The sequence below is a fragment of the Cibotium barometz genome, chromosome 15 (assembly GCF_041138505.1).
Source record: "Cibotium barometz isolate CiBa-2024 chromosome 15, ASM4113850v1, whole genome shotgun sequence".
Lineage (NCBI taxonomy): Eukaryota > Viridiplantae > Streptophyta > Polypodiopsida > Cyatheales > Cibotiaceae > Cibotium > Cibotium barometz.
The window spans coordinates 26,982,231-27,043,178 of record NC_141060.1 but is presented as its reverse complement, the minus strand read 5'-3'; the positions used below and the strand labels follow the sequence as shown (position 1 = coordinate 27,043,178).

Below are 60,948 nucleotides of genomic sequence, written 5' to 3'. Positions count from 1 at the left end.
GTAGCTATAATATTTTTACCATATGCAAAGGTAGAGAACCCATTGGTGATTTTTTAAACTCATTAACCTTTGTGATCAATCTTTAAGAAAAGTATGTTTGTTTAACATGTTAACAAACCATTTCTCACTTTTGTGACCAATCTTTAAGAAAAGCAGGTTATATTAAAACAAACCTTTTTCTCACTTTTGTAACATGTGAAGAATGGATTGAATGGTTGTTTGTCAAATAGATCAATTCCTTTTAATCGAGATCCTTTTTGGGAGGGGTTTCACCATGAGCTAGAGCCAATTCACTTTGTAGCAGCAGTTGAGGGACATATTGAATAACAAAATAATAGGTCCTTTTTAAGGACTCTTCATAAATAAAATGAGGATTATTCATAATTAAAATAAGGACTCTTCATAATTAAAATAATGAGTCCTTTTTAAGGACTCTTCACACCCAACTAGCGCATCGAAAGGCCTTTCACACCAAACAAGAAAACATAATTTTAGGATTTCTTATGTTTTCACGTTTTGCTTGCTATCTAGAAGAGGGTGTGTTACTAACAAAGAAACACATTTACTGTAGGGAAGAACCCCCATGATTGGGCTTGCATATGGTGGAGACCATCATACATTATCATAGATGAGGATAATGTGGAGAGGAGCTGATTGAGTTGAGTGAAAAGAAAGAGTGTAGTGCCATTTTGTGGTGACATGGGTGGAGGTGTTGGAGGAGCTGCCAAACTACAAAGTTGTGGATAAACACTTCTTGTCTATTTAAAAAATAACAATAATAAAAAATAACAATAACAATGTTGCACACATGAGAATGTCCTCTTACAAACAAGTCTCACCCTCCAAGCGAACCCTTGGCATTGCTAGCACACCTTAATGTGTTAATCTTCTTCCACCTTAGGCTAAATTTTTCATCAACCACTTTTTCCCAAGGTTTGGATTAGGTTTGTGCTATATATGCACAAATTGGTGTTGCCCCTTAACACGTTAATACAAAGGATGATCCGAGGTGGTGGGTCCTACACTCCATCTCCCCATGGACATAAAGAGGCATGCACCATATACGCAGCTCTCAATAGCGATTGTTGGCATGCATAGAGGCGTAGCATGATACCTAATATATATACACACGTACGTGAATATATTTCTCTAGTCTAATATAAGGTGTTTATCAAAGGGCTTGCTAAGTCAAACACTAATTGGGTACTAAGGTTAAAGAGAGTTATGAGAGAGAGAGAGAGAGAGAGAGAGAGAGAGAGAGAGAGAGAGAGAGAGAGATGAAATGAAATGAAATGAAACACTAATTGGGTACTAAGGTTAAAGAGAAAATTATGAGTGGAGAGAGAGAGAGAGAGAGAGAGAGAGGTGGGTGTGGGTGATGGTGTGTGAAAAAGATAGATCGAGAGAGAATTAGCAAATAGGAGGGACAGTGATGGTAGAGAGAGAGAGAGAGAGAGAGAGAGAGAGGTATTAACGTCGATAGAATGCAACACGAGGGCATATACAACCGACGGTGGGACTTGAACTCAGGTGGATCATGGCCTTTATAAGGGCCCTCGCACTAGCCAATTTGCTCCACTTGTGGGTGGCAGAAAGGTAGTGCGAGAGTTCTCTTTTTATCACACACACACACACACTGAGAGAGAGAGAGAGAGAGAGAGAATTAGGAGATAGGAGACAGAGTGGTTAGAGAGAGAGAGAGTATATATATGTATCTATGTATGTATGTTTGTCTCTGTGTGTGTGTGTGTGTGTGTGTGTGTGTGTGTGTGCATGAATATATGTATGTGAGTATGTATACATGTATGCATATATGTATGTAAGTATGCATGCATGTTTGCATACATGTATGCAGACATATGTATGTGTTGACGATACTCTTGAAAATTGCTTGCCTCGCTTCTGAAAACCACTCATCGCCAACGAAAACAAAAACATTGGAATGCATTTTATTGCTTTAGTAAATAAAATGCATTTCACGTGTGAGATGTACTGGCACCTAATACATTTATTTCAACCTTGTTGCACAAAAAATTTGTCATTAATAGGCATGCTTCAACTTCTTGTGGTATGTTAGATTCTTTGACTAGTTGTGACAAATTAAGTTCACATGGACCATTTGATTAAACTTTGTCTATTTAGGATCACTTTAACTAAAGTGTTGTCAACTTCATTTCTTCAACTATGATTAAACCTTGCGCCTATTTAGGATCACTTAGCTAAAGTGTCGTCAAATTTAATTCAACTATCACCTCTTAAAATTAACCTTTCTTATGCATAACTCAATAAGTATAAGTAAGATGTTTTAAATGGGAGAAAAGCTACTCTAACATAGTGTGCATAGTTATTTATATTTTGAATTACGGTTTACATTCGACCATTAGTTTATTATCAACATCATTTTCACACTAATTCTTTTGCACTTATATATCTATCCAAGTAATGTATTGTGTGTAAGTTGGGGATTAAAAAGATATGCATCTAAAGGAGGGGGCTAAGTTAGGAGCTTATGTATTGTATGTAAGATAGGGGCTCCCTAATTTAACCATTATTTTACTATCAACGTCCTTTTCACATTAATTATTTTGCACTTATATATCTATCCAAGTACTCTATTGTGTGTAACTGGGGAATTAGAAAAAATTGCATTTGAAGGAGGGGAGCTAAGCTAGGAGCTTATGTATTGTATGTAAGACATGGGCTTATGTATTATATGTAAGATATGGACACACCATCTTCCCAAGTGTTTTTAACAATTTATTAAATTTTCCTCTAAGAAATCATGAAATATCTTATTATGTTTAATTTGAAGGATTTTTTTTGTAATGCATAACTAGAGAAAACTTTAATTAAAGGAAGTAAATTATTTTCACTTCATACGCATTGTTTAATCTATTTTTTTGTTCTACAAGACAAGTGTTAAGAAGTTTTGACAGTACTTAACTGCTAATCCTCTCTTTTTCTGTGTGATCGTTAAGCAGCTTTGATATCTAATAATGAATTGTACTATGAAAGGGAAAGCAAAAACAGTGACACTAGAAAGCCACAGACATGAATTGTAGCCTTAATGATGCATCTCCCCTCTCAATAGGAAGGTTTAAATCCTCACATCTATGCAAGGTTATATGTATGCCAAAATGGGCCTAAGATGTTGTCGAGTTCAGCTTTCTATGTATCTCCCCCCTCCATAGGAAGGTTAAAGCCTCACATCTATGCAAGGTTATATGCATGCCAAAATGGGCCTAAGATGTTAAGTGCAGCTTTCTAATAAAGTTCAAGACTAGAACCACTCTTGTTTATGTGATAAAAGCTAGTAAAGAATCCAACACCACGATAACTTAATGCTAGGCAGCTTTACCATCATGGTGAGAACGTCACGGAGTCAAGGAAATGAGATCGAAAGGAAGCTCTATTGAAAAAAGCCCCCTAAGTTGAATATAGAGGCCATTTCTCATCATGAGCAAGGAAAGTGATGCATAAGGTAGCAGCAAGGCCTAATCATCCCAATGGTTTGGATCTGATGTTGATAGCATCAGTGATTTCTCAACCTTTCAAGAAAACGGGCTACCAACCATGTGAAGTGAATTCCATCCTACACCAAGGAGCATTCGAGCTAGATACATCTGTGTGGATGTTAATTTTAATCCATTACATGAGGTACTATAAAATTTACATGCAATGTAAACAGGAAATCCAAATTATTTCACTACATCTTTTGATTGGGATGCCCTACCAAACTGCTAAGAGCCTAAATTACAATGGCCAGACAAAGCTCCTTCAAGTTACCATAGGCAAGAAGTGACAAGGATTGAATCCTTGATTTTACAACATGAGAAAAGATGTTCAGAAATAGACGGCGGGCTTTTCAACCTTAATAATATCGTGGGTGTTGCAAGGGCAAAGATGCTTACTAGGGGTATGCAGAGTCCAATGACTTTCTAAGATTATCAACCTTAGGAATGCCCTGCCAGGTGGTGAATATTTAATAGAAGCCTGCAGAATGAAGCATGGATGCCTCAGGACAAGTTTGCAGCAGTACAAAAGAAAACCAAAGAACAGGAAACTTCATACAGTACCAAAAGCATCGCTACAACAGGAGCCAAGCCTAGTAGTGGCTGCAGCATACAAACGCAGTCCTATGGTTATAACCCTCAACACTGCCTAGCAGGCATGCATAGTCGCAGATATCGCAGTGTCCTCTATAGAGAGTTTAAACATTGAATTGCACTCCCTTGCCCGTTGATCCTCTGCACTCCCTTGCGAATTCGGCTGTCATTTTATATCAAACTAAGGTATGACAATTTGGAAGACATGCATTCACAAGCATCTCTTACCAGGAGTAATTTGAGTCCCATGACATATGCTTACAAGTGTTTTGACTGTCTCATCTGCAAGATGACAGCATGAAAGGCAAATGCTGGGAGATGAGAGACTTCAACAGATGCAACCAGTCTATCATGCGTAGGTAGGAAACCAGCACTGGCCAATATTTCGAGAAAAAAAAAGCTTTTCGGGCGGGGGCGGGGGGAGGGGAAAGATGAATTTTCTTCCAAGTAGGTTAGTGTATACCAGCTTGCCACTTTCACCCAAACCAAGTTTAAAACATGCCAAAACATTTACAGGTTCAAAAGCAACTGCGCCACTCCCACCAACTTGTATCACATAAAAACCCAGTTAGATGCAGGATTGGCATGGAGAGCTGAAGATCTCTAGCAAGACAAAAATTCCAGCTCAACAAAAAAGGGACTCCAGAACCAGGCTACACTGTGTTGGTGCTGATTGATTTTCCTCGACCTATGGTAAAGCCTCGAGTCCCATCAGGCATCCGTGGGCCCGGAGGTGGCTTTGTTTCAGCATTTGGAAGGCTGTTGGCCTGTGGAGGTGTACCCACTGGATGACTGCGACCTCCATTTTGCAATTGCCCACGTCCCCGGCCTCGTCCACGTCCACGGCCTCGTCCTCTCTTTGACGATCCATCCTTCTCAAAGTGAACATTATCATTTCCCTGTTATAAATCCCATTAAATACTTAGTTCAACTACATTATAAGAACCTGGTGTTCAAAAGAAAGGACATATGCATCAAGATTCAAGACTAAAGAGAATAAAGAAATCACAAAGGTACATGTACTCCCACAAGAACACATTCAAACCAGGTTTCACCAACTACCCTTCACATTTTCAAAACATAGTTTTTTTCTTCTATTTTCTTTTCTTCCCGGACAGGCCTTTGGCCCAAGGTCCTCCTGTAGTTACCAATTTTTCACCGCCCGTAGACGATGCCACCGTGGAAGCACCATGTGGGCTTTCAAACCCAGGACCTCCTGGTCCTAGACAAACATTTCTATCACTTGCGATGACCTCATTGGCAAACACAATTACTTCTTATATTCACCACTAACAAGAGAGATGTCTTTGTAAATTTTCCTAGACCGAAAAGTAGCCAATGATATTGTAATTCCACTGGTCGGTGTGGAATGTTTGGTTGAACACAATGATAATCAATACACTTAAGTACACCAAGATTTAATGGACAAAAAGCATAATACAAAATGTAATTTGCTGAATTGACAAGAGATGCACAATGAGCTGGAACGGCCGGCCCCTCCCTCAAATAATGTTTATTAATCTTGGGAGAATCAAGTACATAGTGTCATGGGCATTTCTAACCAGATTACCATACCAATGCATATGAATACAGTATTGCAAAAAATATAGTTGTCGGTAAAGATCTTCAACTCAAACTACCCTCTCGAGTGCCCATGTTCCCTACCATCTACTCTCTACTGTTCCACCCACACATGGTAAAAACAATATGCAAGACAACACCTAGGACAACAAAACACTACACAAGGTATGTGAACATTGAGTCCTACTCCTTCCTCCTGCTACTTACATACCAATTGCAAGTAGAGTCAACGTCAGCAGAAGTCTTCATGATGGAAGCGTCTTGAGTGTTGAAATCTTTAATTTGTTACCATCTTCGCAACACAAGTCTTCAAGTGGATGCAGAGAACCTTGAGAAAGCTTACCCTATGGTTCAGCTTGAGAAAGGAAGCCTGAAATTAGCGTTTTCAACCAAAAGACCAAAAATTACAGCAAGGAAAAGGACTATTTTGCTGAATTTCAACCATTGGGAGTGTGTAGGAGAGTGAATACGGCTTGGAATCACTCTTGGGAGCTTGGAAAACACACTAGTAAGCTTGGATATGGTGTTGAAAAGGAGAAAGTGCAGAAAACACAGCCATAAGGCCTCATGAAGGGAGGGTGCCAACTTCTAGAGAGAGAAAGAAGAGATGATAAGATGTCATGTTACATGCACTGAGCTTGATCATGATAACACACAACAAGGCCTTCTTTATACACCTTTATGGGGTGAGAATGTTTAGCATCCAATTTAGAGAGTAGAGAGAAGAGAATCAGAATGTAGAAGACGACACAGTATTGGGTCCTAATACCCACTGAAGGGCCTTCCCTGCAAGCAAGAGTATTCGCCTATATTATTCTTTGGAGAACAGGTGAGTTTGATCTTGACAAGAAGAGAATCATGCTAGGAAACTCCTGCCTGAGGGCGATTCTAGAGATACAAGGGGTGGGAGTATCTCCCAAAGAGGTCAAACCCAAGGTCACTCTATGTGAAGGATCAAAACCGTGAGGGTAAGATGCTCCCCAAAGCCAAGCACAAGAGAAGAGGAGGACATTCCGCATGAAGAACCATGTCTCAACAGCCAAAGAGAGAAGAGCTAAGCTCACAAAAAAAGCAGAGAAAAGCAAAATATGACAGTTTAGGACAATTGTTTCATAAGTTGGGGAATGTCACCGAAGCATCAAAATACAGGGTGCTACTATGCAAAAACGCAACGCACGTGCACGTACACACACACACACACACACACACACACACACAAGTTTGAAAAAAAAAGTGGTATGGAGTTGATGACATGGCATTGACACATGGCAGAAAAGCAACGCAAGGTCACCATACAAGCTTGGAATGATGTGACTAGCTTTTTGGAAAGCAAAATATTAAAAGCTTTTTAAAAACTAAAAAGAGGAGCTTTTATTATTAAAAAGATGCTTTTTGAACTATACGCGCTTTTCTCAAGTGCTTTTGGGTAAGAACTAAAAATTCAGCTATTCTCTCATTGTTGAGACATGGCAGAAAAGCAACGCAAGGTCACCATACAAGCTTGGAATGATGTGACTAGCTTTTTGGAAAGCAAAATATTAAAAGCTTTTTAAAAACTAAAAAGAGGAGCTTTTATTATTAAAAAGATGCTTTTTGAACTATACGCGCTTTTCTCAAGTGCTTTTGGGTAAGAACTAAAAATTCAGCTATTCTCTCATTGTTGAGACATGTAAAAAAACGAGAGCTCTCTAGCTCTAAGAACTCATACTCAAGACTCCTCCAAGGAGTTTTATCTAATATAACTCAGAGGGGGATGTGAGAATATGTGAATATGAAGCAGAAGCAAATAGAGATCACACAAGAGAGAGTAGACAGCCAAGAGAGATCCAACACTTGAGCCAAGAACTGAAAAGTATTAAATAAATTATGAAGGCACAATGGCCATTTATACATCTCATGGAGAGCAGTCCGCCAGTAGCAAACGGCACACGACTGTAGCAAAAGTGATAAATGCTTAAAAATAAGCTATCAAATAGTGAAAAAATATGGAAAAAATCCCTCATGACATCAGATAAATATCTTGATAAAAAGGGGCATAAAAATGGAGTAAAAGAGAGCTAGAGATGACATGTCCAACACCTCCTCTTAGCTCTAGCACGGGGGTCCAACTCCCATACGGGTAAGGAGCTGATCAATAGTATCTCGAGGAAGAGGTTTGGTGAAGAGACCAACAAAGTTGTCGTGAGAATGACAATACTCCAGCGTAATTGTTGCATGCGCGGAAGCCTTGCTGTATCAATCCACAGCCCTAAGCATGATTAAGAACGTTGATGCTAATTAACACAAGATTAAGACAGAGGAGAGAGATTAGGTGTCAGGTTTTCTTGTATTACTATGGTACAAAAAGGTAACTTGTTGCTTATACATGATGTAGGGCTATGGTCAGCCCCATAGGGGTGACCTAGCCCCTTCTACATATCCTCTACTGATAGTGGAATAAATGAATGATGAGCTAATGACTGAATGGTGTCTGCTGAATACTGATTTATGCTTATATATGAGCTTGGAGTGCTGGTCAGCAAGCATCCAGCCTGTCGGCCAATACTGCTGGACAAAAACCCCCTTTTAATATCTGGAAATGCTGCGTTTTTCTCCTCTTTTGCTGTCGGCCAGTAGCTGAATACCCAGCTGCTTGCTGTTAGGACCTCTGCTGGCTACCGACTGCTTGTCTACAGCCAGCTGACAGAGACCCTACACCTCCATGTGCTGATGATGATGATTATGCTGCTAAATCTGATGATGCTGATTCTGATGGTTCTCCTACTCACGATGATGGTAGTGCTGATGTAGATGCTGCTGAATGGTTTTGATGCTTTGCTACTAATGATGCTGTAGCACTAATCAAGGATTAAGTCAGTTCATGCTGAAGATTAGCCATGGCACGGGCGTGCACGTGACATTCCCCTCTGCTAAACTTGATGACGGGGTGGACACTCCTCAGTAGAAGATGATGAAACTGTATTCTGCTTCTTGGATCTCTAGGAAGTAAGACTGGAACTACCAGCAAAGCAATAACTAGAAGTGGATCGTCGAGTATCCTGATCACCTGCCCAACTAGCATCAAAGTATCCAACAAGCTCAATGCCTCCTCTGAAAGAGAGATCATAGTCCAAGGTACTGGATAAGTATCAGAGAACCCTCAGAGCGGCCTGCCAATGACTATGTCGAGGAGCGGAAGACAACTAAATGAGAACACTGACGCTGTAAGAAATGTCGAGCCTCGTGTAAGTCAAATGAATAAGAGAACCAACAAGCTATGTAATGTCCTCGAAGAAGAGAGAGGGTCATCACGGGAGAGCTTGGAGTTAGGATCCATCGGACAAGAAATTGGACGGCACTCGGTCTCTCTTCTTCTTCTCTCTTCTCTGCTTTAATTATGCTTTATTCAGCATCAATGTTCTTAATCAAGCTTAGGGTTATGGATCAATACCACAAGGCTTCCGTGCATGCAACATCATGTGGAAACCTTGGACTGCCATTTGCTTTTGCTCCTTAGCCTGAAGAAGGGACCAAGAGTGAAGCAATAAGTAGAAGTGGATCTTCGAGTATCTTGATCACCTGCCCAATCAGCATTAGAGTACCCAACAAGCTCAGTGCTTCCTCTGAAAGAGAGACCATAGTCCAAGGTACCGAATAAGTATCGGAGAACCCTCACAGTGGCTTGACAATGACTATGTCAAGGAGCAGAAGACAACTGACTGAGAACACTGACACTGTAAGAAATGTCAGGCCTGGTGTAAGTCAAATAAATAAGAGAACCAACAAGCCTCTCATACTGTGTATTGTTCTCAAAGAGGGGAGAGGGATCATCATGGGAAAGCTTGGAGTTAGAATCCATCGGACAAGAAATTGGATGGCACTCGGATGTCTCCAGGAGTTGCTGCAAATATCTATATTGGCTAAGAAACACTCCAATAGAAGACTGATAGACCTCCATCCCAACAAAGTAGTGGAGAAATCCTGAATTAGTCATCTCAAAGGTGAGAGCTAAATCTCACCGGAGCTATTCAGTCTTGGCAAGATGTGAGCCAATGATTAACATCAACATATAAGACAATCAAACAGAGTAAACCTTCCTGAGCAAGATGTGACCCAATGATTAACATCAACATATAAGACAATCAAACAGAGTAACCCTTCCTAAATTAGTCATCTCAAAGGTGAGAGGTAAATCTCACCGGAGCTGTTCAATCTTGGCAAGATGTGAGCCAATGATTAACATCAACATATAAGACAATCAAACAGAGTAAACCTTCCTAAGCAAAGACACAAAGTTTATTGTCTGCAAAGCATCTCTGGAATACAAGGGAAAGAAAGAATGCATCGATCTTATCATACCATGCCTTGGGTGCAAATTTCAAACCATAAAGGGCTTTGTGCAATCTGTACACCTTACCCTCGAGTCCGGGAACTTGAAAACCTTGAGGTTGTTCAGCATACACCTCATGTAAGTCGCCATTTGGCAAACCGGCCAGTGCTCATGAGCAGAAAGAGCAAGAACTGTCTAGATGGAGGTGTATCTGGCTGTAGAAGCAAAAGTTTCCTCATAATCCACACCCTCAATCTGAGAGTACCCCTTCGCAACCAATCTGGCTTCGTGTTTGTGTCCATAGATCCATCAGCATGAAACTTGGTCTTAAAGACCCACTTGACCCCAATGACCTGTCGATGCAAAGACCGGTTCACAAGCCCCCATGTACGATTCCTCTCAATGGAATCAATCTCAGTCTCCATGGCTGCCCGCCACTCCGGAAGAGCAATAGCCTCTTTAGCTGTAGTAGGTTCATATAACTGTATCACTATACTCATCAAGGCAAGGTTACAAGAATGATGAAGCTACTGTAATCTATGTGCCCATGTCAAAGATTGTGCTGAAGAATCAACAAGCTGATGTAGTTCCATATCGGAGAGATGAGAATCACGAACAGTGGTTTCAAGCCATCGTGGAATCTTGGGAGCAATCCTCTGTTGCACAAAAGCAAGAGGAGGAGGAGAAGCCGGGGAAAGAGGAGGTGGAGAGGCAGGGGGTAAAGAAGTTGATGGTGGAGAAGGTGGTGGTGGAGTTGGGGTGGCCGAGGAAGGAGGAGGGACCTCGATGGTAAGCTCGGGATATGTTCATATCCCTGATTCTGACAGATCCAAATTTGATCCCAAGTCCAGGAACTGCAAATTCCTGGATATAGCTCTCATTCCAAAGCTTACACATTATGGGATCCGGAGTCACGATTCTTGGTGATTTCTCGCAAGTTCACTTTGTTGAACCCTCATGAGATGATTCTCGCTCTCAAGCATCACAACCAAAAACCCTAAAATGAGAGACGGAAGGTTTTGGTCATATGAGAAACCGCCTTTGTAGGACGGTTGATGATGTAAACAGCAATGCTCACAGCTTCTCCCCAAAAAGAGGAAGAAAGATAATAAGAAGAAAGCATGGTACGGGCCATCTCCTGAACAGTCATGTTCTTGCGTTCAACCACACCATTCTGTTGAGTGTGAGGTGTGGAAAATTGACAGCTTATAACTTTCTGTGAGCAAAAAATATGGAAGGCTTTGGAGGTGAATTCTACTCCATTGTTGGAGCAGACTTGTCGAACCTTCTCTGTGGTCGCATTCTCGACCGAAGTCACCCTCTTGGAAGCGGGGGAGAGCTTGAGATTGTTCTGCCAAGAGAGAAAGCCAAACTTTGTGTGAGTTATTATCAATAATAAGCATAAAGTACCTGGCTCCTCCTTGGGTGGTAGTCCACATGGGGCCACACAAGTCCATATGAATGAGCTCCAGAATATGAGAAGCCTCGTGAGGAAAGGCATCTCGGTGTTGCTTGTCATCAAGACAAGCCACACAAGTGGAGAGGAAGGGTTTCAATGGTGGGGGACCCTCGACCATCCGTTGAGAAGATAGCAGCTACAGAGAAATATAATTCGGATGCCCGTAGAGCGAGCATGCCACAAATCAATATCCACATGAGCTACCAAGGCATGATAGCTGTGAAGAAGTTGCACCTCATGAGATTGGGACTCAGCCAAAGAGCCTCCAAAGTCCTCAACCGATAAAAACCACCTTCCTAGATACCTGTGGCAACAATCTGCAAGATGCTAATGTCGATGATCTCAAGGATGGAACTGTCAAAGTTGACACCATATCCTTTCTCCACAATCTGAAAAACTGCGAGGAGATTTCTAGAGAGCTTGGAAATATGAAGCACATCCCGAATGGTAGAAGGACCCGGGGAAGAGTTAAGTCACACATTACCAACCGTCGACACCTCCAAGTTGGAAGCATCACCAATGAACAGTGTCAAAGAGCTGGGACGAATGTCATGAAGAAAGGTCCTATCACGAGTCATGTCAGTACAATGTCACCGTGAAACGTTTCAGCCCCAAAACGTTTCACATCGAAACAGGACAGGAAATGCTGAAACATTTCACCCCTCGATAAGTGCTTACTGAAACGCTCGACCGAAACGGCTATACACACACACACACACACACAGCATGTGCGTGCGTGCATGTGTGTGTGTGTGCATACGTATGTATATACATACGTGCATATGTATGTATGTATGTAATAGACTACTAATAGTTTGTGTGCGCGCGCAAGAGAGAGAGAGAGAGAGTTGAAACTGAGAACATGAAACGGTGTTTCAAAAATGGCGTTTACAAAACGTGAAACGCATTTCAGCGTTTCACATTTCAGCCGAGCTCAAATGCGTTTCATGGTGACCATGTGTGAGTAGTACACCCACTATCAATCACCCAATCCGTAAGACGTGAGGTGGAAGGAACAAGAGAGTCAGAGGGAAGCTTCTCAATACCGATGAAGACAGTCTCCTTGGCGGAAGAGGATTTTTGTCATGACTCATGATGGCAAAGGTGGTGTGGATAAGGTGATGTGCATGTTAGCAGTCATCTCCTGTCTGTACACTATGTCAGGGCCTCTGTTGTGGGCGTGCCCACCCAGTTTTGGTGTTTCCCCATTTTTCCTCACTTCCATGTATTTTTCCCTTTTTTTTTAAGGTGTGGGAGGCAGTTTTCTGCCTGTCGGCTGTATCAAATGCTGGCTGACTGGACTCTGATACCCGACCTGCTGTACAACCCTGGACGACTTCAGTTCTGCTAGCCGACTACCCTTCTGTTGGCCGACTGGGCTTGTACTGGTCGTGGGCTGCTGTCGGCTGGGCATTCTCCACAGTTGCCCCCCCACTCTCCATTGTGTATTCCGGAATTTATTGGTGTATATAGCAGAGATACACTACCTTCTCTCTCTCTTTCATCTGTGTATTGCTCTCTACAGCAGTTGTCTTCATTTCCGTTGTGCATTCTGACATGGCATTAGAGCCCCAGGTGGCTTGAAGGTTGGAGACAGTGGAACGTCAAGGGTTTGCTGATTGAGGGCTGTACGGGACTTGGAGATCGGGTAGAGGACGGCCATCACCGTTGGACAGCCACCTTACATTCTATTTGCAGCCTCCTCTTCTTCTCTTTTCCCACCCACCCTCCCTTCACAAGACCTTGTGAACCCTTGAGATGGCAGATTTGCTTGAGATGGCTGAGAAGCACGTGAAGATCCCGACACTCCCCACGTTCCCGGTGGACCACTAGTTGGACGGGAACAACTACGACATATGGAAGGTAATGATGGAATCTGTTTTGGAGTCCTATGACTTGGCTGATTTCATTGTTGTTGGAGTTCCACGGCCGGAGTTGGAAGAAGGGGGGTTACCCTCTATTCGGAAGGAACAGGAGACACAAGCATAGTTATGGGATCGTGTTAATGCCCGAGTCCGTTCTTGGATCTTCCTCAATTGCACATCACAAGTGATCAATCACATAAAGCATATGACGCTGGCTAGAGGGATTTGGCAGCATTTGGCTTCTCTCTACAACAGGGTATCACCCATGAAGAGAATCTCCTTGGAAGTTCAGATGCGGGTGATGAATCCTGCAAAGTCGTCGACGATGCGGGAGCACATCAACAAGCTGCAGGCTCTTCAGCAGGAAGTTCTCCAGGCCGGGAAAGAGATATCGTCAGAGGATATGGCCATAACGTTGTTGTCACATTTGCCCTCTCAGTACTCAGCCTTTTACTCCTCTTTGATCACCAGTGGCAGGCTCGACACCATCACATGGGAGGAGCTTGTGCCCATGGTCTTGGACCAGGAAGAGCGATTCACGAACCCTCCACAGGGCGGAGGTTCTGAGGCCTTGACTAGCCAATGGTCGAAAGGCGTAGCAGCAGCAACAAGGGCAAAGGAAAGGCTTCATCGGAGAAGTCTTCTAAAAAGAAGCCTGATTCAGACCGAGAGAAACTAAAGGCCGAGAGAACCTATAATGACTGTGGCGAGAAAGGCCACACGAAGTGTCCCAAGCGGACTGGAAAGAGTGCTGATTCTTCAGCTTCAGCTGCAAAGACTCCCGCCTTTGTGCACTTGGAGATGTTGGACACCGATGCTTCATCTTCTTCGAGCGAGGAGGCAGTTGGCTTCACCACCAAGGATACTCGGGAATGGATTCTTGATAGTGGTGCTTCCAAGCACATGACTCCTTCCCATGACTTCTTTCAGGATATGAAACGGCAATCAGGTCGCATTTTCATTGGCGACAATTCCACCATACCGATACACAGTAAGGGCCAGATGAAGATCATTCCGGATGGCAGAGGGGGGAAGCATTCCTCTCGTGTTCTTTACGTCCCCACACTTGGTTTTCATCTGTTGTCAATGCATGAGGTATGCAAGACCAACTTTCGGGTGGAGTTTGAGGAGCATTCTGTTGCTCTACGGGACCGCGAGACTGACCAGGTTGTTTGGGAAGGCAGCGTGGAGAATGGTATATACAAACTCTCCGCACTCTCCTCCTTGACAAGTTCTCAGATTGGTGATTTGTGGCACTTTCGGTTTGGCCACTTGAATGTGGATGCGCTGCGGCGAGCTTTCCGGGACCATATGGTGGTTGGCTTGCCAGATGTTGGCAGCAGGCAAGGACGCTATAGTTCTTGCATTTGTGGTAAGCAATACAAGGAATCTTTTCCGAAGCAGGCCTCCAAGCGGGCTTCGAAACCTTTGGAGTTGGTACACACTGACTTGTGTGGACCTATGCAGACAAGACAGCATCCTTGGGAGGTTCTTTGTATTTTATGCTGCTTGATGATTGTAGCAGATTCACATGGGTTTATTTCCTTTCATAGAAGGACCAAGCTTTTTCTCGGTTCAAGGAGTGGCATGTGATGGTGGAGAAAGAGTCTGGCTTGTAGATTAAGACTCTTAGGGCTGACAAAGGAGGAGAATTTTCTTCCAATGCATTCGTGCAGTTTTGTGCGGAACATGGCATCAAGTGGGAGCTGGCCAATACAGGTTTGCCGTCAGAGAATGGAGTAGTTGAGCGTAAGAACAGGACTGTGGTGGAAATGGCGAGGACGATGGTGGAGCATCGTGATCTTCCTCGTCCACATTGGGGAGAGGCTATGGCTACGGCTATCCATATCTTCAACCGTTCTCCGACAACTTCAGTACCGAACATGACTCCCTTTGAGGCGTATTTTGGCAGGAAACCTGATGTCTCCCATTTCCGTGTGTTTTGGGAGCGATGCATATGTTCATTTCCGAAGAAGCAAAGGAGGAAGCTCGACTCAAAGTCCCAAAAGCTTGTCTTTTTGGGATATAACTCTCTTTCCAAGGGATACAGGTTGTATGATCCAGAGAGGAACGAGGGTTGTCGTAAGCAGGGATGTGGTTTTTGATGAACATGTTCCGGTTTCCACTGTTGATGAGCCCCCACTTCTTGGTGACCCAAATGATTCTGATGATGATTCCCAGTCGATTGTTCTAGCTGGACAACCTCAGTCAGTTGAGGAGGTTGAGCCCGCAGCTGGAGATGAGCCCGCGCAGCAGCAGGAGGCTCCGCGTTCTATTTGAGTACCCAGGTTGTTAGTCGACACCCTTCGGGAGTCTGGTGTCACGGTCCCTCCAAATGGACCACAAAGGACGGACCTCAAAGATCACATAGAGTTCGTGATAAAAAGTCATTCAATGGAGCTTTTACAAGTAAACTATGCTTTGATGTCTCGTATCTGCGGGACAAAGAGCCACTTTCGTCAAGGAAGCCCTTGCACAAAATACTTGGAGGAAAGCCATGTTGGTGGAACTAGATGCCATTGAGAAGAATAACACTTGGGAGTTAGTGCCGAGGCCGTCGAAACAGTCTGTCATTGGTGTCAAGTGGGTCTTTAAGACCAAGTATACGTCAGATGGGTCGGTGGACAAACACAAAGCCAGACTTGTGGCTAAGGGTTATGCTCAACGGCCTAGCATCGACTATGAGGATACCTTTGCACCGACAGCGAGGATGACCACGATTCGGACCGTTCTTGCCCTTGCTTCTTCTCAACAGATGGCCCGTATTGCAGGAGGAGGTGTATGTTGAGTAGCCTCCAAGCTTTGAGGTTCCAGGATCAAAGGGGATGGTTTACAGGTTACGAAAGGCCTTGTATGGTCTTCGGCAGGATCCCAGGGCTTGGAATCAAAAGATTGATTCCTTCTTTCTACGGACTGGATTCCAGAGATCGGTTGCAGATCCCAACCTATATCTCTTTCGGGAACGCGCCATGGTCACATCGATCATCCTTTATGTGGATGACCTCATTCTCACCGACGGTCGTATGGAGCACATTGCAGTGACAAAGGCTGCCTTGTCAAAGGAGTTTGACATGACCGATTTAGGCTTACTCCACTTCTTCTTGGGATTGGAGATCTGGCAGACCCAGAGGGGGTTCTTTGTCTCTCAGCAGAGCGGTATGTCCATGAGTTGCTTGAGGCCTTTGGGATGGAGAACTACAAGCCTATCACGTCGCCGATGGACACGAACACGAAGCTTACAATGAATGATCCTTGTGAGCCAGTCGATGCCTCTCTGTACCGAAAGCTGGTTGGTTCATTGATCTAGTTGCTGAACACCAGATTGGACTTGAGCTTTCCTGTGGGGCTGTTGAGCTCATTTATGCAGACACCGTTGAAGTCTCATTGGGATGCAGGATTGCGGATCTTGCGGTATCTGCAGGGTACGAAGAATCTTGGACTCTTCTACACCACTGGAGGTGAAACGGAGGAACGAGTTCGACTCCAAGGTTGGAGTGACTCGGATTGGGGAGGAGATCCAGACACAAGGAGATCTACATCAAGCTACAGTTTCTCTCTCGGCTCAGGAGCAGTTTCATGGAGCAACAAGAGGCAGCTCACTATTGCCTTGTCGTCTACAGAGGCAAAGTACCGGGCTGCTTGCGAGGTTGTTTGGCTGCGGAGGTTGCTTGGCGAGATTGGGTTTCCACAGAAGGAGCCCACGATCATCCAGTGCAATAACCAGAGCTGTATCGCTATTGCTCGAAACCCGGTCTTCCATGCCCGGACCAAGCACATAGAGATACAATATCACTTTGCTCGTGAGAAGATCTTGGCTGGTGACATCTTGCTTCTTTATTGTTCGACCGAAGACAATGCAACGTACCTCTTCACGAAGTCTCTACCTCAAGCTATGCTCCGGCGGCACTCCAACTCACTGGGGTTGGTTCCACATCCAGGAGCTGAGAGGGGGTTAGCAATCATCTCCTGTCTGTACACTATGTCATGCTTGGAATGGGTGGTATTGGACATATGGAAAAAAATTACCTTTATAACATTAGGCTTACAAGAATGTTCATGGTGATACCATGTGAGGGCAAAAGGACGCCAGATATACGAGAGATCATAGTAAAACCACACAGCATGAAATATGTGAGTGAATATATATAAAAAGGTGAGTGCAGATATGTACAAGAGCCCTCATATGAGAGGTGACTCTGAGCAGAAAGAAGACCAATGCTGAAGCAGAGAAGATGTCGAAGCTGAAGCACGGTTGATGACGAAGGCTCGCGTCGATGTGAGGCAAAGCACTCCGAGGTGATAGTGGCAACGGAAAAACGTAACGTCGATGACAATGATGGTGGTGCAGTCTTTGATGACACAGGTGTTGCATACTTGAAGCAGAGAGGGCTGCCGTCCTGAGTGGTGCAAGCTCTGGTGACACGGGTGCTGCATACCTGAAGCAGAGAGGGCTACCGTCCCGATGTAGCAGAGAGGGCTGCTGTCCCGAAGTAGCAGAGAGGGCTGATGTCCCAAGGGCTGTGCCAAAACGCACAAAATATGCTGAAGGTAAAAGCACGGATGTGATCCCTGATGTATGCACTGAAGAAGGCTGAGATAAACGCTGATATAAGCCCTGATGTAAGCGCAGATGTGGGCTGTTGTATAGCGTTGATGTAAGCTGCAGCAAAACGCACATGTCTGCTGAAGCAAAACGCTGATGTAAGCTGATGTATAAACGCTGATGTATGTTCTGATGTGGGCGCTAACATATGCTGAAGTAAAACGCAAATGTGGAACAGAAGATGCCTGATGTAAGCGCCAAGAAACAGCCTGATGTTGGCTGATGTGAGCCCTGAAGTAGGCGGCCTGGACCAACAGAGGAAAACGCAGATATGACCTTCTGCTTGTAGGCGGCCAGATGGTACCTGATATGGCGATGAAGTACATGAATGATGAGGTATAGGCAATGCTATATATAGTGAGGGGGGTTGCTGGTCGGTCACCATAAAGGTGTAGGCCAGCAGCCAAGACAAAAAAAACCCCAAAAATATAAAATATAAAATATCCAGAAAGTCCCTTTTTAGGCCTGGAAAAAGTGTTGTTTCTTCACAGTCAACCTCCCTATAACTTACCCCACTGAACGCAGAGGGTGTGAATGATATTGAGTCATATGCTCCTAATGGACTCAACCGGCAGAGTGTGGGTACCCTTGATGGCCTCGCTGCATCTAGCTCGCCAAAAGTGCCATGCTGCTATGCTACTGCAAATCTCCCATCTCTGGCATGAGCCTGGTCGCCAATAGGCTGTAGGTGGGGCTGTGACTAGTTCTGCCGAAATACGATGGTGAGAGACCTGAAGGGCTGGCCCTCCCCCATCCTCCTCATTGTTGGGGTAAAGGCATTATGCCCACCCTTATAGTGTGTACTAGCCCATAAGTTTTATAGTACATAGTACACTTAGTACTTTTAATGTACTAAGTGCACACTGTGTACTAGAGCAAATATACATGTGTGATAGGAGAGTCACACACTTATATACATTGAGTTGACTTATCCCCACATATCTCTCTCTCTCTCTCTCTCTCTCCCTTCTTCTCTGTGTATGTCTCCCACATGAAACCCTAATTCTCTCCCTGTTGGGGTAAAGGCATTATGCCCACCCTTATAGTGTGTACTAGCCCATAAGTTTTATAGTACATAGTACACTTAGTACTTTTAATGTACTAAGTGCACTATGTGTACTAGAGCAAATATACATGTGTGATAGGGGAGTCACACACTCATATACATTGAGTTGACTTATCCCCACATGTCTCTCTCTCTCTCTCTCTCTCTCTCTCTCTCTCTCTCTCCCTTCTTCTCTGTGTATGTCTCCCACATGAAACCCTAACTCTACAGCTGCGCTTTCATGTATGTCTCTCCCTTCACTCATAAGCCCTGACCGCTCTAGCCTCTGTGGCCCAAGCGACACTGCCCCATGTAATGATTCGAGTCGATGCCCTGTTCATGGTGAGGATGCAAAGAATCCGTTGCCAAATCTACTGATCCTTCAGGCAATCCCAAAGGCAATGTCGTTGAGACTCCTGAGGGTGGCCACACCGCGGGCAAGCTGCAGTACCACCCAGCTCCTGTGTGCCATCAAACAAAGAAAGAGTGTGATTTTTGTAGGCCGAAAACTGTCCCAAATCCTCTATCAGAAATCTAAAAGGAAGCACTGTGAGAGGCCTTGAGACTGCCAATGTGCTGCTCCTACCGAGGTGCAATCAATCTCTGGCATCTGGATCCTGCGGCCTAGCCACGCTGTATATGCAAAGAAGGGGACATCAACGAGTCTCCTCCCGATCCGCGCGGTCATGCCAAGTCCACTCCCGGGTCCCACTGTAGGCGTGTGAGAGGTCGGCACTCCTAGATCCATAGCTGCCAGAATCTCTCCTTGGCCACCTTGGCTGGTGCTGGGTGAGCCTGGGTCTATGTGCCACTCCCGTGCCCGAAAACCAATCACCCTCACCCTCTACAAGGTGCAACCACTAAAATGCTCTAAGGGAAGCTTGAATCTCTCTAGTCTGCCATGGGATCCAATAGAAAAAGTGAGCAGACCACTGCCCTAATCTACTCCATGGACCACCACGAGAATATCATGCCTAGTAAACACACCTAGCCACAACAGGGGAGTCGGGTCTGGGATAGGGGTCAACACTCCTAAGAGATAGCTGAGTCGATGTCAATGCTGAGCCTGGCTCTATCCCGGACCCCTGCCAGGCCTCTCTCCTCCACCTCCGAGGGTAACTCCATGTGTGCGATCCAATCTCCAAGGGACCTAGCTGGTCCTATGCTCAAGGCGCTCCATGATACATGTGGTCGGGCCCCTAACATGTGGCCACTAGGTAAACGGATCGAGGGGTTCCGGACCAAAGGCTACCGAAGCTGCTCCTCTAAGGTTGCCGGAGCTATCCGCCTAAGGGTCGACGGCTTGAGGTGATCCCAAGCTCGAAGTAAGCTAGCTACAAATCTGTCCTCAAAAGTTGGGCTAAAACCGCGGGCCCGCATCTCTGTGAAAATCCATCTAGTACTTTGCGGCCAAGGGCCCCCTAGACTCGGGGTGTGGGCTGAAATCCGGGCCAAGAGAAAATCCTTCCAGGGCTCACCACCGGGAAGGAGTCCTCTAACGATCAGCTTGCCCAACAGGGCACGGCTCTAAATAGCAAGGTCAATGAGGCCAAGCCCTCCTTTACTACGTGGCTGAATGAGCACTCTCCATGCCACTTTGGCCCTGGCTAGCCTCCCATCACTGCCGACCCATAGGAAGTTCCTGATCAACCGTTGTACCTGGCCAATACATGCCCGAGAGAAGGCCCAGCACGAAGTGATGTACCACATGGTAGCAAGAAGAACCTGGTTCGCCACCACCACTCTACCTGCTAGGGAGAGCCTCACAGAACTCCAGTATAAAAGTTTCTTCCGAATGCTCAGAAGAAGAGAGGCGAGCTGCTGAAGAAGAGGGGCGAGCTGCTGCTCTAGAGAAATGTCAATGCCAACCTGGCAACCAAGATAGTGAACTCGAGTGCCCCTCGAAATCCATTGGAAAGCCTCAACTGGGCGCCAAGTCGAGGCGGGTGCAAAGCCCACCCAAAAACCACACGACTTGTGTCAATTGATTTGTGCTCTTGATGCACGGCAAAAAAAACCTTGATCGCCTCCGCGAATCTCTAGAGATTCCTCACATCTTTGGTAAGGAAAGCGGCTGTGTCATCTACAAACTCTAGGTCAAGCAGCTCCTCTTGCATGGAAGGGGGAGACGTAATCCCTGAAGTCCGGTCTCCTAGGCTGAAAGAAAACTACTCATGGCCTCGGCGACAAATAAGAAGAGGTAAGGTGCCAAAGAACAACCCTGCCGAGCCGAACGGGAAAGGGGAAATCTATCACCATGGGCTCCCTGAATGAAAACTTGGCTGTGCGAGGCTGAGTAAAGTCCAGAGACTCCACGAATCCACTCCACAGGGAATCCCATCCGACACATCGTGCCCTCCAAAAAGCTCCAATCCACCCTATCATAAGCTTTCTCAAAGTCTAGGAGTAGCACAATGAGGTGATGTCACCAACTTGGACATTTCCCAGTATGAAAGGGGTCTGGTGAACTCCAAGATGTCTAAATATTTGGAAAGTACAAGGTTTGGGAATGGGGGATTATCCTAGAATACAAAGGACCACACTCCTAAATTTTAGGAGAGTTGCTATTTTTGGCCCGACTCCGATGGAAATTCTATTCGCGTCATTACATCTCGAATTGAGCAAATACCAAGAGTTGGCAAAGTGCCCATGAAGAATACCGGCTGTTGGGGCCTGTTTTGGAGGCTTCCATCACGAAGAAATACTTAAGGCAAGGGTATTTAATCATTTTATTATGATTTCTAGCCATAGTACTTGTTGTACCAACCCTTGTACTTTCTATACCTGTTGTACCAACCACTGGATTGGCTGTACCAGCCCTTGTACCTGCTATACCAGCCACTGTATCGGCTGTACCAACCATTGTACCGGCTGTACCAGATATTGTACTTGCTGTACCAGCCACTGTAGCTATTGTACCAACCATTGTACCTGTTGTACCAGTATTTGTACTACCTGCTGTACCAACCATTGTACTTGTTGTGCCGGCTGAATGGAGAGTTGTACTTGCTGTACCAGCTCTATTGCATGAAGACCCGTGGTTTTTGGGGAAGAATCAGTACCCACACGGAGGTATATGGATTATATTGTTGGTTCGGCATTTCGACAGCCTGTGTTCCGGCTTGGTAGCCTCGTGTTGGGCTGTGTTATGGCATTTGTATATGGATAATCCGGCATCTCCCGTGGGGAGAGGAAGGCCCTCAAAGCTTGTACATGAAATTATTCTCCTTGGGTAATAAAATACTCCAAGGGGGGGGGGGGGGGGGGGGGGTCGGCCCATTCCGGCCTCTATGCAGTATCACATGTGCAAGCTCCATTTTCAGCATTTGTGGATATTTTGTCCAGCTTTTATGTTTTATGCAAAGTGACGATGGATATGTGCTAAGGCTGTGGCCATGTTTAAATGTTTTAATATGCTTTGATGGTATCGACAAGTGTGTCAAAGGCCCTAGTCCCCCGGTCACCCACGAGTTACACATGCTGCCGCATCCTGGCCGAAGTTGTTGCCTCCCAGAAGGTGAATATGTTGTCCAGAATGCTCCGATCCTAAACAAAGCCGGTCTAAGTGTCATGAATCAAGTCCGACACAGAGGGCTAAAGTCTCCTGCTGATGGCCTTGGCCAGGATCTTATAGGCAGTCCCTAGAAGAGTGATGGGTCTCCACTGTCGGATCTCCAATCTGTCACCGCCCTCCTTACGAATCAAGTGTATCAAACCCTCTGAGAGCCTCTTTGGCATGGCACCTGTGATCATAATTTCATTGAAGGCAGCTCGAAGGCCGCCTTCCAAGAGGTCCCAGTGACGAAGAAAGAAGAGACTAGAAGCCCATTTACCCCTTGGCATTTTCCCCTGGGTAGAGCCATCACCGCCGCCTCCACAATGAATGGAGTCAATAAGAAGGACTGAAGAGAGGGAGAAACCACCTCTCATGTGCCGTCAGACCCTCTCGCGCGCCTCCATCACCTGTAGGGATAATGGGGCACCTGTGAAAAGAGATCTGAAGAAATCAGTGGCGATGGATCAAAAACAATAGCTCCATCCTGGGCACGCAGCCTGCGAATACCATCTCTCCTCCTATGGGGGCCAGCTATCTCAAATAAATCCCCTGTGACTATGTCACCGGCCTAAGACCAAAATGAAGCTCTAGCATGGTATCTGTACTCCACTCTCCTCTCGTCAATGGATCTAATTTCCGTGCGGGCGGCAGCAACCTGACTCTTGGTTCATGGGCTATCTGGGGAACGCTCCTAAAGCCGTTGTAAAGAGGCCAGACCCCTCCTCAAACTCCGCTCCCACTCCCTAAAGCCCTCCAATCTGCCTCCTCCCCTAGGCTAGCATCCAATGTGCACACAGCAAAGCCTACGAAAAAGTCTAGTCCCGCCCAAATCTGCTCTATCCTATTGAAGATCTCGGGGTCCTGAATGAGGCTTTCCGGAATCCTAGAGCTCGCCTGCCTATCATGCCTCCAGGGGTCCTCTAGGGACAGAATAACCGGGGCATGATCTGAAAAAGTGGTGCTTGCCAAGATACCAATCATGCCCCCACGGCTACAAGCCCACTCATCAACATAAAACCTGTCAAGTCTAGAGAGGTTGAGGCCCATGCACCTATCCGATCACGAGAAGCTAAGGCTCCCTGGACTGCTCGCAAGGTTGCATCCGTACGTACGTACCTTATTATAAGGTACATTTTAGTGTACGGTACGGTACGGTACGATACGTGGCTTTTTTTCTCTCTTTTTTTTGTCCCCCCCCCCCCCCCCCCCCCCGCCCCCCCCCCCAAGCGACGACTGACCGTTGGCCCAAGAAGTTAACCGATTTTTCACCGCCCATAGGCACCCACCTATAGCCACTTATTTATCCACCCATAGACGATGCCGCCACCGAGGAAGCACCAAGGGAGTTTTGAACCCAAGACCTCTTGGTCCTACTATCCTAGGCAAACACCTTCAACACTTGAGCGATCACCTCATTGGCAAGTACGTGGCAATTTTTTAAAACATTTTGGGCCAAAAAAAAAAAACCTAGGCCAGCCTTCGTTGCCAATTTTAGCCGACTTATGCAAAGTGCGAACATAGCCATTCCTCTCATTGATACAGACATTGCAACGAGAGATGATGATAATGCGGTGCCTACTGCTGGGGTCACTACCATTGCAGAGCCAAAGCTGAGAGTATGATAGCGAAGGAAATGTGTTAACAGATGGAGCTCTCATTTTGGTAATTGTGGTGTTGTTGAATGTTCAGAAATGAATTGTTTTTTCATTCATTTTTTTGTATATATATGTACACTATATAGTATATTTTTTATGTTTTTACGAACCTTACATATTTAACGTACCTCAAAATCTCAACCCGTACCTGAATGCGTACCTTACCGTACCTTTCCACCTTGATTGTGTCCAAACTCTGGAGTCTGAAAGTTGCCAAGGGTCGTGTCCCCTAAGAACAAGTATCGTCTCCTCCCAGGTAGGGTGCTCTACTCTTGAGACTGGTCGTGCCTCCTCCAAGTCTATCCTCTGTTGCCTCTATCATGTTGAAGTCACCACCCATGCACCAAAGGCAGCCTAGGAAAGGGCCCGCTGAACTGTGCTCCAAAAGAGGGCTCTACCTGCAACGGCGTTCGGGGCATAAACATTGAGAAAGCCAACACTATCCTCTCCAATCAAGATGGTAACCCACTATGCTCGCCCCAAGACTATAACTCCTGAGCCCGTCACTGTCGGCAAAAGCTGCTCACTGACAGAAATACAAACTCCTCCCTATGTCCCTGAAGGGCCAAAGGATGAAGACCAGAAAGTATGGCTCCTGCCTGGTAAAATCTTCCTGCATCGGCGGGTGCGTCCCTCAGAGAGGTGATGCTCGTGGAGGAAAAGAATGTCGATAGGTTCCCCCACTATGGCTCTCTAGAGCTCTGCCCTAAGGACGCCTCGTCTCTGAAAGCACTGATGCCCCCCTCAACCCTGTATGTTCCACCAGACTATCCGCATATCAATCTCTGTGTAAGGCAGAACTTGCGAAACTACCCTCCACTCGAAGAGTCTTGAGTGAGGGTTTAGACAGGGAATAATCACAATCCGTCCTAGGCCGAAGGTGCACCTACTGGGCGCGGATCCTATCCTCCATGTAGTGCCACTCTGTCCGAGCACAAGAGTTTGCGTACTCCGAACTCCATCGATCACAATGGAGGTACCTGTAAGAAGGGGAAGAGGGACTGCGACATAAATATGCATGAACACAAAAACCAGCACCTCCAGGTTGGAGGCCACCATCCCCCCGTCCTGGTCTCTGTGGTCGAAGCCTCCAAGTTCCATCCTAGCCAATGGCCAAAGATGGGCGAGTACGTCGATGATGCGAACGTCGTGAAGATGATGGGAGAGCTCGACCCTGGATGGCGACAGTCATCGACTCTGAATCCCACTCTGTCCTTGGGGCTATACTTAACGGGAAAGAGAAGATCATCGCACCATTCTCTGGCGTAGAGGGTTTGGAGTGGTGAAAGACCACACATACCCGAATAGGTGCTACTGTCTCCTCGAACATATATGTTCCTTCCACCGAAAGACATCGGAAGAAACTATAAACCACAAGCTACCCAAGATCCTAGGGAGGCCCACCTGAGAACTCTGGCAGGAGAGCCCTCACCGGAGAGGCATCAATGGTCATCTCCACCAGCTCAAAGAAGCTATGTATCAAGCGGCGGACAGAACTCGCCGGCTGCCTCCGCCGCTCCGGGTCAAGGGTTGTTGGGGGAGGACGAGAATGCTTTGGAGAGGCAGAAGGGGGGGAGGGCAAGCTCTGATGCAGAGGACGGGGCTGAAGGAACTGCTGCGGGTAAAGACGGGAGCAAGGATGGAGGAGGGGGGGGGGCAGCGGGCAGAGAGGGTGCTACTGGGAGAGATCCATCGACGAGGAAGGCCGCTAGAAGAGGCTCACAGGGGACACAATGGGGTCTACCGGCCTCACTGGGCACTAAGAATCTGAGGAGGGATCTCAACGGGGAATCAACTGCCAAAACGGAGGGGCCAGAGGGGCCCGCTCTCAGCAACTGGAGGGGCCCCATCACCAACGGGTGGATGCTACGATAAATGCTCATAACGGTTCTCTGACAAAACCGAATCCTCATGTGCTTGGCGCACACAGTGACGGCGCTCAGCCCTGGTGGTCGGCTGACAACCCGAGCACGGGCCGTCCGCCCGCCACTCTCCGACAGCTGCGTCGTATGCGATCGGGACCTGGTCCTCTGCTGCCTGAGAACCTGCCTCTCTCTCTACCCCCTGATGAGGACCTAAACGAGATACGGGGGGACCACTAGAGGCACTCTCCTGAACTAACGTCCAGGGCAAGCTCTAGCTAGATGACCCATTTGCCTGCAAAAGAAACATTGGCCTGGAAGGCTTGAATACTCCACTCGCTGAAGGATGGGGTCTCCCCAAAGGGGTGGGATAGATATAACATGTGTCACTGAATCCGGCGAGGCAACACAGATGCGGAGGGATGGAATCCCAACTGCTCGCACGAGGGCCAAGGCAGCAATGGGGGGGATTCCATCACTCTCCCGATGGCACCACCAATCACCGGGAGAAGAGGAAGGTATTCCTTCCTAAGGCCTGGGAACCAAACTGTCACTGGGAAGCCTGACAAACCAGCAAGTGGGTTAGACGCAGGATCGAAGCCGTGCTGCCACCACGCAAAGAAGGCCTAGGCTGTACACAGTGCGAGGGGACGTAGCTGCGTGACTCAGACTGACGCCGCTGGCGAGTCAAACTCCATCTGGTAGTAACCACGCCCCAGAGGGTGAATATCTGTGATCTTTGCAGGCCCACCGAACGCTCGCCTGTAAAAGATCCCTGAGTTGTCTACGCGCAGGGTGGCTACCAACAATCTTCCAAACCAGAATGGAGGCCTCTAAAGCTGCAACAGTCATGGCGAGAATCTGAAGGTCCGCTTCGGAAAAAGATAAGCAAGCAACGGTGGCCTTGATCAAGGATGACGGAGCGGCTGCCATGGAGTCCTCCTGGGGGTGAAGACCAGAAAATGCCGAAAACTTTCCGAGATGAGAACACTCCGAAGATCCTGAAACTCAACTTGCGGGAAGAGGAAAAAGACACAGTGGCAAGAAGACGAGGGGGGGGGGGGGGGGGGGGATGGACGGGGATGAGGGGCAGCAAAAAGGGAAATGGGGAGGGGGGCAGGGCAGAAACAAGGAAAAAAAAGAGGGCACTAGGGGGTGGGGAGTAAAAGGAGGGGGAAACGGAGGATGCAGACGAGGGGGTGGGGCAAAGGAGAGGGGGCTGGACAGGCCGGCGGAGGGGCAAAGCAAGGAGTTGGGGGGGGGGGGGGGGGGAGCTCAGAGAACGCTCATGACGAACAAGTATTTTCATGGGCCTTTGATGTGGGTTGCCCACCCATTTTATCGAGTATTTCACCTATTTTCAGGTCATGTAGGCCACTAGGAGGCAGTCGGCCAGCTCATGTAGGAATATATATACGGGCTGCCCTCTTCCTCACTTCATCATCATTCCTTGATCATTCTTGGTGAGCACCTTCAGCCCTCTGCCTACAGAGTCCACTCCTCGCCTACGGGCTGGTTGTATCCGCTCTTTTCTTGAGATTAGTGCAACAGCGTTTTGCTGTTTTCTCTCATCCCTCTCTTGGAGCTCCAACGTTTTTGTCATTCGTCTACATCTGTCCACTACCCTCTAACATGATATCAAAGCTCTGAGACGTCTAGACCTGGAATCGCTGATTGGAGGCTTCACACAATCTTGTCCGCAATGGTTCACACCTGTGTTTTCTTCTCCAAAGGGGCAGATCTGCATTTTCTGCGTTTTTTTCTCCTCTCCACTCTCTTTCCCGCCAACCCTCCCTACAATTGCAAAGAGCAGCTCTTGGGCTGTTTTGGTGGCTGCGTTTTTCAGAGGAGGTACATCATGGCTCTCATCCAACCCCGAGCGGTTCAGATACCCACTCTTCCGACTTTTCCTTCAGATGCCAAGTTGGATGGCACAAGCTACGACATCTGGAAAGTCATGGTGGAAGCATAATCTTTTGGAGTTCATCACTCGATCGGTGCTCCGCCCCAACCCAGACACCGCAGAGGATGAGGATACGAGGGATGCCCCTATGCACGAAGCTGCTCTATGGGATCCGCTTAATGCCCGTGCTCGGTCATTCATTAACCTGAATTCTCAACCCTCAGTCATCACTCACATTGAACGGGATACCCATGCACGTATTGCTTGGAAAAGACACTCCGACATCTACGACCAGAAGACACCCATGAAGAGAGTTTCCCTCCAAGAGCTTCAAATGTTGAAGCTTTCACCCACTGATTCTACTTCTATGCGGGATCACATCAACAAACTGGAGTCATTGTGATCTGAGAATTATGGGTGCTGGAAGGAGATTTCCTCTCAGGATATGGCCATCCTGCTACTTGCTCAGTTGCCGCCGAAATATGAGAGTTCTATTCTTCACTTCTTACCTCAGGGCGGACGGAAACTATTACCTGGGATGAGCTGGTACCTGTGGTCCTTGATCAAGAGAGCAAACTCAAGGATTCTTCTTCAAAGAAAGGTAACCAGGCTTTTATTGGAGAGAGGGGGGCAACCTAACAGAGGCAAAGGTGGGGCACCTCCTTCTAAGGATTCTAAGGACTCCAAAGACTCCAAGGATGCAAAGCCGAAGGGGTCTTCAACTTCTAATTCCTTTGGCAACCAGAAGATTTGTGATTATTGTTCCAAACAGGGGCACTTATAGCGACAATGACAGAGTCGCATGCAGGATTTGGAAGGGATGTCAAAGGACAAAGGGACCGCCAAAGTTGTGGAGGAGTCAGCTTTCGTCACCTTGATTGATCTCGAGTGCGAGACTCCCCCTCCAGTGGTTGAGCAGGCTCTTCCTGAAGGAGATAGCACAGACGGAAGCATAAACAATAAACATATGAGAGAGTGCAAAGGAGATTGAGAGAGTTGGACAAGATCACCTTTTATAACAGCAATGGCAATGGCCAGCAACTGATAGTCCAGAGGATGGTGAGGATAAGAGCAGCCAGCTCAGAAGAGGACAAAGCAGCACCCATAGCCAATAACTGGTCATGGATAACCTTGGCCTTCATGAGACAAGACTACATGGAATTACCTTCAGGAAATAACAAGCCGTAGAGCTACCCTTGCAAGGTAACTGCCCTCATCGATGAATCTCGTGCAAAGAGATCCTCAAATTTTGACCATACCTAATGAGCATTGGTGAGAGTTTGCACTGCCGGTGAGACCTCCTCGGTGATGATCTGCACAAGCACAGAATGCGCCTTCGAGTCCCGATTCTCCCAGTCTTGTAATTCCACAGCAAATTCATCCTCCTCATCTTGAGTACACCGCCTAGAGTTTTGAGGACGCTCGGGCTTCCTTTTAGTGCCTTGAACAATGTCCCACAAACCCTTGTGGATGAACCAGACCCGCATCTAAAGCTTCCAATGAGCATAGTTGGGTTCTTTCAACTTGTCATCCTTGTTCGTAAGGAGGGGAGCCATATCCACAGCCGCAAAGAACAAATCTCAGCTCTCAAACACTTCTCTCGAGTGCTTTCCAACGAAGTAAGGTACCAGGAACAATCAGCCCCCTCTCAAACTATAGAGAGAAAGAGGCAAGACAGCAGCAAAACAGTCCAAGATCCACCGGGAACCTCCTACCGGAAGGGCAAGGACCCGTGGAGGAAGAAGACAATGTAGGGCCACTTGTTTGGCAGTACCAAATGCAAAGAACTCACCAAAAACAGATGCTGGTGCAGAAAACACAGCCACAACTCCACCTTTTGCCTCTGTAGAAGAAAATGCAGCCAAAACTGGCCGGCTTGCCACTGTAGGAGAAAACGCAGCCACCAAAACTGGCTGGCAGCAAACAGCAGGCTGGCTGGACCTGAAAACACAGCACAGTTGGGAAACACGCAGCCACTTGTTGTCATAGATCTGCAGCCGGGAGAGATATGGAGAAAAACACACAGAAAAAGGAGGGAAAGGTGGGCAGATTTGCAGAGTTTGGAGCAGCCTGGACCTAAGCATATGATACCATGAAGGAGATAGCACAAGGCGGAAGCATTAACAGTAAACATATGAGAGAGTGCAAAGGAGATTGAGAGAGTTGGACAAGATCACCTTTTATAACAGCAGTAAAGCTTTACAATGGCAATGGCTAGCAACTGAGTGTTGAGCTATGTGCAAGGGAAGTGGATGAAAGAGTGAATAATGGGGAACTCCTTATATAGTGTAGGAGGAAACTGGCCGACTGCCTCTAGGGCTGGCCGACTGGCCCTGGACAAATAATTAGGAGAAAATCCAATAAAATCCCAGATAAATAGTAAAGCCCCAAAACACTGAGATGCACAATTCTAACACTTCCTTCTTGTTCCCACTCTCCTCAATGGATTTTGGATAGCGGTGCTACACAGCACACGACTTATCGCAAGGATTGGCTTGACAAACTACAGCAACGCCGCAACAGAGTTGCTAACTCTACTGTCCCCATTCATGGCGAAGGAACAATGCCCCTCATTCCGGATGTCAATGGAGGGAAGTACACCTCGGGAGTGCTATATGTGCCAAATTTAGGATTTCATCTCCTTTCTGTACATGAGATTTGCAAATTGGGCACTAAGGTGGAGTTTATGGAGGACTCAATGATCATTCGGGAACCCCTCATTGACAAGATCCCTTGGTAAGGCATCGAGGACCATGGCCTCTACAAACTCACAGTTCTTTACTCTCACACAGATACTCGCACAGGCGACCTTTGGCATGCTAGATTTGGACATCTTCATTTGGAGGCCTTGCGGCGGAAGGCTTTTCAAGAGCAACTGGTGGATGGATTACCGGATGTTGGCACACGTGAGGGCCCTTGTCACTCTTGCCTGCCACCAATTGGCCGACCATTTGGTCCATCTCCAGATTTGTCTCTCGTTCACTTGAGGCCAGGCCAGTGTCTCATGTGAAGGGGCCAGTATTTTGCATAACATGGACGGGAGCCAGACTGGTGCCACCCATGTTAGCAGGATGGTGTCGTATGGACCGGAGCCAGACTGGTGCCACCCATGTATGACCTGGACTGTGTTCTATCCATGGGATTGTCATGCCATGGAAGAGCCAGTATTGGTGCCGTTTCTTGCCTATGGGACTGTCACTCCATAGGGAGGCTCGTGCCTGGATCTGTGTCTTACTTATGGGACTGTCACTCCATAAGAAGACCGGGATTTATGTTTTCTATCGTGCCATCATTGTGCCCGACAGAAATGTTTAGTACTTGTTCCATGAACGGGAGATATGTCCATGATACTGTTTTCACATGCATTCATGTTTTGCATGCCTGGAACTGTCTTCGTGTGACTTGTATTCTTGTGTTTGCTTGTTTGACGTGCCACTTACTGAGCGGGGACGCTTGCCAATGAGTCGTGAAGTTTGCTCTGTCTTCCGACGAGTTTTGTTGCGTGTGAACAGGTGGTAAGTGTATTGCATTTGTTTATTTTATAGCATTCTCTTTAACCTTTGTTTTTATAAGGTTGCAGGTTCACACTCATTAATGAGTGGGCACCCTCCCAAATATTTCTTGGTGTCCTTGGTAGGGTGGGCACCCATTATGGGCACCCACGTATGGGTCATGGTGGGGAGGGAACCCCTCACTTAATCATGTGTGTGGGGGTGGGTGCATGGCCACCTACCCACCCCCCACCTTGGAACCTTTGGAACTGGCCGCCTCCATGCAAAACAGGTGGACCGGCCAGCTATGGTATGTCCCTCCATCGCTCAGGAGTGAACCTCCTCTTGTTTATAAGCGGCTGTGCATGACCACCTTTGGTCATCTGTCCGCCAGGCGACCTCTCCAACGTTTACCCACAGACGGTTGTGCCCAGGCGATCCTCTTTTCTCTTGCTTTGCCACGCGACTGCGCCCAGACTGCGTCTATTTCGCTTGCCCACAGGCTGCTGCACACAAGTGGCTGCGCACCTTCTCTTTCTTTCGCTTGCCCTCAGGCGGCTGCACACAGTCAGTTACACAGGTCTTCTCACTCGCTTGCAGGCGGCTGCAAGCGAGTCACCATCCTCGTCTTGCAAGCAGCTACGCACAGGCGACTGCTCACAGACGGCTGCACAGGTGGCTGCGCACAGGTTCTCCTCTCTTACCTTGCAGGCGGCTATACACATAGGCCTTCTCTCCAGCTTATGCACAGGCAGAATACTCTATAGGCGACCCTAGTTACCCCATACTATCGGGCAGCTGCTGGCGAACCATCCTCTATCTCTCAAGCTGGCTACAACAGCAGTAATAGAGACTTCTTCTTTCATACGTGGGTGCCTAATACTACTGAAGGCCATATTCATTGTTTTACAAGGTGAGTGGATTGAGATTCAAGCAAAGGTCTTTGGTGTAAATCTTACAAGGGATACTCTCTGCTGCTAACACCCGTTCAGTGCCAGGTAGTCCGAGCTTATGGAGAACCACGGTCCATGGGTGCTGAGATCGGGAGAGCCAGGCGTTAGTACGGGAGCGCCTGTTTGTGCGTGGTCCTGGAACCCCAGTGGGGCGCTCTGCGGATTCCAGTGAAGGCACGAGACCATAGAGACTAGACTTCTTCAAGTGGATCGCTCTCCTTCGAACGTCTACTTCAAGACTCTTGTTTGGTAACTGTATTCATTTTCAGTTGTACATGGACATCATCTGGTTCATTGAGCCCATGGAGCATTGTATCACTTAAATACTCCCAATAATATATTATATATTGAGGGGGGGGGTCGGCCCGTTTCGGCCCCAGTGCTGGTGTCCATTGATCATCATTTCATTTCATGTCAGTTTTCAGTTGTTATTGAGTTGTCCATTCATATTGTGATATTTAAGTTGTGCCACTACACGTGTGGGTGTCCAACGGAGTCTATTCCCACTTGACAAGATCGGTTTCAGTTGTTATTGAGTTGTCCATTCATATTGTGATATTTAAGTTGTGCCATTACGCGTGTGGGTGTCCAACGGAGTCTATTCCCACTTGACAAGATCGGTTTCACTTGCCTCAAAGGGAAACAACATCGAGAGGCCTTTCCAAAGAAGACTACACAGCGAGCTACGGCACCTTTGGAGTTGGTTCATGCGGATTTGTGCGGCCCGATGCGCACTCCGTCTCTTGGCTCTACCAGTTATGTTTTTCTCTTGGTTGATGATTTTAGCCGGTATACGTGGGCCTATTTTCTCAAATCCAAAGATGAAACTTTTGACAAATTCCAAGCATGGAGAACCTTGGCGGAGAAACAATTAGGACACTCTGTCTTGACATTTCGAGCCGACAAAGGCGGGGAGTTTAATTCTCGTCAATTTAACCAGGATTGTGAGCTACATGGCATTCAAAGGGAATTTCCCAACAGAGCTACTACTCCATAGAACGGCGTGGTGGAGTGGAAGAACCAAACTATGATTGAGATGGCTCAGCCTATATTGGAACATCAGAGTCTTCCTTGAAAGCTTTGGGCGGGGCGAGGCGGTTGCTACTGCTGTTTATATTCTTAATCGGTCCCCTACTACTGTTGTTCCAGGACAGACCCCCTTTCAAGCCTACCTCAGTAGAAAACCCACAGTTTCTCATTTTTGGGCTTTTGGGTCTGATGCATTTGTTCATGTACTTGATGGTGACATGGAGAAGCTGGACGCTAAGTCCAAGCATCATATTTTGGTTGGTTACAGCTCAGAATCTAAAGGTTATCAGCTCTACAATCCTACAACCTCAAAGGGCTGATTCGACTCAGCCTCTCCTTGGTTCCTCGCTGGATCCTCTTGTTCCTCTTCCTCGACTTGACCCAGCACATCCTCGAGCACCTCAAGCGGAGAAATCATCCGACATTGATCAGGACGAGCACCTCCACAATAGGCTTCATCTCAAGAGCAGGGTTCGACTTCTGAGGGGGGATCTCGAATTCCCAATTGGTTGTACTAGACATTGCGTGGCTTCGGGCTAACATGGTTGCCTTCACCTCCAACAGGGGGTCCCCGTCGATCACAGCGGTTGCGTACCACGACAACATCTTAGGAGAACCTGTGAGTCAATTATGCACTGATGTCACGCATCCAGAAGGACTCGAAACCTCTTGATATTGGGGAGGCGCTTTCCAAACCGACTTGGAAGCGGGCCATGGAAGCATGGGACTCTAGATAAAGCACAAGGCCAAGCTTGAGGCCAAAGGCTATTCTCAAAAAGTTGGTGTGGATTTTGATGATAACTTTGCACCGACTCCTCTAAAGGAGGAAGTTTATGTGGAACAGCCCTTGCGATTTCAAGTTCCTCGCTCCAAAGGTATGGTCTACGAGAAGATTGATGTTTTCTTTCAACAGAAAGGCTTCAAGCAGTCAGCGGCTAATCCAAATCACTACATTTATCCCGAGAAAGGGATGTATACTCTCATCATTCTCTATGTGGACAATTGGCAGCCATGCAGCACACATTGCTCAGACAAAGGTTGACCTCAGTCAAGAATTTGAGATGAAAGATCTTGTGTTGCTTCACTTCTTTCTTGGATTGGAGATTTTCAGCACTCAAATGGCGTATTCATCTCTCAGCAACGGTATGTTACAGAGCTATTGGAGGCTTTCAGGATGACAGATTGTAAGCCCATCACTTCTCCCATGTACCCCGGCATCAAACTTTCCTCTTCTGCATCTGATCCAGTGGCAGACACACTTGTGTACAGGAGACTAGTTGGTTCCTTGATTTGGTTGCTCAACACACGGCCTGATTGTGCATTTGTGGTGGGAACTCTCAATGCTTTCATGCAGGCAGCACTCCGCGTATTGTAGTACTTGAAAGGTACCAAGGATTTTGGCATTTTCTATGGAGAGGGAGCCACTTAATATGCTAGAGCAACTCCGATTGGGCTGGAGATGCGGATTCCGAAACGATCCACTACAGGGTATTGCTTTACTCTTGGATCTGGAGCCATTTCATGGACAAGTAAAAGCAGCCTACAGTGGCACTTTCATCGACTAAGGCGGAGTATCGAGCGGCTTGTGAGGTTGCTTGTGAGGTGATTTGGTTACAGCGGCTACTTGAGTAGATCTGGAGCCATTTCATGGATGAGTAAAAAGCAACCTACGATGGCGCTTTCATCTATTGAGGCGGAATATCGAGCGGCTTGTTCGTCTGCTTGTGAGGTGATTTGGTTGCGGTGGCTACTTGAGGAGATCGGTTTTCGATAGCAGGAGCCTACCCTTATCTCATGCGACAACCAGAGTTGCTTGGCTATTGCTAAGAATCCAGTATTTGATGCACAGACCAAGCATATAGAGATCCAGTACCACTTTGTGCGGGGGTGGATCTTGGAGGGAGACATTTTCTTGAATATTGTCCTACCCAAGACAACGCTGCGGACTTATTCACCAAAGGATTATCTCAATCATCTATCGACGTTCATGGCAGCTCCTTGGGTCTTGCACCACCCCCAAGACCTAGGACCCGAGAGGGGGTGTTAGCATATATCATCTACTGTTGGTGGCTTTTCTGGTGTTTATACAGGGCATTTCTATGCTCAAGCATTCCCCATATTTTTTCCCTATTTTATGGGCCTTTGATGTGGGTTGCCCACCCATTTTATGGAGTATTTCACCTATTTTCAGGTCATGTAGGCCACTAGGAGGCAGTCGGCCAGCACATGTAGGAGTATATATATGGGCTGCCCTCTTCCTCATTTCATCATCATTCCTTGATCATTCTTGGTGAGCACCTTCAGCCCTCTGCCTACAGAGTCCACTCCTCACCTACGGGCTGGTTGTAGATAAACCATCCAGTTGAGTTTCTATCACTTCTCTGGAAGTGAGGGGCAGACTCAGCCATGCCGAAGGCTGACGAAGGCTAGCACTAAAGAGAGCACGCACACACGCACACACAACATAGCTGGTTGGGCAGATTGCATCAGTTTGGATAGAAAGAATTAATATAAACTAGCTGGCCAAAACTTGGAAAAAGTCTTCAAAAAGAAATCTGCATGTCCGATAATATGCCAGATTAAAATGGAACACCCGTATCAGCATATGCCAGAAAATGCAGGTAGAAAAACAATTTTACTCACCATAAGTTCGTCAGACCTTTCAATGGTATGACTCTCCTCCCCAGTCTTCTCGGGAACACTATCACTTGTTGTGGAAACAGCATCTTCTTCACCTCCACTCCCATCACCTCCTTCACTCACTTTGGAAGATTTAGAACCAGTGGATGGCTGATGACCATGTTTATTCTGGAACTGCCGTCATTCAAGGTCACAGGTCACTTTAGAGATGAGAAAGAGCTACAAGGCATGAGAGCACACAACGCACATGCAGATTTTAAAATCCATACCGTCCTCCTAAGCAATAATCGGACATGAAGTCCACTTCTCCAATTCCGTTGATCAGTAAGCATAGAAACCTGACAAAATAATCCAATCCAGAACACTTAAAATGGTGGGTCCTTTAAAACCATGAAGGAAAGGCACATCATTGATATCCAGAAAAAAGAGCCTTCTCATCAGCCCTGAACAAATAAACTGAAAACCTCAACAGACACTTGAAGGAGCAGAGCACTTACAGCTCGTTCTGCTTGCTCCACAGATTCATATTCTATCAGAGCATGAAGCTAAACCCACCAAAGCAAAACAATCATTTTATGAGCCTTCAATCACTTCCTGCAGATCATACAAGCTAGGACTTCAGAAACCAGACAGACAAAGATTTACCTTCTTGCTGACAACCACGTCTTTCATGAACTTGGCAGAAGCTTGATTAGCACCATTGATTGCCTCTGGCTCACATATGCGGACCATCTTCACACTAATAAAGGGGGAATACAACAGCCACCCAATAAGCATCAATTAAGACAGAAGCGTTTCCTACTTAAGGATACACAAGCACTGTGTAAATGAGCAACAGTGGAGAAACCTACTTGCCAACACTCCCAAACAGCCTCTCCATGGACTCAATTGAGTGATCAGCGGGAAGATTCTCCGCAACAACTGTTCGGGACTGTTAAGGAACAACAGATAGACAAGAAGGCCATATTCACATTAAACAAAGACACCTGCAAAGCTTAGAAAAATAGAGAACGCCCAGAGTTCAACAATCGAACAAATATACCTGAATTTCTTCAAGGTCTACATGTGCAAGAGGGTGCAGCCTGCGAACCTTCTTGCCATCTTCACTTACAACCTAATAAAAATGAGACTGTTTTCTAAATCAAAGCTACAAAAGCATAGCAGCATGTCATGACAGAGAAGAATCAATGTATCGAATCAAACATGTACCAGCTCTTTTGAGCTTCGCAAGGCAACAGCCACAAGTGCATAATTCTTCAGCAGGTTTTTGATTTTTCGGAAATTTGCCACGACCGCGATGGGAACTACATATGATTCAAAGACAATTGCTTACTTCACTTCTCTCAAAATTCATGTCAAAACCAACTCAGGCCTCCTCAAAAACAATGTATGGAGTTCCCATTTTGTTTTAACGTGTCCTAGAAATCCTGAGTGGAAGAAGACAGCCTAAAATCTTGACTAACAAAAGCAAGCAATGTAAGTAGCCAATTGCACAATATGGGAACAGCCAAAGTTGTGCACCACAATAACAGAACCTGAGAGCTTCTAGCACATTACAACATACCAAAACCTTCCGGGTCCTTCTTGACAAACTTCATTAGATGATAATCGGTGGGAAGGTTGGCATCAGAGAAGTAAAACTCTACCTAAAAAAAGAGTAGAAAAGTCTGTCAACAACCTCATACAATAGGTCATAAAAAATCAAAAAGGAAAATTGTAAAACATTAGAGGGCATCAAAGAGATGTCTGGTGTCTAGGATTGACGTTTGTCACAAAGGGTAGGGATGCCCTTAGGCCCATAATAAGCCCCACTCTAAACCTAGTTTTGTAAAAGCTCAACTGAACAACCCATCAATCAAAACACCCTTAGGGCGGCTAATAGACCCAAGTCTCAACCTAGCTTTGTAAGAGGTGGACACTCCATGTGTTAATGTACTATGTAGGTCGGACACCCTTAGGCCTGCTAATAGAACCTAGTTTTGTAAAAGCTCAACTGGGCACCCCATGGGCCACCCCCCAGACCTGAATCAAGTTGTAACTATCGGTGAGCTTTACCTGTTTCACAATTTTTGTCTTTAAATCTTCTGTCAATATAGGCTTTGAAGTCACAGCTTGAGTTGATGCAAGGTCCAAGTCATTAGGCTGATTTTGATCTTGAACCACCTCTACATTGGTTCCAACTGACTGATTTGAAAGGGAATCTAGTGAAAGGGCAGACTGAGGATGCACTGGTACATTCAAAGAAGGTGAATGCATCATAAATGTTGTTGGTGGTATTGCTGGGGGAGGCGGCGGCCCTGGTATTTGCACGTTCAGTAACCCAGGAAGAGGGGGGGCAAGCAATGGCATGGGGCCCATTAGGGAGACTGGTATCGGTGGAGGTGGTGGACCAGCCATAGGGGGGGGGAATCCCCCAAGCTGTGCGGTTGGTATAGGAGAAGAAGGCGGGAACATGGATAAAATTCCTGGTGAAGAACCGAGTGGGACCATCAAAGGCGGCAGCACCTGACCATGCATTGCTGGTGGAGACATCACAGGGGCTGTACTAGGAGCAGGCACACTTTTAGGCACAAACTCCCTCGCCTTTGCATTCAAAGACGAAGCTCTACTAAGTGATCGCTGTGGCTCACTGGCCTGAGCATCTTCGGCAACACCGACAGCAATCTGATACTCTTCTGCAGCTTGATGGACAGTGGTTGAAGTCTGATGCTCTTCCATGGCTTGATGTTGTGGGGCCTCACTGGATGCAGGCAGCACCGCAGCTTGATGATGTCGAGTCTTGCTGGGCGATGGTGGCCGTGCAGCTTCATGTTGTGACATGTCCCTGGATGATGGCAGCAGCCCCACACACTCTTTCGATCCATGTTTGACAGAATGTCCAGAAACCCTAGTCTCCTGTGCAGCTTCATGTTGTGGCACCTCCATGGACGATGAAGGCAGCACACACTCTTTCGATCCATGTTTGACAGAATGGCCAGAAACCCTATTCTCCTGTGCAGCTTGTTGCTGGGATATATCCCTAGTCTTGTGTGCAGCTTGACTTTGTGAAGAAACCCTTACCCATTGTACAGATTTATTCTGTGAAGAAAACCTATTGGCTTGTGCGGATTTATTCTGCGTAGAAACCCTAATGTCCGGTGCAGGAGGATGATGTGGTTTCCTGCCAGCAGACGAGGTCAAATCCGAGCAAATGTTCTGCCCTTTCTCGCCAGAAACCCTAATCTCCTGCGTCTGCGGGGCACCCGGCAGCTGTTTAACGACAAGCGACTCCACCACAGGTTGTATGATTGCCGTGCTAGGGAGTGCTGGATCGTGTTGAAACGTAGCCGTTTCTGAGCTCAAACCTGCCGGATCGTGGCTCAAAGATTCCGGATTTTCACTCAGGATGGCCAAATTGACGGACGATATTCCGGATTCTTGAACCGGAATGGGAGGGCTGTCGGACGCAACTGCGAAGGGATCCATGGAGATCGTGGTGGTAGGAGTAGATCGTAGGCTGCCGCTAGGGTTTTTCTGTCTTCTACGTCCTCTTTCTCCTGCCCTTCTTCTTCTGCTTCAGCTTCTTCCCCGTCCTCCTCGGCTTCATGGCTGTGCCCGCCCACCACGGCAAAATGTGGTTGTTTCAATCGATTATAAATCCACACCCAAAACTAAAAAACAATGTAAGTTCACACGCTGCACTCAAAAAGGGGGTTTTTCCGTTTCACACGCAAGGCGAGAAAATGTGTGGAACCCCTGGGCAAGGTTGCATAGCAATGTAGCTTTTGATCGTTTCTTGGGGCTATCAGAGCCCCCTTTGGCAATGGTTCAATACGTGTACAGAAGGTTGCTGCCCTCACCCTTCATTAAGACGAGAACGCACTACTTTCTTCATGTACGTTCACACGCTTGGTGGGGGAAAAAGGGGGCTTGTCCGTTTCACACGCAGAGGCGAGAAAATGCGTGGAACCCCCCGGGCAAGGTTGCTCTATTGCAATGTAGCTTTTGGTCATTTCTTGGGGCTATCAGAGCCCCCTTTGGCAATGGTTCGATATGTGTACAGAAGGTTGCTTTTTTATGGCTACCCTCGCCCTTCATTTATAGACGAGAATGCACTACTTTCTGCAAGTATAGGAGCCCTCAATTTTTGTAGTATTAATAGCCTAAAAAACAACTATGATGGCGGCCAACAAAAATCTAGCCCAAGCTACACATGGACATGTGAATTGCACACTATGGCCCTTAACTTAGTTTGACCCCAAAAAATCATATTGCGGCCCATCACTTAGTTTGAACTCAAAGAGACCAAGCACACTTCGAACCTTTGCTTGAGCTAAGTAAGTTCTACTTTGAAAATATTGGTCAACAAAATAACAATGGACAAGATCCCAATTTAAGAAGCAACTGACAAGGACTAGATAGGGATTCAAAGAAAATAGAATTGTGCATAGTTGAGAAGCAAAGACAAGTGTCTAGCATGGGGGAGCAAAAGGCGACAAGGAAGGGAAAGAAAGGACAAGCCCAAGTCAATTATTCTACCACACTTAATGTAAAAGGATCAAACAACTGCACGTCACTCTAATTGTTTGTGCACAAATGATAATGTATGTGGAATAGTTGTCAGAAAAAAACCCAATATTTATGCTATGGAGGTATTGGGTGCCGAAGGGAGAGGGTGGTGTGGTATACAAGTGGGGTGGTGTATGAGTGCATAATGAGGTATTGGGTGTGGGAGGGGGAGGGTGAGGGTGAGGTGGGCTGGTGTATGAGTGCATAAAGATTACAAGAATCGTTAAATGCACCCCTTTAAACCATGCTCGAAAAATTGGTAATGATTTCCGAGTGAAGGCTTAAACTCACACGAGATTACTTGCAAATTGCACTCAATACTAGAATAGCCTTATACCATTTTTGTTGGTGTAGATTAGGGAACCTTAAATCAAAATATTTTGTGCCCCACAATGTCTTTAAGCATTGCCTTAACATGCCAATTTGACTACCTTCACTATGAAACATGCTTTGCTTAAAGACCTTGGGAACCCATTGTGTTAACACTCTCACCTTAGCAACACTTCTACATTTTTCTCTCCATGTATGCAAATCTACATTACAATGTTGCCTATAAATGATAAGCATTGATCCATTCAAAATATGCTTTATTGGTTTATTTAGCAAGTTTGACCTCATAGCTGATTGAAAATTAGCATCTCACATGGATGGACCCACCAACTTCTTTTTTTGAAAACCTACAAATCACTTGTTTACATCAAGTGTCAACAACATAAACATTTAGAGGTCATTGCATTTAGAAGTTTTCTTGCAATTTCAAATTACCATTGTATGCATGACACAATTATACAACTGAATGTGTACTTTGTACAAGAGGAATGCTTTTCATAATCTCACAATGCGCGTTCACAAAAGATGAAAAAATAATGACATCATGCTATTTCAATGGATTTTTTCACATTTTTTGGCCATCTTATGCAAACCAAGATACCACAACCATTTCAAGGGAAAAAACATTTGTCACGCATTTGATGACGAGCTTTTTTTTTAAGGCAAGCTTTCATTCCGAGGATTGTTGATGTGGCAATGGGGTTTTGAAGTCACCATGCCACGTGATATGTATGGATATTACACATCGTGGGCATACTATATACATCATTTGCATACCATACACATCATGTGCCTACATGAGCATACAGTACATCATGGGCAGCATAACAAAAGTCTCATGGACATACCATATGCATCGGCCTAATCTTTCTCCTCCTCATGGACATACTATATGCATTGTCTTACCTATTATTTTACTTCGGGATATTTTATTTTGGATACAACTTTTATTTATATTTTCTATTAAGATTAATGTGTTTAATCAGTTGTGTGCACCAGTATGATGTAGTCATGATTAATGTGTTTAATCAATTGTGTGCACTGACTGATATTATTTTGGAGGTAGGCGACAATTGAGTAGCGGATTATGTGTTGATCACGGGTGGAATATATGGACCACTATTAGATATTTTGGAAGACATGTGAACACCTTTTATGGTTTCATATTTTGACATTAGTATTTTTGTAAGGCTAGGGCCTCAAACCTTTGTACATACCAATTAGTATTTTATACTTTTGTTAGGCCCAAGACTTTATATTTGTAGTCTCCTATATTTTTGTAAAACTTTTACACTCAAAAACTCAAAAGCACTTATGCTTTATTTTTGGGAGTTATCTTTTTGAAAAGCAAACTTTCTAATATATCTAAATATGGGTGAGTGGTACAAGGGCCCACTCATCCCAGGGAGATTCAACTCAATCTTGTGTCGACAGTGATCTCTTTTTTATTCTCTAGCTCTCTTATTTATTTAGTTTTGATTATTAAGGTATATGCGTCTAATTCTCTAGCTATCTTGTTTATTAAGGTTTATGTTTTAAATTTGTACAGTTCTATGATATCCTCTAATCCTTGTCCTTGAGAATTAGAGTTTCTTCTCCAAGTGTCATAAAGGTCCTTGTGACAGTGGTATTAGAGCTTTGGGGACCACTCAAGGAGAAGGATTTTTTTATTAAAAAATCAAAAGCAAAGTTAACGCAATTATTTGGAGCAACATGGATTCGACTTTTGGTAAATACGTAAGCTTCAAATAAAGAAAGAATACTTGAACATGAAGGCTAAAGAATTGGGAGACTGTCAAGAAATTGATTGTGAAGTGGAAGGGCATTAACAAATCAATCTTAACCATTGGATAATACTTCTTCTCCACCACCTTTTTTCAAACCTCTTTCTAAAACTTCAAAAATCACCTTTTAATTTCTTCACCCTCTCCGAAATCCAACAGCAGGTTTTCAGCATTACTCTTCTAATTTCACAAATTGGAAAGCATCCAAGCAATCTATATTTGACAGTGTTGGTGGAGGGGCTTTCCAAATAAAATTTTCCAAATCTCTACCTCTCTATACGTGCTACAGCCTAAAAGCCTTTCTCTCTTTTCTTTTCTTTTTCGCGTTGCTCCCTTACTTTTCCTCTCTCTCCTCACGGATCGCCGCGTCACCTAGGCCTTCCTTGTCTCTCTTCACTAGCCATCACATGCGCTTGCTTTTTTTTTTTTCAACTCTCTCTTTGTTGATGCGCTGTCAACCATCTTCTTTACTATATTGCTTAACTAGCTAAAGTTTTTATTTAGCTTAGCTAAGCTTATAAGCTATTCAATGCTTAAAAACTTTATCGCTTAAAGCCAAGCCTTACATTTTAACCTTAAAAATTATTAAGCTTCAAAAACCGTAAAGCTTCCTTTAAAGCTTAGCGCTTTTCAAAAGCTCAAAAGCATTTGTCTTATAAAGCTTTATGAACACCTTAAAAAAATTATACCTTGTCAAACAAGCCATAAAAGCCAAAGAGGGGTACATCTAAAGGGCAAAGTTTCAAGTATATTCAACATCGAGGGTATCAAGCAAGAGGAGAATTTCGAAAGGTTTACAAAGGTTTTGTCAAAGGGGATTAAATCAAGGGCTTTTTCAAGTGCGCTTTGGGCATCAAGAATTATCATATCATGCTTCTTTGATGACTCTTTCTCAAAGTTTTACACCATTTACGAACTCTATGACACTTGAAGTTGGGATTCTTACTCCACAAAAATTGGGACAACATACGACTTCAACAAATTTGAAGCAAGGACCGTAAGTACTACCACGTATTATTTCTTGCTTATCTCAATTACCATCAAATTTTTATAATTTTTTTTTCTTTCTCAATTCCTCATCACGTCAAACCCGCAAGCACCTTCTATTTCCGAGCAGCTTCTATCTCTTTAAGCTCAATTAAATGAAGAACATGCTAAGAGGATAGAATTGGAAGAACTAATCTCTAACAGGAAACGATCTCAAAGTGTTGAATTTGACTATGACATTAGGCGTATCATCAAAGAACCTTTCCGTGAGCAAGAGCAATAAAAAGGAAAGAAAATAAGTTGTAAGGCTTTCACATTTTAGAATTTTGATAGTAAAAAGGATACAACAACGGTGTTATCATGGATTAGCCAGCTTGATGAATATTTTTCTAGGGATTAATTTTTTAAGAAAGATAAGGTCAAATGTGATGCAAACCACTTGATCGAAATTACATCATTATGGTGGAATGCAATCAAGCAAGGACGTGAAAGAACAAGAACCTGAAAGGAATTGCAAAAGCTCATTAAAAAGAATTTCTTGCCACCTCAATATAAAGCAAGAACACGTCAACAATTTGTCAACTTGACAAAGAGACCGTACAGCTAGATGTGGACAAATTTTCGCAAGCTCTTATCCAACTCCAAGCCATTGAAGGAGTGAAATCAAAGACCAAAAATCCAATTTCATTACAAGATTAAAGCTTACTCTTCGAGCAAAGATCAATATGTTCCAACCACATTCCCTTTCAACAAAACGGCAATCTCTTCGCTTACAATTTTGAGCAAAAGAATGAAGTACCAAGGGACAATAAACCACCTCAAGATTCTCAAACTAACAAATTTTAAAAGTCTATTCCTTTTTGTAAGCTTGACAGTGAGGGGGGGGGGCGGGGGGATGGACAGGATGGCCTCTACACCCCTGCCACTTTCCTAGCTCACTAAGAGCTACTAGGGGAAGGGCTTCCCCAACAACCAAGGTGAAGAGGGCACCACCTAGCCAAACGAGGGTGGGCTAGGACACCTACACAAAGACGCAGTCATTCATTAACAAGAAAAAATGAGCAATAGAATAGGACATGACCTCAAATGAATATAACCTCAAATACATGACTCAAACTCTCCAAATGCTAAAGAAACACATGAAAGCCATGAAAGAGGAAAGGAGTTATCTTTTCTTCAAAGGGTTCCTTATATACAAGCTTTGTCATAGGGTAGAGAGGATGGGAGAGAGTGAGAAAATTGAGTGACATGAGAAAGGAGACCTCCACTCCAAATAGAACAACCCTTAAAATGCATGACATTTTACCAATTTTCCAAAAACTATAGACTCCTTATGATGCTTGCCCCTAAAATGCTTGGGCTATGATGCATAACGTTCCTAAAGGTGGAAATTCCCAAAGCATGGTGAGGTGATGTGAGGGTAAGTATGCATGGGATTATGAGAGTATTATGAAAAATCATGTCTAGCATACCCTCAAGGCACCAAGTCCCCTTGGATAGTTTTCCCACGTCACATACATGTGTGTGTGTGTGTGTGTGTGTGTGTGTGTATATACACATATATATCTATATATATATATATATATATATATAGATATATATGTGTATATACACACACACACACACACACACACACACACACACACACATATATATATACACACACATATATATATATATATGTGTGTGTGTGTGTCTATCTATACATATATATGTATATATATGTATATATATATATATATATATATATATATATATATATATATATATATATATATATATAGATATATATGTGTATATACACACACACACACACACACACACACACACACACACATATATATATACACACACATATATATATAGATATCCACAAACACACACACACATATATATATGTATACATATGTGTGTGTGTGTGTGTGTGTGTATATGTCTCTCTGTGTGTGTGTGTGTGTGTGTGTGTGTACACACACACACACACACACACACACATATATATATATATACATATATACATATATACATACATACATATATATATATATATATATATATATATATATATATATATATATATATATATATATATGTATGTATATTCTTTGTACACAATTGTTTGGCTGAGGACCATATTATTTCTTTCCAGGGCTTTATACCTATTCTCTTGCTCCTCCGTGGCCTTCAAGCTTTTCATGATGACATCTTTATGTGTAGCTTCAGCTACTGCCAAGCGGTCTTTTAAGGTTTGCACTTGTGTGCATGCATTGTTAACCTGCTTCCAAAGGGCGACGTTACGATCGTGGAGTATGTGCGTTGTGAGGAGGTGGCACCACCAAACCTTTTGTTCCTGCTCCCAGATTGCAATTGTTCTTGCGCCTTCTTCGAGCCCAGCCTGTGGTTGGTTTAGCAGCTCATCCAGCCCTTCCATGGTCTCTTGTATGAATTGTTGATAGTCTATTTTCTGTAGGGAGGCCAACTGGGGTATTCTTTCCTCATCTTCCAACCGCCTTCTTTTGCTTGGGCTTGAGGGCTCTGCACTGCTTTGTCTTTTACTTGCTTCATTGTGGGCCTCTGTTTCATGTAGTGTGTTAGTATAGGAGTAATCATAGGGTGTGTTAATAGACAGGTGAAAGTTGTGGCGTGAAGGTGCAGGGTCCGAGTGGTTTCGTGAACCTGCAGGCCGTGAAGTGGGTTTCATGAACCGGTGAGGTTCCATGAAACAGTGGGGTTCCATGAAATAGCGAGGTTCCGTGAAACACGGTTTCGTGAAGTTAGGTTTCGTGAACCAGTGAGGTTCCGTGAAAGGTTGAGGTTTCGTGAACCAGTTAGGTTTCGTGAACTATTGAGGTTCCTTGAATTGGTGAGGTTCCGTGAAACGGTTAGGCTTCGTGAAACAGTTAGGCTTTGTGAATCATTGAGGTTTCGTGAACTATTGAGGTTCCGTGAAACGGTGAGGTTTCGTGAACCATTGAGGTTTCATGAAACTACAGGTTCACGAACCTTAGGTTCAGTGAAACCACAGGGTGATAATACCATGAATCTTTGGTGAAGGTGCCGTTTGTTATGTTATTGGTTTTTCATTTTTCATTTGTTGTTAAGGTGTCGACTGTGCTTAATGCATGTGAGGATACCATGAAGAAAGTTTAGAATAATTATGAATCGGTAATTTATGTACAATAAGCATTGCCGACAGGATATTGATCAATCATGAAGATCAAAAAAATAAAACGAAAAGGGAATGGATCAAGCTCCCACCTCGATAGAAGACAGTCGATTATAGCCCAAAATCCGGGATGGAAGATGTACAACGATCAGTAGCGGAAGCGCAATTGAAAAGCAAAGGTCACATAATGCAAAATGACGAAAAAGGAAAGAAATTTGATTTTATAACGCAACCGTCGGACAAGGCAGTTGCCTTAATGAAGAAAACCACGTGGTGTTATTTGATTGGCCCATTTGATTGGCCCGTGAGAAATGACCGTTTCACGGCGTGAATCTTTGTAAACCAGCTCCCACGGCGTGAATGTTTTTGAATTCGTTCACGGCGTGAACCTTTGTGAACCAGTTCATGGCGTGAACATTTTTGGATCATGAATGCATAAGATTGATACCTTCTCTTTTTTTTCTTCATGCTCAAGCAGTCAAACATGCACATAGTGAGTGAATGATACCCTGCTTACCTTATACCCATTGTGTAACCATTGGATACCTTCCTGTTTTACTACCACGAGAACCAAGGTAACACCTGGGGACTTTTGGGTATTTGTTGATGCAGTCGTTTTAGTTCTATATGGGAGTTTTTAATTCTTTCTTCCACCTAAGTGAACAATGTTGTTACTATGTCCTGTGGTGGAGGGCTTCTATCTGTGTCCCTTTGCTGAACTTCTTTGTTTCTACCTTTAGGTTCACTGTTCAGTTCTGTGACCGGAGTGGCTACCGTTATTGTTTTGGCAATTCCCAACCCATTTTGTTAAGGTGTCTTTTTCCTCCACACAAAGGTTGGCAAGGTTCCCGCTTGGGTTGGGAGTTGATACTGTATGCTTTTACTACTCTCTCTCTTTTGTGACTTGAATTGCTTGTGGTGTTAGTCACTGAGTGAGGTTTGGGTAGCCATATTGCCGAATTACCTTGGTAGTATCCGTGTGCTTGCAGTAAGTCTTTTCAAACCCATTGCTTATGGAACCCGTGAGGTCTATTGGGATGCTTGGAGTCTTGACAATCTGTTTGTGTAAGCAAAGTTTGACTTTTCATTTCTTTGCAGATTTTTCTTGCTATCCCTATATTATTCCTAGTGTCCTTCTTGTGGGGTTGGTCTTTAAGTTGAATCTTGGGCACCCACTTCTGTGTACCCTCAGGTTTTGGGTATTGTTTGTGCGAGTTTCGTGGGATTGATGCTTGTTCTGTTTTATGAGGTGATGTCATTGTATTCTTATGTAACTGTGCCACAGGCTCCATTTGTCACCACTTCGGGCAAAGCTGGGCACAAACACATTCTTGAGTCGGTGTGAAGTTAACCTTATCCTCGGGCTTGAGGGTTCGAAACCACTGATGCGCTTTCCCTTCCAGGGTCAGTGAGAAGGCATGAATCATTATCACATCACTGACAGGCCCGTAGGTTTCACATGTGGATTTAAAAATATCTACATGTTGGATAGGATCTCCGTCCTGAGAGAATTTTTATAGATGAGTTTGGAAATGATATGTGGCTTCATCTGGCAGGGTCGGGATTCTAGAGTAGTGCCTAGTTCTCTGACCATTTGTTATATGCACATTATGTGTGCATATACTAGGAGGCTAACCCACATTAGGCTTGTGAGCATGGGAGCAAGCTCTAGTGGAGCATGGGTTAGGACTAACCTTAAGGGTTAAGGTTAGGGTCAGGCATCCAAGAGTCACACATGGGAGATGGAGAGTCAAGAGTCACTTGAGGCCCTCCTATATAATAGGGGCATGGGGCACACTCAAGGAAAGGCTTAGGCTATGGTCTCTTGATATCATCTTGAGGTTAGGTTATGTTATGTTCTCTTGTGTAGAGAATCATAACTACTCACCTACCATTTCACACTACAACTACATGCTATTGGATTGGAGTTATACCTTGATGGTATGGGACATCAAGGTAAAGGTATGATGTACTTCATTATAATTCATGTGTGCATCACTTGGGCTCGGGGGTAGTCGGGTGGATGAGTTTATGCCTGATTTATGCATGTTTATGCATAACAATTATCTAGAGAGATCTTAGGGTTTTAACAGTGGTATCAGAGCAATCTCTAGTTAATTGTTGTTATTTTTTCTTTCTTATTGTAATTTTTGGTATTTTTGAAAGTAAATTTTAATATTAACTAAATAAAAATATTATTTTATTGATTTGTGTTGATGATTATCACGTGGATCGTCGATATGGTGATTGGAATGTGTGTTTCTTCTATTCAATGGACGAATCGATGTTGCGGGGGAATTTCGTGAGTTTAAATGCTGTTTTTTTCTATTTTTTGTGGTTTAAAATACGCATAATAGAAATTTTTACCAAAATACCACATATTTGATTGTGGATATTTTTGGTAGAATGGATTCCCTGAATTTTTATAATTTTTAGGAAATTTTTCTATTTTTAAATAAATTCTTAGAGCATTTTTATGGTTAAAAATGTATTTTTAATGCATTTTTGTGGGTTTTCCACAGATATTCTTTTGATTTTCTACCAAATTTTTGCTAAAATGCAAAGTGGGGCAGCCAATTGATGCATGGAGTGCTCTCCCTTGTGTGTGGAATTCTCTTCTCCACTCAAATCCGAATTTCTCTTCTATTTTCCTCTCCCGCGTGTGAATGTCTCTTACTAGACACAGTTTTATTAAGCCTTAATTATAATTAAATTATAATTATGATTAGCAAAGGTTTAATTAAGATTTTAATCTTCTTTCTCTCAGTTATTAGAGAAGAGAAGGAGGGGGTGATATGAAAATGTAGAATGGAGAAGAAGGGGACGAGAGTGGAGAGAGCTACAAGCTCTACAAGCTCTCTCTGTTTTTTGGCGCACGCGGGCGGGGGCAAAGGGGGTTTCGCTGCAGGCGGGCGAAAATCGCCACCCCCCTCCCCAAAAAAAATCATTTTTTAAAAAAGGTCTTTAAAACCTTAGTTACAAAAAGCTTTATTTTTTAGCTTTTAAAAAATATATAAAAAAAGTTTCTTTAATTCCAAAAAAAAGCTTTTGAATTTTTTTAAAAAAAGCTTGGAAAAAAGTTTGAAAAAATGAGAAAATATGAGATTTGAGAAAAAAAAATCTTTGAAAATTTCTCAATTTATTGTCTTGAAACCTCTTGGCTTTCCGCATTCCCGTAAAACCTCTTGGCTTTCCGCATTCCCGTGAAACCTTTCGGCTTTCCGAATTCCGAGAAATCTTTTGACTTTTCGAATTCCGAAAACTTTTGACGTTTCACATTTCGATTTTTTTTTGTCTTTGCATTTTCCCGAAACTATTGGCTTTCTGTGTTCCGGAGACCATTAGGATTCCGAAATTTTTTGACCATTCGTATTCTTATACGTTCGGGGTAAATTAAATTTTTAAAAAAATTCTTGAAAATTAGTAAAAAATTAGACAAAGGTTATTTTAAATTTTTGGAAAATGTGGGGTTGGTGTTTGGCATGTGGTGTGTCCGTTCGGGCACCCGTGACCATTCAAATTCCTTTAAAAATATATTTTTTTGACCCAAAATTTTGAAAAATCAATTAAAATTATAAATTTTCATTGGATTTGAGAATTGTTGGGCAGAATTGGAAATTTCGTGAACGATGGGATTCTCAGAAAAAATTAGGAATTTTTTAAAAATCTTATAAATTGGTATTTTTAAAATATCAATGGTATTTTGGTAAATCTAAATTGCTAAAAATTTTCTGAAAAAATATAGGTTTGGAATGCCATAAGATAGGTTTGGTTGAATTCAAAATTATTGTATTTTGAGGCTCTATAAAATTAGAGAAAATTTAGAAAAAATCATGATATTTTTTTTTTCTCGAGAATTTAATATTTTCGAGGGTTATTTAATGTTGAAGTACGTTTTCTCGTGCTGACATTAGATAGATGCGGGTTATTCGCATATTATTAATATGATTATACCTCGTATTAATAGTTATTTCTGTTTGGATTAATTCTAAACGATGTTTTCATGATTTTTTTACCATTGTTTAGCCATTCTTTTTGGACATGTTCCTTAATTTCTTCAATGATGGCTAGAATCTACGTTCAAAGTGTCTTTCACCTTTGATACTTTTCCATGATAATTTATTTTACACTTGTTTAAGTGTGGTTTGTGCTTAATTTCTCAAGCCTAAGATAAATTCTATCATGGGTTAGTTAATCGGTTTGTTTTGGTGAATTTTATTAGATGTTTTTGAAGTTTTATATGGACTCATCAGGTTCTACCTAGATCACTTGTATCTAGGGGTTTTTTAATGAGTGTTACACACATGTGTTTCACTTGCTTACTTTGGAGTTTTGCTTGAATGACACCATGTTCATATACTCTGGATTGATGAGTTGGCCACCAATTTTAATGCTTCTTTTGGCATAGTTAATGTTCATTAGATGGTATGCATTGATTTTTATGATCAACTATGGTTTTCATGGATTCGAGGAGCTTCCATGCTTTTATCCATGGTTTGATAAGGATCTTTTGATCTTTTGGATAATTTCATGTGCTTTGAAGGTAGCATTTACCTTCATTTTTTTGCACGTAATTTTGGAGTATATTCCTTGTACTCTTGTATATATTCTAACTTAGATACCTAGTTGCTTATGTATCTAGGTGAGTTATTTTTCTACCCTAGCTTTAGTGTGTTTATTGGGTAGTTATCATTAAAAAGGCGCCAATAAGTCAAAATTCTTTTCTAATGATGTACTCGGAAAGAGTTATTCCTTGATGTGGTCTCAAGAATATAGAGACAGGTTTTAGCATGTGAAAGTTTGGGATAAGGCTATCTTATTTCTTTTATAAAGGATTTTATTCATATTTCCTAGACGACATACTAGGGAGTTTCAAATTGGTAAGGTATGTATGGGTGGTATCATGGTGGTATGGGACGCTAGCGATCCCTCACATATATTATCTTGTAGGATAATTTGGGCTCAAGATTGTTGCTTTGCTTACATCACTTAGCATGTTGACATACGACTATTGGTTTTAGTTTGTGCATACTTATGTATGGGTATCAACCGAGGGCACCTATTGATGTTAGTCTTAAGGACATTGAGCTTGATGCATCGAGGGATTTCTTGCGTGATATGTAGGAAATACTGACCGAAGCTCAGGATTCTATCAAGAGTGCTCAAGATAGAGTATGATTTTATGCTGATAGGAGACGCTCATCTCGGTCTTTTGAACCAGGAGCGTTGGTTTATTTAAAAGTTCCTAAAGATTTTCAGACTTTTTCAAAAGAAAAATGCTTGAATTTATCTCCTAGATATTGTGGTCCATTTTGATTTATACATCGGATTGGCACACGGTTGCGTATGAACTTAAACTACCTCCACATGTTAGAGTTCATCCAGTCTTTCATATCAATAGATTGAAAGGGAAACTGGAAGGTGAGGATAACATAGTTACTCCTCAAGAACTCGTTGAAGTCGAAGAATTATCCTATGTTCCACATGAACCTGATAAGATACTTGAATTTGATTTATACATCGGATTGGCACACGGTTGCGTATGAACTTGAACTACCTCCACATGTTAAATTCATCCAGTCTTTCATATCAATAGATTGAAAGGGAAACTAGAAGGTGAGGATAACATAGTTACTCCTCAAGAACTCGTTGAAGTTGAAGAATTATCCTATGTTCCACATGAACCTGATAAGGTACTTGAATTCAGGAAAAGAAAACTTTGAAGTTGACTAATCCCTGAGGTTAAAATTAGGTGAAAAGATAGGGAAATAGAGGATTCAACTTGGGAGTCGAACCGACTTGGGAGTCGGTTGAGATTATTCAGCGCAATTCTCCTTCTTTTCATTGCAAGAGTGCAATGTTTTGAGAGAGGGGAAGTATGTTATATGCACATTATGTGTGCATATACTAGGAGGCTAACCCACATTAGGCTTGTGAGCATGGGAGCAAGCTCTAGTGGAGCATGGGTTAGGCCTCTAACCGTAAGGGTTAAGGTTAGGGTCAGGCATCCAAGGGTCACACATACTAGGAGGCTAACCCACATTAGGCTTGTGAGCATGGGAGCAAGCTCTAGTGGAGCATGGGTTAGGACTAACCTTAAGGGTTAAGGTTAGGGTTAGGGTCTGGCATCCAAGGATCATACATGGGAGATGGAGAGTCAAGAGTCACTTGAGGGCCCTCCTATATAATAGGGGCATGGGACACACTCAAGGAAAGGCTTAGGCTATGGTCTCTTGATATCATCTTGAGGTTAGGTTATATTATGTTCTCTTGTGTAGAGGATCATAACTACTCACCTACCATTTCACACTATAGCTACATGCTACTGGATTGGAGTTATACCTCTTAATGGTATAGGACATCAAGGTAAAGGTATGATGTACTTCATTATAATTCATGCGTGCATCCCTTGGGCTTGGGGGTGGTCGGGTGGATGAGTTTATTGCCTGATTTATGCATATTTAATTATTTAGAGAGATCTTAGGGTTTTAACACCATTCCTCGGCCCATCTCCGCCACTATATTTAGTAGAGTTGTCCTTGTGGTTGCATTAAGGTCAATGGTTGGATCCATCGTTGGCCTTTGAGGAATTTCTCCCCCCTTCCTAGACCTCGTCCCCTTCCTGTATTGGCTCTTCTAGGTATCTCTGGTCCATGATGGGATGGTCCTGCCCCACCACTGTACCTTTGAGTGGCTCATCATCAGTCGTCTCTGTACGCCTTTGCAAAATTAGAAGTTTAATGTCTTGTAGGAATGTAGGATGATTGATCATCTGCTCAATATCTTTTTTGGTGTACAGACGGTCCTCCATTTCGCCCGCTACTCTTGCTAGGTTATCCTCGTCTTCTATGGTTGTAAACCCTTCCTCAGCTCTGGGCTCCTCATTTATGGGTTCCAAGTTTGGAATTTCTCCCTGACTTCTTCCCATGACCAATTCCGGTTCCTTACCCCGTGATTGGAGTAGGTTTAAACTTCCCGTTTCCTTTTGCTTAGCTCTCGCCCTTCGAATATCGAGCTCTTGTTTCCTTAAGCTCAACTCTCGTTAGCTGTCGTTCCACCTCGCTCCTTCTGAGATCTAACTCTACTTCCTCTAAGGTAGGGAAGAATACTTGACCTGTCTTGGCCGCACTTTCCATGTCCTGTCTCATTCGAGGGGTGTCGGTGCTTGACAGCCTAGAATTTGACATTAGGATGGGCACTTCTTGTCGTGGACCGAGTCTGGCGCGCTGGTTGACGAACCCATGCCTGCAGATTATGCTTCTTCGTTCATGACTAGTTTGGAGACCAAAAAATCATCGAGCGATATCAATGATACCACTGGACCTGGTTGGGGAGGGTGGTTTCTCCTCTTCCCCAAACCCAGAGTACCTTAGCCCTTCTTCCATGGATTCTTCACTACTAGTTTCAATGGTGGTCAGGTTCCTTAAGACACTCAGGTGTGTGCTTGCTGAATGACTTGAGCCCACACTTTTTTGTTAGGAAGATCCTGGGTGATTCGATGCACTATCGTCATGTGTAAGATCGTCTCCGATAAGCTTTCCAGATCTTAAGTGCATGTATGTATGATTTAATAAGCCACTTTGTTGATTTAATTTAATTTTGATCCGATCCTATCGCTCTGTTTTTGAGGCCATGAGATTGCAGAGAATAGTTCACGGTGTGAAGTGTTAGAAAACGGTTCACGTCGTGAACGTTTTTTTGCACTTTCACATGTTCAAAACTTTTTGCTTTTATGGTCAGAACCCCTCGTCCTTGTTGTACGCGTCCCTCCCTTACCGACCTTCATGGCCTTAGCCTGAGTGTTCATTGGATTGGACTAAACCGTGAGTTTGTAGGAAAAGTTCACGTCGTGAATAAAAAAGGGTTCACGCCATGAAGGTTTCCTAATTGGCTCATGTCGTGAACAAATTGGTTCACGCCGTGAAGAGTTCTGAAAAAGTTCACAACGTGAACATTTTTCTGAACTTTCACGATTCTTAATCTTGTCAGACTTCATGGCGTTAGAGGTGTCAGGATAAGGTTACCTATTTTTTGCAAGGCAATCCCATGATTTGTGGCATTAGTTACAGCGTTGATGTCGGGAGCAATTTGCGGTGTTGAATTGCAGAAAACGTTCACGGCGTGAATGTTTTTCTACAGTTTCATATGGAAACTTCCCGCGTCGATTGTTATGATTTTGGGTGCAAGATACTTATCCAACGGATCCCAAAATGATTGTGCCATGCCCAAGGAGTGGAATACAAGTTCACAGCACAATCAATGGCTCCTTATGTTTTTTATTTTTGTGAGTTTTTAGAAAAGAAGAAAACATAACACCAACCTGTTCATTCATGTTGATTCTTCCAATGATGCAAATATCAAAATTAACAAGAAAAAACAGTGAAGCTCTATTCTAAGACCACTCCACCACACACATACACAACAACACAACCAGTTTCACACAATTTCTTACTTCCACACAAATCTTATCCATTCATTTTTCTACACAATGCACTACCAGAATGCAAGGGCAATCATGAATCTTATGCAATGGGAGCTGAAACTCCAAGAGGAAGGAAGAAACAAAGGTGTTTCCCCAGTAGTGGCACCAAAAATGTTATGGGGGCTACCACACCTCCAAGAGGGAACTCAATGCATTCACCTAAAGGATGAGTAATAGATCACAACAACTGTTGTAGGGCACTTACTAATGCTTCAAACTTGAGTCCCTTTAGGTCTCCAAGCTCACTTGTCCAGCTCCAAACCTCCAAGCTCCACCTCCACGGTGTCATCGTAGAGTCGCTCGCACCGTCGCATAAGGCAATCACTCTCTCTCACTCTCTTACACAAGCATGAATCATACAAGCATAGAAGAGGAACAATGCTAGAATGCTCTCTCTCTCAATCTCTCTCAAGACACAAGGAAGAGCTCTCTATAGCACAAAAGGGGATTGTGTCTTTTCATTTATATGAGAAAATGCCTTATATACATTTGGCCCTTATTCACACTTGGGCATCCAAAACTTACTTAACTAGGCCTTGGGTGGAATATCTCATAATGTATAACTTTTATAGTGCCGTTTCATGACACTTATTAATGTCCTCAATTGGAGGATCATGTTTGCTAATCCAAAATGGGATTAATCCAAAATGGGATTAACACTTACCAAGCTGGCATGCTTCACATAGTTTGTGCATACCATCAACCTTAAACTTTGGCAAAGTTACAACAATATTTTGGGCCTGCATAGATTTCAGTTGTTGTACATTCACATGACCAATGCGCTTGTGCCATATGTCAATATATGTAATGACACCTGTTCTATGTGCAAACATAAACTTCAGTTGTTGTACAGTCACATGACCAATGTGCTTGTGCCATATGTCAATATCTGCAACAATGACACCTGTTCCATGCACAAACATGGCTGCCTTTACTTTCGGCATGTTCACATCCAAAGTAAACATCCTGTTATTTCTGTTACCCTTTACAACTAAGCGACACTGATTTTTGAAGTCTTCCACAAAACATCCTTGAGGATTAAACCTCACTTGCAGACCCTGCTCAACCATGTGTCCAATAGAAACCAGGTTCTTTATAATATTTGGAACATAAAGTACATCTGCCAAGTACTTTATTTTTCCATCATGCATAGACAATGGCACTTTACCAACATGTGCAATGGGATGCGCAGTATCATCACTTGTTTCTACATAACCTAATTTTTTCATTTTCTGCATGTCTCTAAACCACTTAGCATGACTTGTCATGTGGTTAGAGGCACCAGAATCCACATACCATGTATCTTGAGATCTTGACACATCTCCTATTATGGAATTGAGCATGTGCTACATCACAAAAAGATGCTCACTTCTGTCATCACCTCCCTAATTATTAGATGATGCATAGTTGCCTTTCTACAACTTTCCACTTTTGATGTCATTTTGGTTTTTATAGTAGTCCTTTGCCATGTGCCCTGGTTTGCCACAATAATAGCACTCTATGCTATTTGCATTCAAATTTCTTTGTCAACCACCTTAGCCTCTTTGGCTCCCCTGCCTCTAGACTAGCCTCTTCCACCTGTGTATGATTGCTGTTGTTTGTGAATCATTGGACTATTGTTGTCTAGAATTCTGATTTCCTTGTCAGCCCCACCACCTCGACCATGACCTCTACCTCAATTCCCTTGCTCTTTAAAGCATACTCATTGATTGACATGCTTTTCTTTTCCATAGTATACAACTCTTGCTTTAGCTGCAATTTCCTTGCCTTTGTGTTGGTCTGAAACATCTGCACCAGATTCTACCACGCAATTGATGGAGTGTTGGCATTCTGTATGTGTTCTATCATCATGTCTATGACACTAAACTGAAAGCAAATACATGACTTTCCTTGCACCCTGATTCTAATCCTTGAATGCCTTTATGTCTGCTGGGGCAGCATTCTCTTTAGACAACTCAGGAGGCTTCTCATTGTCTCATTCGACATAATCCCAAAATCCTTTAGCCATAAGGAAATTGGTCATTCTAAACTTCCAAGCATGGAAGTTGTTCTTGTTCAACTTCTCACTGACAATCTGATTCATTCCGTCTCACCATACCTGTTTTCCTGCAACAATAAAAAACTACAACATACAATATCTGTATGCAACCTGTAACATAACAATATCTTCTATGACTACTGTTGATACTTCAACACAACCTGTAGGTCACCAGATCTGACCAAAGTACATGTACATACACCCAATGTCAACAATAAATGTGCAAACACTGTTTGCACTCCCAAAATGCACTGTTGCACTGCAATAACTAGATTTTGACCAAAGACAATTCTCAACCATAGAACTTCCAGAAACTATCCAAAGATACCTTGCAGTGGTAGAACAAAGATCGAGACGCGTCCAAAATGTGATTCTGGCCGAAGAGCCATAATATAAAGTACTACGTACCACACAGGGACCTCTAAGCCTATGAAGATAGTCCCTCAATCGGAGATGTGTAGCTCTTGGAGCTACCAAGGGGTGTTGTACCTAAACCAAGAAGGGAAAGACATGGTGATTCTCTTACCCGTGTGCCATTTCCTTGCTTGCTTGTTCTTGCCTCTTGCTTGCCTCCTTAGCTCTCACACGAATCGGAGCTCTGATACCATAAAGAGAATGTGGGGGAGAGAGAGAGCTTTGAGTTCCTTTTGCAAGCAAAAACGGACACACACAAGAGAGTGCAAGACACAAGAGAGAGATGGATGGCTGAATTTTTTTCTATCTTGTTCTATTCTCTACAACCTTATAGCTAAAAGATAAGAGTACACACAAAGGGAAATTACTCTCCTACAACATACAAAGTGGTCGGTCTATAGTGTGAACCCGACTATATGAGATGGTGCTATAACTATGTCATAATTCTAGTACTCCAAAGTGGCTGTCATACAGCCTGTCATCCACTGGCGGCATACCAAACAACCATAACCTCACCAACCATGCCAGTGGCATAAGTGTGGAAGCTATCACCTAGGTGGGTCATCAATGTCCATCCGTAGCATTAGTTGAGCTCAATATCTCAACAGGTATTTTGTTAACGAGGCCTTCTTGGTGGATAGTAATCCCCCTGGACTCTCCTGGGGTAAGGGCAATTGTACATGCCATTCCCATTCTCACCGCAACTGTATAGCAATGGAACTCCCTTGCTTGCCTTCTTTGCTCTTGGTTTTTCCCATTGGTGGGTTGCCTTACATTATGCACCATATTTACTAAAAGGCCTTCCAGTTGTTCAGTGAGTCATTGCATGACCTCCTCTGGAGAGTTTGCTCTAGGTTGGATGTATTGTGGTTGTGCTCCTTGAGCAGATGCCTCAAAGGCTGAAACTTGCTCCTTTGCTACTTCTCCCCCTCTAGCTACTTGAGCTTGATACTTAAGCTTTCTATCTTTTGACCTAGCCAACTGGAGTGCCTCTTCAAACATTCCTGAGAATTTTACTTTAACCTTTTCTCAACCATAGAACTTCCTGAAACTATCAAAGATACCTTGCAATGGTAGAACGAAGACCGAGACGCGCCCAAAACGTGATTCTGACCGTAGAACCGTAGTACAAAGTATTACATACCACACAAGCACCTCCAAGCCTGCGAAGACAGTCCCTCAATTGGAGATGTGTAGCTCCCTGAGCTACCGAGGGGTGTTGTACCTAAACCAAGAAGAAGGGAAAGACATGGTGATTCTCTTACCCGTGTGCCATTTCCTTCCTTGCTTGTTCTTGCCTCTTGCTTTCCTCCTTAGCTCTCACAACACGAACCGGAGCTCTGATACCATAAAGAGAATGTGGGGGAGAGAGAGAGCTTTGAGTTCCTTGTAAGCAAAAACGCACACACAAGAGAGTGCAAGACACAAGAGAGAGATGGATGGCTGATTTTTTTTCTATCTTTTTCTCTTCTCTACAACCATATAACAAAAAATAAGAGTACACACATAAAGGGAAATTACTCTCCTACAACATACAAAGCGGTCGACGGTCTATAGTGTGAACCCGACTATATGAGCTGGTGCTATAACTATGCCATAATTCTAGTACTCCAAAGTGGCTGTCACATATCCTATCATCCACTAGTGGCATATCAACCATAATCTCACCAACCATGCCAGTGGCATAAGTGCGGAAGCTGTCACCTAGGTGGGTCATCTCAATGTCCGCCCGTAGCATTAGTTGAGCTCGATATCTCAACAGGTGTTGACGAGGCCTTCTTGGTGGTGGATAGTAATCCCCCTGGACTCTCCTGGAGTAAGGGCAATTGTACATGCCATTCCCATCCTCACCGCCACAGTTGTATAGCAATGGAACTCCCTTGCTTGCCTTCTTTGCTCTTGGTTTTCCCCATTGGTGGGTTGCCTTGCATTATGCACCATATTTACTAAAAGGCCTTCCAGTTGTTCAGTGAGCCATTGCATGAGCTCCTCTGGAGAGTTTGCTCTAGGTTGGATGTATTGTGGTTGTGCTCCTTGAGCAGATGCCTCAAAGGCTGAAACTTGCTCCTTTGCTACTTCTCCCCCTCTAGCTACTTGAGCTGATACTTAAGCTTTCTATCTTTTGACCTAGCCAACTGGAGTGCCTCTTGGAACGTTCCCGAGAATTTTACTTTGACCTTCTCCCTCAATGGTGTAAAGAGCCCTGCTAGGAACCTATCTTTTCTCAAGAAATCTGGAGCCCTTTCCTGCCCTCCTAAAGATGTTGCCACATCTTTAGGAGCCGTGCTAGGAACCTATCTTTTCTCAAGAAATTTGGAGCCCTTTCCTGCCCTCCTAAAGATGTGGCCACATCTATCCCACAAATTTTGAAATCTCGACTCATATCCTGCATAGTCATGCAAATCCTTCTGGTGCAAATCTAGCAATTGTTCCCATAGTCTTTTTGGTGTATCCCCAATTTCATATTTCACTGTGAAGGCCTAGCGGAGAGGCTCCCAATCCATTCTAACTTCCCTTGCTAAAGATTTGTACCTAGATTTAGCCTCTTCTTTTATCATTAGTGGAAAGGCTCGTATCTTAATTTCATCTTGATCTTGCCCATTCATCAAGAAAACTATTTCTAGACCATCTAAAAACTCTTGTTCATCCTCTCTGTACCTCTCGTGAAAAAGTAAGGAAAGCCATGATGATTTGCCAAGGTTTGAAAAAAATGCAAAGTGGTTATAGGAAAAAAACTCTCTTTTTTTTGCATTACAAGGGTTGGAAAATAAAGTTACAACAAAATGAAGATGATTACATCAAATGAAAGGTTGTCGTTGATCAAAGGAAGGATAAAGGATGCATTAACTTCTACTAATCTTTTAGGACCGAATAGAAATGCTATTCTTTGTTGTAAATGCATTTTAGGTTGATGATTACATGCACAGACTGCCTATGGGTAGGGGCATGGGGTTCGCCTAAATGTCCAATGCTGCTAGTAAAAGAACAAATGTAAAAAGGAAATTCATAAGGAGATGTCTCTTCCCTCAATTTTAACCCACAAGAATATTTGCCCAAAGGCTTGTAGCTTGGGACCTCGATTCAGTTCCACTGAATCGAGGGACGGGGGTAGGTGGCATTCTCTCCTGATGATTATAGACGT

The 60,948-nt window shown here is 44.2% G+C and overlaps 1 protein-coding gene across 3 annotated transcripts; it reads right to left on the bottom strand.

The window, feature by feature from the left end:
- Positions 1-4,253: 4,253 nt before the first annotated feature.
- LOC147631115 (uncharacterized) lies at positions 4,254-39,707 on the bottom strand. 3 transcript variants are annotated; one of them, XM_086809448.1, is made up of 11 exons: positions 38,865-39,697; positions 38,113-38,780; positions 37,622-37,703; positions 37,267-37,361; positions 37,100-37,171; positions 36,909-36,988; positions 36,703-36,796; positions 36,555-36,602; positions 36,327-36,395; positions 36,059-36,231; positions 4,254-5,006 (listed from the first exon to the last, which is right to left on the bottom strand). In XM_086809448.1, exons 1-11 carry the CDS (start codon positions 39,520-39,522, stop codon positions 4,760-4,762), a joined length of 2,286 nt encoding a protein of 761 aa, XP_086665574.1. In that variant the 5' UTR covers positions 39,523-39,697; the 3' UTR covers positions 4,254-4,759. The 3 variants fall into 3 exon arrangements, with proteins under 3 accessions (XP_086665574.1, XP_086665573.1, XP_086665575.1); XM_086809447.1 differs by having other exon boundaries at positions 4,254-5,005; positions 36,061-36,231; positions 38,113-39,707; XM_086809449.1 differs by lacking the exon at positions 4,254-5,006 and adding an exon at positions 7,521-7,917 and having other exon boundaries at positions 36,061-36,231; positions 38,113-39,697.
- Positions 39,708-60,948: the final 21,241 nt, after the last annotated feature.

Excerpts from the sequence above, each read along its gene's own strand:
- LOC147631115 (XM_086809447.1), bottom strand. The coding sequence starts at position 39,522 with ATGGATCCCTTCGCAGTTGCGTCCGACAGCCCTCCCATTCCGGTTCAA. Across the intron at positions 37,362-37,621 it reads GAAGGACCCGGAAGGTTTTG|TTCCCATCGCGGTCGTGGCA; the intron begins GTATGTTGTAAT and ends AATCATATGTAG. Across the intron at positions 36,797-36,908 it reads CTGTTTGGGAGTGTTGGCAA|TGTGAAGATGGTCCGCATAT; the intron begins GTAGGTTTCTCC and ends CCCCTTTATTAG.